Source organism: Mytilus galloprovincialis, chromosome 14 (assembly GCF_965363235.1).
Source record: "Mytilus galloprovincialis chromosome 14, xbMytGall1.hap1.1, whole genome shotgun sequence".
Taxonomy (NCBI): Eukaryota; Metazoa; Mollusca; class Bivalvia; order Mytilida; family Mytilidae; genus Mytilus; species Mytilus galloprovincialis.
The window spans coordinates 16436432-16508520 of NC_134851.1; the positions used below are offsets into that span (position 1 = coordinate 16436432).

The 72089-nt window shown below is 32.1% G+C and overlaps 1 protein-coding gene across 1 annotated transcript; it reads right to left on the minus strand.

The window, feature by feature from the left end:
* Window positions 1–4981: 4981 nt before the first annotated feature.
* LOC143058983 (cell division cycle protein 27 homolog) lies at window positions 4982–30658 on the minus strand. The gene is made up of 20 exons (XM_076232465.1): window positions 30541–30658; window positions 28717–28792; window positions 26608–26755; window positions 25910–26038; window positions 23812–23909; window positions 22940–23082; window positions 20746–20930; window positions 19260–19377; window positions 18501–18595; window positions 15240–15312; window positions 14661–14856; window positions 13403–13575; window positions 12229–12381; window positions 11738–11818; window positions 11288–11415; window positions 10134–10251; window positions 9279–9407; window positions 8654–8728; window positions 7919–8075; window positions 4982–6550 (listed from the first exon to the last, which is right to left on the minus strand). Exons 1-20 carry the CDS (start codon window positions 30562–30564, stop codon window positions 6462–6464), a joined length of 2388 nt encoding a protein of 795 aa, XP_076088580.1. The 5' UTR covers window positions 30565–30658; the 3' UTR covers window positions 4982–6461.
* Window positions 30659–72089: the final 41431 nt, after the last annotated feature.

The window sequence follows — 72089 nt, forward strand, 5'->3', positions numbered from 1 at the left end:
GCTTATAGTTTCTGATATGAACTTGACAACCAAAACTTAACCTTGTTCACTGAACCATGAAATGAGGCCAAGGTCAAGTGAAAACTGTCTGACCGGCATGAGGACCTTGCAAGGTACGCACATACCAAATATAGTTAGCCAATTACTTATAAGAGAGCGTTTAACATTTAAAAAAAATCTTAACTTTTTTTTTCAAGTAGTCAATTACTTATAATAAGAGAGTATTTAACATTACAAAAAAATCTTTTAACTTTTTTTTCTTTCAAGTAGTCACTGAACCATGAAAATGTGGTCAAGGACATTGGACATGTGACTGACGGAAAATTCGTAACATGAGGCATCTATATACAACGTATGAAGCATCCAGGTCTTCCACCTTCTAAAATATAAGACTTTTAAGAAGTTAGTTAACACGGCTGCCGCTGTTGCCCCCGCAACCACCACCGCTGGATCACCATCCCTATGTCAAGCTTTCTACAACAAAAGTTGCAGGCTCGACAAAAACCACGGAATTACAGGCTCCTGACTTGGGACAAGCACATATAGAATGTGGCAGTGTTACACATATTTGCCGGCACAAAACCTCCCCAATAACCTTGGATAGTAGTGCAACGGCACAAATCACCCCAAAAAATTAAGCAAAACAATACTTAACAAAAAATATATATGAGAAACACGCACAAGGATTGCCGCAAGGTTAAACATGTTTCCTCATTAAAATCCTCTAACTTAGACTTTTGCCTTTTGAATACAACAAAAAGTGACATGCCAATATGTATAAAGAACAACACAAGAGTTAAAATTTCCACTTTTATTTTGTAGAAATTTGATCATACCTAGCTAGTCTTATAACAAAAACATTTGATAATCCATTTTGGTTCACATACACACATCACACAATCTCTTCTGATTTGACAAGATAATAAAATTTGAAAAGTACACATGTCCATTGTATTCAATGTGCACTTTTTTGTTTATTGAGGATTAAAACCATTCCATTAAAATAAATGTCAGAGGGTAGGAAAAAAAGGGTTAATTTTTTAAATTGGCTTTAGGGTCATATAATGGTTGTATGTCCATTTGATATGTACAAATTACACAAGGAAATTATGTTGGCTGTGGGAGGATTTTCCCCTACCATCCAACTTCCATTTCAAATGAATAAGTTAGTATAGATAGATTTAAGTGTAAAATACTGAAAGAAAGGGGAGAATATGTGATATTAAAACAAAAGGCTCCCAAGATTTTTTTCTGTTACATAGTTAGTTGCATTTTTTCTAATGTTTCTCTTGTTTTCAAAACATTTCATTGGTTGATAATGTTTGTGACACATCTTGACCTAGACAGATTTCCTCTAAGATCCTATCAAAAAGTGATAATGACTTTCACACAACTTTTTGTGGATTGCCAAACCAAAAAACAAGGAAAAGATTGACAATTTAGCATATAGTATCATTAAAATAGTTCTAATAATAGATTTTAATCAAAGCACCAAAGGCGCTGTAGGCAGTTAAGTAAAAAAAGCAGAGGCAAACTTGGCAGAAGTTAAGACGAATATTGTTGAAAAATTGGTGAAAATATTATCTCGTCTATTTCTCAAGTATTGAATATAATGTTTGTACACTAAAATTTTCACTATCCAATCCCGCCACTTTCAAAAGTAATGTCCAATTATTTATTTTAACATTTTATTAGTTTTTATTGTTTTACATTTGTAATTCCTGGTCTTTTAAAGCTTACTATGCAGTATACATGTAGGTTTTGCTAATAGTTACAAGCTGCATGGAGGAATATACAACTGCTTTATACCAAATACCATTGACTTTTCATAAGTTGTCCTTTTTGAACAAACCTTTGGTTTTCTAGTTTGAATGGTTTTACACTAGTAATTTCTGGGCCCTTTATAGCTTGTTGTTCGGTGTGAGCCAAGAAATTAAAAGTGACAAAGTTTATCCAACTGCACACCAAATATCATTGACCATTCACTAGTGGTTCCTCAATAACTGACCTAATCAAAAACTAATACATGTTAGTCAATAGACCATGACAAAGGGGGTGGGCTAAGGCAGCAACCATTTGATTTTCTGGGGGGGGGGGGGCTATGGGTTTTTTTGGAGAAAAAAAGTTTGTTTCCAGTTTTTGGAGAACAAAATAATTTGTTTTTGGTTCTGAGAAAAAAAAAATTGTTTGTTTCACCCTCAGCTGCCACTATATGTAATGCTAAAATTGAAAAAAAAAAGTTTGTTTTCGCAAAAAAAATGTTCAGAAAAAAAAAACATAGCCCCCCCCCCCCCCCAGAAAAGCTGCCTAAATATTCTGGTAATGAGATATACCTACATTATTTATGTATGTTCCTGTCCCAAGTCAGGAGCCTGTAATTCAGTAGCTGTCGTTTGTTTATGTGTTACATACAGTTGAAAGGGTGTATAGTCCGCGGTTTTTTACCCTGGGAATGAAATTGATGGAAGGGGTGCGGACTATGCAGTACTATAGGATTTCATGACATTTTTTTTCCAGAGTTGGGATACGATGTTGAACGAGGTTTGGCCAAGTAAACAGAAACATCATGTGTTGTCAATGTTATAATGTATTCTTGACAACTCTTTGTATTATTTAGAAATAAAAGTATCTTGACTACTCTTTGTTATTATTTTTAAATAAAATAAACAATCTAACAGTGTTGACTTAGTAATTTGCATAAAAATCAGCCTTTGATCGAATGTCCGCTTTGTTTCGGATTTGGTAAAATTTGTGTCATTGCATCTTAAAAGTGTATATGAATCCTGATTATCAATAAAAGATGGACCCTTCAATGGTAAAACCATTATAGTCAAGATAAAACCTAGTGAAATCTTCCCAAGATCGATTTCGTTTAATGTTATTCACGTGTGTACAGTACAAGTAAACCACGATGCGCCATTTTGAATATGTGTGATTAAAGTATAAAAATTTTCGTATTCCGACTTTTTGTGTTTAACTCTTAACTTATCGACATAAATAAATCAAGACCTAACATTTTTTAATTGTAAATTGTAACCATTAATACTGAAAGTGTAAACCTGAAAGAAGTGGAATTTTGTATACGAAACTATATTTTCAGGTGAAAGGTCACATTGTACAGGTGTATCGTCTTACATGAATGAGTTTACAGGTTTTATCTGTAAAGCAATTAATTAACCATGTCAACTTTAGATTTTCGTCTAAGTTCAGTATTTTTGTGATTTTACTTTTAACTAAAACACGATAAAGGAAACCATTTTGAAATGACCTTAATTGACATCGACAAAATCTATAAATACGTATTCAAATGAGGTCCCGATTGACATTGCAATGGCCCTGATCGAGTATAATGTTTGGGGGTTTACACGATACATAGCAAGTACGGAGAGACACGATGACAAATAATAACATCAGCTTGCATTAAATAATTAAATAACAGAGGCGGATTTAGAGGGGGGGCCCAGGGGGGCCCGGGCCCCCCCTTTTTGGGAAAAAATTTGGTTGCTTATATAGGGAATCATTGAAGCGTGACCGGAGCGGGCCCCCTCTTAGGTCAGTCAGTGGGCCCCCACTTATGAAAATTTCTGGATCCGCCACTGAATAAAATACATATCGTCATACAATGTAGAAATAAAATAATCAAGTATTCTTACAAATTCAAGACTTATACAGAGAGGAAGTAAGACAATGCTTTTAAATATTTACCTTTAGCTGTTTAGTAGGATGGGATCCACCAAATTCAACGGCGTAATAGCCGCAAAATAATATCCATGCGCCATTCATGCCATTTGGCAAATGTTAATGACTTCATTACAAACATTTTCGGCGATGAAATTATTCTTACAATAGTTCACTTACATCTTCATCAAAAGCACAGACGATAAAAAGCTATGCTTTACTTTTTAATTAGCACTTTTTCAAATGGGGAACATCAATTGTTTTGGGAAAATCGACGATCATTTAAGGTAATCTTCCTTATATTTATTGTTTTTTATAACAAAAAGTGTGAAAAAAATGTCTTATTAGTTATAAAGAATCTACCAGACCTGCCAGATCAGAGCAATGGCATTTTTTCAAAAATTCCCAGGGGGGGACCCAAATCCAGGGTGCTCGCATAAGGCAGCTTAACTGCCTAAAAACAAAATTGACATGACTGAGGAAACCAGAGAAAATAAATCTGGATACAGCTTAATAAAGAACCATATAGAGAAAAGAGCTAAGATTTGTATTGCCGCCAACAATACAACACGATTTCTCTGGCATGTTTGACTGGAATTGTAAAACCTTCAAAAATTCTCTCACACTTGCACTGTCAATGAAAATATTTAAAATGGTCCGCTTCTCACACATACTATATCACAACAAATAATAAATAACTTTATATGAAACAAAAGCAATAAAATATAAAATGTGATAACACCTAACAGATGATTGTTGTCTGTTATCCTGAACATTGTAATGGGAGACAACCCAATAAGTTAATATCAGCACTTGAATATGTGTTTGTTAGTTCAACATTCACCGTTTTACAATATAATGCATTCTGGGTAAAATTTTTAAAGACTTAAACCAAAATGATATGATTGGATAAGAACACCAAAATCAATAGAAATTCAAACAATATGGCAATATTATTTTCATTCTAAGGTACAAATAATCAAATTACCAATAGTACTTTAGATTCTGAAAGTATTTTTGAATATTTTTAGCTTAAAATGAAATTCTAAAATTCATTAAGTCAAAAAGTGTTTTTTTTTTCTTCAAAAAACATATGCGTTCATGTAGGAAATTTAAATATAACTTAAAATATTCAAACACTGATTCCACATATCAAAATATAAAAGACATAATGTTGTTAAGAGTAAATTATGCTTGTTCTCCTGATTAGACAATATATCTATAGCTTTAGAAAAAGATATACTACAATATAGTCAAAAGAAAGTCTTGTGGCTGATATTTTCCCCACATTTGACTTTGAGTAATTTCAAAATTTAGAATTAACTAGAGGCTCTAAAGAGCCTGTGTCGCTCACCTTGGTATATGTGAATATTAAACAAAGGACGCAGATAGATTCATGACAAAATTGTGTTTTGGTGATGGTGATGTGTTTGTACATCTTACTTTACTGAACATTCTTGCTGCTTACAATTATCTCTATCTATAATGAACTTGGCCATGTAGTTTCAGTGGAAAATGTTAGTAAAAATTTACAAATTTTATGAACATTTTAAAAAATTGACTATAGGACAATAACTCCTTAGGGGTCAATTGACCATTTCAGTCATGTTGACTTATTTGTAAATCTTACTTTTCTGAACATTATTGCTGTTTACAGGTTATCTCTATCTATAATAGTATTCAAGATAATAACCAAAAACAGCAAAATTTCCTTAAAATTACCAATCAGGGGCAGCAACCTAACAACCAGTTGTCCAATTCATCTGAAAATTTTAGAGCAGATAGATCTGGACTTGATAAACAATTTCTCCCACTGTCAGATTTGCTCTAAATGCTTTGGTTTTTAAGTTATAAGCCCAAAACTGCATTTTACCCCTATGTTCTATTTTTAGCCATGGCGGCCATCTTGGTTGGTTGGCCGGGTCACTGGACACAATTTTTAAACTAGATACCCCAATGATGATTGTGGCCAAGTTTGATTTTATTTGGTCCAGTAGTTTCAGAGGAGAAGATTTTTGGAAAAGATAACTAAGATTTACGAAAAATGGTTAAAAATTGACTATAAAGGGCAATAACTCCTAAAGGGGTCAACTGACCATTTTGGACCTGTTGACTTATTTGTAAATCTTACTTTGCTGAACATTTTTTCTATTTACAGTTTATCTCTATCTATAATAATATTCAAGAAAATAACAAAAAATAGCAAAAATTTCCTTAAAATTACCAATTCAGGGGCAGCAACCTAGCAACGGGTTGTCCGATTCATCTGAAAATTTCAGCGCAGTTAGATCTTCACCTAATAAACAATTTTACTCCCGTCAGATTTGCTCTAATTGCTTTGGTTTTTGAGTTATAAGCCAAAAACTGCATTTTACCCCTATGTTCTATTTTTAGCCATGGCGGCCATGTTTTTTGATGAAATGGGAATTAAAACACAAACTTTATTCTAGATACCCTAGGAATCAATCAGATGAAGTTTGGTTTGAATTGGTTCAGTAGTTTCAGAGGAGAAGATCTTTGAAATAGTTTACGACGACGACGGACGACGACGACGGACGCCAAGTGATGGCAAAAGCTCACATTTCCTTTTAGGAAAGGTGAGCTTAAAATGCATTGAGCTTTAAAAAATAATTCTTCTACATAATTAATTTATCTATGTACTAATAATTTCTCAATATAACAAGTTCATTATCACATCTGCAGTTTCATTCCATAAAAGCATCTTTCTGATACAGAATAAAGAGTTTATCTGACTCAGATTATATAAAATCACACGACTACTATCACAAGCTTTCATCACTTTCAATGGCCTGTAATTGTAAGTCTTCATTCCCATCTACAACATCTTCTAGTCCTATATCATCATCCAGACCTAAAAATAGGAATATATTTGTACATGTGAATAACAGAAACTTCAAAGTAAAATCTCTAAAAATCCTGTGTCGCTCACCTAGGTCTATTTACATCTTCAACAATATCCGTGGTCATAAATTGTAGACTTAAATAAAACAGGGGTCGAAATTGGTGCTGGTCCGGTACCACTAGAATTTGTGTCGGACTACTAGTAGATTTTGTCAGCTGGTGGACCAGTAGAAATTTTTCATAAAATCAATGATTGCATCTCTATCTTGGTTTGTTTACAAAAAAATAAACCTGAGAAATTATTTTTAGGGTATTGGGGGTGCTATTTTTGGAATAAAGAAGAGGAAAGCAGCTGAGAAAAATAAAACTAAACCTCTGTCATATCTTTTAGTGGTTATCAAATGAATGTCATTTTTGCAGGACCAGTAAATTTTGAGCCGGACCAGTAGATCTAAAGTCCACTGGTCTGGTTAGCCAGTACACTAAAAAGCTAAAATTCGACCCCTGATAAAATACATAATTTAAATTTCATCTTTTGTTGATTGTGTATTGCTGATCATGTGTTCTTTTACAGTTTCTATTAATCTCAACTAATAACTATAAAATGGTATAAGTTTTCATTTAAGAGCAATAACTCCTAAGAGAAGACAACTGACAATTTCATCTATGCTGACTGATTTGTAGATCTTATCTTGCTAATATCTTTTCTCTCTTGTGTATATTGTCTTTTGATATGTATCTTTTAATAGTATTGGAGGATTACTGCATAATCTGATGCACCAAATATAAATTATTTGTATTATAAAAATCTCTGCATCCATGTGCACAAAAACAATATGTGCTTTACTTTATAAGCTTTCATGTCATTCAAAATTTCCAGATTAGAAAGTGCTTGAACAACATAGATACTACAATTGATATTGCCTAGATTCTCTTGGTAAATAAATGACTTGTTCCAGTTCAGATCTTTGATACATAGTTCTTCAATAAAAATACCAAAAACCATCACAAACACAAAACACAAATCATTTGTTTTTTCTATCAGACATTAATCTTTTAAAATTTTAACTTTTAATATCCTATTGATTAAGTAGAATTATGCAAATGGACCTGGATTGAACTTTAAGGCTTTTTAAACTTCACAATGTAAATACAAAATGAAAGTTTTAAGTTTGTCAAGTTAGTTTTATGTAAACCCATTTAAACCAGTTTAGCAGTATTTTTCTGAAATTAAGTATCCATCATTTTAAATATTTTTCATTGTGTCAGATCGAATGTGTTCTTTTACATTTGTTATTTGTTTTTGATCCATCATATTATAAAACTTACAACAGTACAGACATTGGAATAGCAAGTTCATTAATATTCAAATAATTACCTGTATCATTCAATCTCGCTAAAGATTCATCATCCTCAGTAACATAACGTTTATCAATAGCTTCTTTAATCTGGTTGTTAATTCCTTTAGGATCCAAGTCCATTGCCCACGAGAAATTCATCAATGCAAAATGTGTATTACCCAATTTTTTATGCACCTGTAAAAGAAGAGTCAAGTAAATAAAAATAACCACTTGTATTAAATCTGAAATAATACTAAAGCCCTCTCCCCTATCAGACAATTTAAAACTTAAAATTCAAATTTGTTGAAATAATATTCCATGTCTTTTTGTTCTTGTCCTGATATCAAACTCCTGGATATAACATATGAAGAGTCAACAGTTATCTCCCATTTTTAAAGAGTTATCTCCCATTTTCAGATATGTTCTTCTCAATTTAAGAACTGTTACTGATTTCATATACAATCTAGCCTAAATTTTTGTAAATACATCTTATTCCCAAAATATCTCATTCCTTTAATGTATTAAATGATGTTGTTTGATCCCATAGCCACACAACTGATTATGGCTCTTCCATAAGGGTTGAAATTGATTTCAAAAATCTCTTTACAATCAACATTCTTTCATTAGATAAGTTTGAAATGACCAATGTCCGAAAATAAAATTTCCCTTCCTACCTTCTTATGTCCATTCAAAAGAATAGCTTTATTCTAAGAAGCCAATACAGAAATTTGCTCAAAATCCAAGATAGCAATAATGTCTGTTAATTTCCTCACCTTTCCAATTAAAAAGTAGACTAGAGATTCTTTAGGAACTATTTGTTTTAATTCTTCTAATTCTTTAAGAGCTTCCTGTAAAAAAACAAACCAAAGACATAATATTTATCAAATGTATGTTTTAGATAGTTCTTTATAAAGTAGCATAGAAAGCATTCATAAATTCACTCATAAGACATAACTGTTGTGTAACACCATCAATATGCTTTACCTATTTCCAATTACCAGCAAATTTCCTAATGAAACAAATTGGCTCAGAGCAAAAATAACACATCTTTATAGGAAAGACTTATCTCCCTGTAAACTATTACTTAGTGCTTTAATATATATATATTTATATATTAATTTGTCTGTGGATCCAATACAAAATTCAAAAGTCTTGAGCTTAAAATTTTAACCATATGTTGAAGGTTTTACTGTGAAGATCATAAATAAAAGCACTGTTCCTTTGATTTTGTTTTTTTCACATGTTTGAAGTGATTTTGTAGATGAATTGATAAACCATAGCCCTTCTTTTCAAACGCAACAGCAGTCAACATTTATGTGATGTCCACTAGCAAATAATATAAGGCCCAGTGAAATTTGCATATTAAGAGTACAAATGAGCATTAGAGTAAATACTTACATTATGTTTATCACTAGCAAACAATATAGATGCCCTGTGAAATTTACATAGTGGGTTTCTAGGATCTGTTGCTATGGCTTTATTTAAGGTTGATAAAGCGCTCTCTGACTTCTGTTGGGCGTGTTGTACCTGAAATGTATCAATAAATATGGAGTGATGCTATCTTGTGTATTGGTAAAATACATTCCTCTAATTCTTAGCCAAATTATCATTTTCTGGATCTGTTGATTATTCTTATGTAACATGTGGTTTGTTCAAATTTAGGTCTTCATTCAAATTCATTTATGACGCCAAATTTTCTGCTTTCCTCTGTTATGTCACTATAAAATAGCTGATGAAAGAGCATAAAAAGAACACATCTTTTTGGAGACCATTGGAAAAGAAGAAATAATTTTTAAATTCTTTTTAGAAACAAAGTCAAATAACAATATGATTTTTCTCCCCTCTTGACATGCTTGATAGTTAGATTTTAAATATTTAAAAAGCTCAGGAAGCTTCACATTTTAAATTAGAATATTTTCTAAACTTCTCAAGTGGAGGAATATTGTATCAAAAACATGCAATGGTAGAATCTATGTTTCTACAACTGTTTAACCGATATATACTTTGCTGACTGAGTGATTTTTTTTCTCGTAAATAATGTGTTGTTTATTTGATCTCTTTATATCATTAGTCAAAATTCAATTGATTATTTCTTAAAAATAGGTATCTTCCAATGCCTATATTATTTTAATACTATTAATTTAGACATTTTAGCAATCATTTTATTGTTGCAAATTTTGAACAATAGACAAAAATTTCAGATTAATTATTTCCAAAGATTTTAGAAATTAATACAAATAAATTAAAACTTACCACCCCTATGTGACAAAGAAGTGCAGCACTGTGAGGATTTATATGTAAAGCTTTTCTAAAATGGACTTCAGCAAAATCAAATTTCTCCTGCTTGTAATAAATCATTCCTACACCATACCTGAAATATAAAATGTTTGGCAAATTTTTATAGCTGTACATAAAATATGACATCAGATATATAGTGGGGAGAACAATTAATTTCTCTTCTTTTTTAACACTTTAAATTATAATAATTTAATTTTGGATGTAACACGTCTTCTGATTGGCTGACGTTATTTTGTTATGAGCCCATAGACATAATTTAGTCATGTGACCGTGACGTCATCATCGTTTTTTCATGGTTTTCTACGGTTTGAAATGGAATTTAGAATTAAATTATAAGAAATGACTGTAATATTTTTTCTGTCTATTCGAAATAACATAAAAAATGTGGTGCACACTGTTAAATAACCCGCTACGCGCGTTATTTAGTGTGCACCAAATTTTTTATGTTATTTCTTCATAGACAGAAAAAATATTACAGTCATTCCTTAAATACATATAATCAATTTCTGTTTGTTTAACAATTCAAGTTCCTATAAAAAAAGTAGTTTTAATGGACATAAGCTGTGGTTATCAGAAATGTCCAAAGATGATGATGGATGTCTCCTTAACTTCCAGCGGCAAAATAATATGCATATCCAGGACGAGAATATGTTAATGTTATATGAATATTAATCCTGCTTTGTACTATACAGACAAATCACCCTACCCAGACACATTATTCTAACCAGCCTTTGCTTTTACTCCTAAATGCTGCATGTTTAGCAGAGAAGCTGCAAATACCATCTTTAAAATAATTGGTTTAACCTGATCAGGGTTTGAATTAACGACCTCCCCCACTGGAAGCGAACACGCAATCACAAGACTACCAATGCGGTAAAACTTATGCGGTAAAACTTCCAAAGAGATTAAGGATCTTGTTGGGTGATGTGTAGTTGTCCTTTTTCTTTGGTGATTAGTGAAAAGTTGGCTAGTTGTTTCTTATGAAATTATTCCAAATCTCTTTATTTCTTTATACACATGCTAGGGAACAAAAATGACCGATGGTCAAACAAACAGGACAAAAACATACAGGTATCCTCTTTTATCTTCATTAATGGTCATTTACTTACCATGCATTAAAATGACGTGGGTCCACCCGTATAGCATTCCTAAAACATGACATAGCCTTGTCTAATTCCTCAGTGAACACATACTCATGCCCAAGTAATGTAAAAGCATATGCAAAATTAGGATCAACCTGCAAAACAAAACACAAAACAATTTTAATACATATATTAATAAAATTGCTGAAGGAAAAAAAAACAATAATACTAGGAACTAACTGATTTGCATGTAGTAATTGACACTAGTATTTAAATATCTGATTTTATTTTAAGAGGCAAAATTCTTCAAGCATAACTTAAATAAGTTTTCTATTAAGAAAAAAAAATTTAGTGATTACAGTTTAATATAGAAGTTTCATACAAAACATACAGTGATTAGTATTAAATCCTAGTTTCTAACCAAGGTTAACAGTAATGAACCAAACACTAATAAATATAAAATCTATGTTACTATACCTGAATAGCTCTTTGGAAGAATTTAATGGCAGTATCATGTTCTTTTTGTAAACTAAAACAGTTCCCTGTAGCACACCATGCCTATGGATAATCATATAGAAATGTAGAAATAAAAGATGAAATAATACCATCAATAAGTGCAAAAAAAATACTTTATTTTAGCTAGCTTCTCATAGATTATTCCCATACAATATGTTCAAGGATGTTTCAAAAGATTTTTCAGCACTGTGAACCAGTTAATTTCTAACAGCAATACATTTGGTTTCTTTCCCTGAGAAGAAAATTTGCATTTAACATGTTAATTTAGGATTTTTCAAATATGTGAAACCATACATTATACAAGGATAATTAGAAAATTATGAAAACAAATTTCTGTTAAGTTTGCTAAAATGGAATAAGGGATTTTCTTTAGTAATAATTCAAAATTTATCCTAGAAATGAACTAGATTTCTATATTTTGATTTGTTCTTACTCCAACGATTATATCTCACCTCAGGAGAATTTTTTTCCATATCTGTTAATTCTTGAGCAAGAGCAGATAACTCTACTTCCCGTTGTAAATGCCACAAAGTTGTACTGAATATTTCCATGCCTTCTAAATGATAAGGTTCTAAACTTCTTGCTTCACCAAATAACCTTTCAGCCTTAAAAATAAAAATATTTATTCATGAAATAAACTTAGATGATACATTTAAAAGTTATATTATTTGCTAATCATAAGTTTCAGCAATTCTGCAATAGTTTTCTAAATATAAATGAAAATTCAGAAATTATTGCCTGTTTTTTCATGAGTTTTGTGAACAATATGACTGAATAAGTATTGCAATGATCTGATATAGATATATATTTCCTTGAATAATAAAAGTTAATCTCATATTTTATTCATTCTACAAAATCTACGAAAATGAGGAAAGTAATGTAAGCAATAATTTTCTGAATTTACAGAATACATCAAAGCTTCATCAAAAGTAAGCAGTAAATTTAGCTTGTCTAATTCACCATGAAAGAATCTATGAGGGGGAGGACAGGGGGGTACCCTTCTCCCTTCTCCCACCCCTCTTCTCCTTTCTCCTACCCCCGTTCTCCTTTCTCCCATTAGAATAAAACATCTCCTTTTGAGATATTTTTTCTTGAAATATTAGATCATTTTTTAAAAGGAGAGATATTTTATTTTTTCTCCTTTCTCCAACTTTTTCTCCTTTCTCCCAGCCTTCCTCTCCTTTCTCCTACCCCCTTTCTCCTTTCTCCCACCCCCTTTCTCCTTTCTCCTACCCCCTTTCTCCCTGTCTCCCTTACCCCTGTCCTCCCCCTCATCTATATGCATTACAACATTTTCAAAGGTAAACAAAAATTCATGCAGTTGGTTAAAATTTTTCTTCACAATGGATTTCCAACCAATGTTTTAATGTTATTATCATCTTGGTGTACAATGAAATTACACAAAATCAATAGATTATAGTCTACACATGATACAGTTAAACCTGTATAAACTGGCCAGCTACGGGACTACATTGTTTTTATTTGCATCATAATAATGTTAACTTGGAGGGATAGTTGTCTCATTGGCCAATGTTGGCACTTAAATAAAATCTTCGTATGTCTATTATGTATCTTGTAATTTTGCACAATAGAGGAAATAAGTTTTGTTATTAGATTTGTACTTACATTTTGATATTCCGATAATTCAAAGTATGCCCTGCCTAGCTGACAAAGGACATAAGCAGTGTTATACTGGTGTATGGGAAGATCTTCATACATTTCTATAGCCTTTTTACAATCATACTGTGACAGGGCTTGGTAAGCTTTACCAATACATTGTAGGAGATGTAATATACCAGCTAAAAATAAATATACACATTAAATTAATAACTGTGTTTAAGGCCACTAAAATGTATGATTGATTCCTTTCTCCTGACCAACTCTTATTTTTATCACAAAAACTGAAATATTCTATAGTTACTTCAAAACATTATTTAAACAATAAATTTTGTGTCATTTGATTTTGAGTAGACTACAAATCTCAACTACACCAATGTAATATTCCTTTTAATCATCCATGTATTTTAACAGTTTTTGTTGTAACCACATGCTTGATTTTTATTAAGTACAATTACACACAAAGATGTTTCTTTTGTTTCCATCTGCCCTGAAATAAAATATTTACACAGGAATATATCTCATCTTATGTAATTTTGATAGTATAAACATGATAGTGCACATCAGATAGGCAATATGTTAAAATTAAAAAAGTTTGCAGGGGACAATATAAAACTTTTGTCCATTCTGAGTTCACTTCCAATAAGAGCAGTTGAAAATGATAAAACATCATTCAGCTATAGTGTACATACATTATGTATGTTTCTGTCCTGAGTCAGGAAACTGTAATACAGTGGTTGCTATTGGTTCGTCTGGCACAATTGTTTTTTGTAAATTGTATTGGTATAAATCTGGCATTTGTTTTTTGTAAATTGTATTGGTATAAATCTGGCATTTGTTTTTTGTAAATTGTATTGGTATAAATCTGGCATTTGTTTTTTGTAAATTGTATTGGTATAAATCTGGCATTTGTTTTCTCCTTTGAATTAATTCAATTTGTGTACATCTAGGTCTTTTACAGCTAACTATATTGTATGGGTTATTCTTTCTTTTTAAGGCAGAATGGTGACCTATAATTACTGAAATCCACATAATTTGGTGCATAGTTCATAAACAATCATGTTATTGTCAATTCTACCACATCACCTCAGGCCCGTAGCCAGGAATTCCCAAAAGGGGGGGGGGGGTTCGTTGGACTCATGAACTCGACTTAAACAGTCACAATTTGAACAAGACCTTGACTTTAACAGTGCTTATTTGATTTCAAGCCTGGCTACGGGTATGTCACCTTATTTTTCTATTTTTTACAAAAAGATAATGTTCTTACTGAGAGACTGTTGTTGCATTTGTAAGATCTGAGTTTGTGTTGGCACCTGGGGAACAGGTTTAGAATCTAAGGTAGGTTCTGATTTATTTATTTTATTGAGTTCCTGTTGAGATTTACTGCTTCTGGTTTTTGACTTCCTGCCTAAAGCCTTTGGACTCTGAAGACGTGTTTTTGTTCCATGACTTTTGTTGTTTTCCTAAAAGTAGTTAATTAAAAAAAAAAAAAATAATGAGCATAAACATACTTTTAGACAAATAACAGCAATACACCACATGTACTTAATTCCATATTTGATATCACAAAACTTCTAGAAGATGAATATAAGGATTTAAGATGTCTGCCAACATGTCCAAAATTAAATGAATTAGTTTGTAAAATCTTTTTTCAGTCCGTGCAACTATCATTGGTAGTAAAGGTTGCTACACACTCCCCTACTAGCTTCTGGTCAAATATTGTATGGATGGAGAAAAAAAGAAAGTTTTAAATAAGTTTCTTTCAAGATTAAAACACTTATCACGGAAAGCAATAAAGTAAAGGTAGAATAAAGTATACAGTATATGTAGAAAAGACTAGACATACCTTCACAGAACTTGAGTTATTACTACCAAACAGACGTGAACTTCTCCGAACTGGAGGGGGGTTGTTCTGAATGCTAAAAAACAAAAGAAGGTCATTTTTATAATTTTTTTAATACAATTCTCTTAACTATAATATCATTCTTTTTCATGAAATAAGACATTTATCATATATATTATTTTTTAAGTCTGGAGTACTGAAGTTCTTTATTCCATTTCATATCATGGTTGCTTGAGGTCTAAAGAAAATGTCTCCAATGCATTTAATCCAGAACAGATTCTAGTGATTTTAATTTTTTTTTAAATTCTAGTAATCGGCCTTGCCAAGATCAGATGTGCATTTCATATTGGGTCTATGTTATAGGCTTGTAAAGACAAGAAGATAAACTGTACATAAGTAATGCATCTTTGAACTGAAGAAGAGAATGTAGGGTTTCACAATGAATATCAAATATCATGTATAGGTGTTACCGTTTTGAAAAAAAACCACTAAAATACATGCTGAAAATGGGCAAAATTACACGTTATGTTGTTTCATTTAAAATTTACCTTTTTTTAATCAATTGATAGTTAATAAGTGAACTTAATTTGAACTACATTATTGGTTCACTGTTATAGACAATTTATTCTTCTTTCTTTTACTGGTTGTTGCAACAAAAAATCTTCAGTGGTTAAAAAGTTATGATAAAAAGTTGAATACTATGCGCTCATTATGAAATTTTGTACTTTTGTTTTTGGCTTGCTCAGTGTAGTGATAAAAGAGAAAAATAAATTAAATTTATGCTATAATGTGTTTTGTTTTCTCTTCTAGTATATACATTATCAGAAACTACCTCATTTATCAAAATTGCAGTACCCTAGCTGGAGATATATGCCATCAAAGTTGGATATACAAATAAAGTGAAAAAATGTCTTGTCCGTAGACATGCATTCCCTAGTAAACTGGAAGCATAATTACATTTATGTTGCATTGCTAAGTTCCTGTTCTTTTGTAGATATGAAAACACTACTAACATTTTTTCTACCATCTATTAATAGAGGAAAAAATTCAAAAATATGTCAGAATGTCTTGTCCATAGACACATGTCTTGTCCGTAGACATGTCTTTTTATCAATATTGCTTGGCTTTATGGGTCTTAATTAGTCCTATGTGTTGTTTAAACTTAGAAATATCTTATTTTTAATAAATAAATGGTAATTTAAGTGTTCTCAAATTTAGTAAAATGACTTTACGGGAGTGGATTTTAAAAAGTGTCAGATTATCAGTCATAAAAAGCATACCTTATTTTACTTCAATATTGTTTATTCCAGTTGATGCATACCTTAAAAGATTAACTAAATCAAATGAAAAAAAAGTATTTCTCTCTTTCTAACTATCTTTTGCATTTCAGTATTAACAGCAGATGAAGAGGTGTCTACGGACAAGACACTTGTACATAACAAGTATTAAATTCAATTATTTGTCTACTATGGAACTTAAATCTTATTTATCATGTTTATAGGTGATAAAAGTTATCTATTCAAATTAAAACTCAGTATTTTCAACATGAATATAGTCACAATTAATTCTAACAGATTTTTTTTTTAACTGAAATTGTCTTGTCCGTAGACATTACCACAATATATTTGTATCCAATTTCCTTGATTTCAGCCTAATTTGATAGGTAAAATGTATGTTATTTTTTTAAGAGAACACATTCAACTATGTCAAAATTGAGTTTTAATAATAGTTTGATTGTTTTAAACAGTCAGTTATATGGATTTCAGTTAAAAGAATGTGTCTTCAGTTTGGCTTAATCAATAAATTATTGAGATATGTAAAGAATTATGGGTATATTTTTATATTTTCCAAAATTTAAAAAACACAGCTTAAAATTTAAATACTAACTTTTAATCTTAACTTTAACAATCATCAATCTTTGAAAGCATTTAATTGAATATCAATAAAATGTCTTGTCCGTAGACATTATCAAAATGTATTTGTTTCCATTTTCCTCGAAGTTAAGCATCATTTGATAGATAAACCTGATAAAATGTATGGTTTTTTTTTTCAAGAGAACACTTTCAGCTATATCAAAATTAGGTTTTAATAATGCATTTCATTAAATATGAATACAATGTCTTGTCCGTAGACAAAACATATAAATTGTATTGCTAAGTTTGATTGTTTATTGTAAGAATATGCATCAAGTTATTTTAATGTTCTATACACCAAAAGAAAGGTTTTTTTTGGAAGTTTTGTTATTTATAGATAATTTTAGATACTGTTTTATCAGATAAGATTAATGATCAAAGAAAGCTACTGTTGTTTGAAATAACTGTGAGTTAAACATGTTCTTGTCATTTTTTTTCAATTAAAATGTTTGATATTCAATAATTCTAAACATATTTTGTTGTCTTTGTCATTGACCAAAAATCTGACACGGGTGACCATGTCTTGAAGCCAACCATTAAAGAAAATTATACAGTTTTTAAACACCATTTATTTAATAAAAATATTAAATATTTCTTCCAAAAACTGCATGTAATTATATAAATACTTCCAGTGTTAGCCTAACGATAGCAATTTTTCATAATTTAAACCATTTTTGAACCAAAATATCAAGAGTTTTTCCCTGAGGTGATACTCATTTTTGACTTCATGTGAAACACAAAATGCACATCTGATCTTGGCTAGGCCGAATATATATATATTTGTTTCAGAATACAAATACTAGTTCAAAATCAAATAAGGGCTATTCCAGAAAAAAATGTATGGTGGGTTGGAAGGTAGTTTTTGTTAGCACCCATCACCTAGACAATTGTAATTGAAAATTATAGTGCATTATAGTGTAAAAAGTTGCTCTGATACACATCACCAATGTATTATTAATATAAATGTGCCTTCCAACACCACCATACATTTTTTTTCTGGAATAGCCCTAAGATCAGGCTTTTTATTTTCCTCCTTCTTGTGTCTATGTGATGAACAGGACACTTTAACATTTATAAGCAAATATTTTACACATCTAAATGCCATTATATTTCTTCACAATACAAATATACATATCCACATATGAATTGAATAATTCCTGAAAAAGGGAAATATTTACACAAAAATATTTCTAGTATATCCTTATACATTTATCTAGCATCATGAATTTAAAAAAAATAAATGTTTATTGCAATTTTAATATACAATTTTTAGACAATGAAATAAGATATCCATTATAATCACATTCTGAAAGTATCTTTTTGATATAATTAACAGAGTTTAAATTCTTACCCAGCTGGTTGATTTTCTCTGGTATTTGTATTATTTCCAGAAAAATTTAACACTGGTGGAGGTACTGGGTGATTCTGGGATCCTCTCACAGAAACCTGAAAATAGAAATATTGTCATACATAGAATTTGCATGAAAGCAGCTATAAATAGGGATTAAATTAAACAAAACACATATATTTGTTTCTTATGGGCCATAAGTTATGGCTCACTTGTATCTGCTTTTGAAACTATTTCCAAGAATGCTTCAGGTTCTGAAAGGGTGAACTTACACACTCCTCTGCTAAACCTAAATGTGTGATGTATAAGGTGCTTCTATTGTTTGGAATTTGTTCCATTTATAAAGTGTCCATAGAACTTTCAATAAAGCAGGTGGTAAAGGCCAACGGTGTCTACTATTCATATGAGATCTCAACTTCAGAAATCTAAAGTTTGTTGTACTATTAACAAGAAAGGTCCCTCTATAAACAAACTACTGTACCCCAAACATTTTTCACGTTAATCCCTCTCTAGAGAATTTTGCAGACATTTATTTTTTGAGATTTTTTAACTTTCTGTATCTATATAAGGAAAGATACATGTTATACATGTGCATGACAATTTAAATGTTTTTACTTGCTAAAGTCACAGAAATAAAACACTTGCAAACATTAGTTGGTTTGCTGTATCTCCTTTGCTATTATGAGAAAAATTTGAGGTGCCAGTATTTATAACTCTCAGTCTAGTGGTCTATGGGTACAGATCTCCTTTCCTAGTACTTACTGTTCGTCTCGGTGCTCCTGGAGCTCTGAGTGTGTTCTCCATCATTGGTGAAGGTGTATCATATGGAATGTTCCCAGGTCCACCTGGACTGGGTGTGTCCAGAGGTAAAAACCCAAAACTGAAATGTAGGAACATATAGCATGTATATATAAGATTTGGCATTTGATGTACAACCTGTTCTTTTTTATTATTAACAAAAATAATTCCTTATCCTTGGATTGACTATAAAGTTAACCACTTGAACTGAGTTCATGACAATCAGTAAATGTACATTCCCAAAAATTAGCAATGATGATGCAAAAATAACTCATATTTTGTTTTTTTCTGGTACGATTTGGAATTTTTTATCTATTACAAATGTATTGGTTTTGTCATCTGATAAAGTCATGCTGATTATAACATGTATAAGATGCACAGTTTTCTCTGCTTTCAAAATCTTTCTGTTTGAACCCGTCGACCTGGAACTTATCAATTATTGGTAATATTAATCATTTGGAAAACAAAAGGGCCTGGAATGGAGTAATTTTTAATCAACAGCATTCCCATATAATATATTAGTTATACATAAAGTTGAATTATTTGATTCCCTGTTTTACGTCATGCCGGAAATTGGAAACTGCAACTGTAACTATATGCCTTATTTTAAGTCTAGATTTTTAGTATTTGCATTGTCATCTTATAAAGTCATACTGATTAAAATACTACAATAGGAAACAATGTGACAATGATTGAGTTTAGTAGTGTCAACTCTGTGATTATTACCCGTGTATATGGCAAATCCTAAATACACCGCTTGGTGTTGTGCCTGTCAGATGCGGAACGTACAGATAAGGTAATAGGTAACAGGTGAATATACTATTGGTATTGGTATTGGATTAAGACCTGAAACTTGTTAATTATTGGCAATATTAATTTTGTGGAAAACAAAAGGGTCTGGAGTTGTGAAATTTTTAATCAACACCATTGTCCTATATTAGCCATATATAAAGTTGAATTCTTTGATTTGTCGTTTTTACCCCATGACGGCTAACAAATTAGACCTTGTTATTCTAGTATTATAGATAAGTGCAACACAAAATGCAGGAAATAATAATGTACAAAAGTGAAAAAAGATTTTGCTCAGCAAAAAATATAAGCATCAAAGATGAAAAAAATAGTGAATCTGCAAAAATCATACATATAACTTAATGGCCGGCCATCCCTAAGCCAAAGATGTGAAAACACATCACACAGTAAAATTTAAAATAAGATATGAAGTATCAAGGTCTTCTACCTTCTGAATTTTAATGATTTATTATTCATAATACTGAGCCTCCAGCACAGAATCAAAATCCGCAGGATTGATTGTAAAAATTTGACATTGTATGCCACTGCTTTATTTAAAGCTAATATATACAGTTCTATATAGAAAGCCATTGGCAAGTGCTTCTCTGCTAATTTCCTCTTTGCCTGGATGTCTGACAGGGGAGACAACAAATGTATTTACCTTGGTGTTAAAGGACTAAGAAACAATGGTTTGATTATATTTTTGGTAATGTCTGATCGTTCTGGAATATCTTTCAAGCGAGACCCACGTCTGACACGTGGACACTTTTCATTAATTTGTGTAGCTTCTGGGAAATTTTCTGGTGTATGTGACATGGTACTATTCTGTATCAAAGGTTGTGGTGTCTGAAAAAAAATAAAAAAATAATCATTTACATTTTCATCCTACTAATCCTACACCCATTGGTAATCAAAAAAATTTAAAAGTTCATACAAAATACACAAAAAATATGGGCCCTCATAAAAAAGTTGATCTGAAATTTACAACTCATAACGGTCAAGCTGCTGACCACATATAAAGACACTCTGTTCTGATATTGTATTGTAGAAAATTATGACAACATTAACTGTCAGGGTTTCCGCTGGCGGTCGCCATTTTCGCCATTTGCGAAAAAATAATAATTGTTGCGATAAAAATTCGTCATTTGCGAAAGAATTTGGCGAAAGAAATATATATAACGATTTAGTTTCCTCCATCTTGTTTATTTACCTTTTTTCGAGTTTCTCGGACTTTACCCAATCAGACAATACTCGGAATTCACCTTGACTTTATTAAGATTTGGACAGAAAATCAATAATCAGCTGATTGCATTTTATAGCTATCGACAACAAAGGACTAATTAATAAAGGTGTTGATTGAATTGTTTGACAAAAAGATATGCTTAAATGGCTTCGGCTTAATGTCGCATACAGAATTTATTTCCCACTTTGCGACGCACGTGTTTGAAGCAAACTATTGACGTCTCCTCTCCTTTTAAGATAGTTTAGAAAAGAAAGCTGTTGTTGTGACGAAAAATGTTCAAAAGCTAGAAAAATCTCTGATTTAAAACTTTAATTATCCTTTGACTTTAATTTAGGTAATTGATTAGGGAGACTACTTTAGAGTCGTTTGAGTGACACACGTGTTTCAAGCATAGTTTCACGTCTCAACTTTTTCATTTACGATGGTAAAGAAAAGAAAACTGTCGTTATGAAGAAATCTATCCAAAAGGTTGGGAACAACCCCTCAAATGAGAGTAACCCTTCAATGTGATGTCTACACATGAAATGAGGGATCAATTTAATATGATAAAAGCTTTTGTTATGTTGTAAAAAACACTTTTTAGTATAAAAGGGCTCATCAGTATTTTTCTTTTAAAGAAACTTTCCCTACGAACTATACTGGTATTATATTATCAAAACATGTCCATTTACTTTTGTATATTCCAGAACTTATATCTTCTTTATTATTTAAAGTATAGTGGCCCCTCATTTAGAAAAATTGTTTAAAATACAAAGAATATTTTTCCCTTTTAAGTAAAAAAAAAAATTCTGTTGTTTTAAAGTTAATGTTTAGTGTTTATTCAATAAAATGTAGACTCTAAAATAAGTTTGAGAGAATAATCATAGACACAATGGAGCAAAATCATCTTATTTAAGGGAGGGGGTTGAAAAAAAGGTAAATTTTAAACGAAAAATATATTTATGTTACTTGGCGAAAAAAATAATTAAGTGGCGAAAAATATATTGCTTTGACGAAAGAGGTGGCGAAAAAAATAATTGACCCAGGGGAAACCCTGTTAACTGTTAAACAAACGGATAAATTTTATAGGATGTGCATGTAGAAGGTTGGTATAAATAAATCATATTTTCAAACTGTGTTGAAATTGTAAGTTCATATTAAATAATACTAGGTAAATGCTAGGCTCTAGCTTGGTCATGCTGTATTAAGGTGTAAATATTGGTTCTACATTTGCAATTTCATTTTTTATCAAGACTTTCAAAATACAGTTATTTCTTGGTCAAATTACACCTTCTTGTTATCATCAATAATAATGTCTAGTTTCATTTTCTAACTCAACATGCTCAAAAGCGATTTTAAAGTTAAAGATGAAATGATCTGTGACTGAATGATGAACAAGCTGATTTCTATGGGCCGCCACTGTTAGCTGGGCCTTATCAATCGTAGCAGTGTCAATTTATTGTTCAGGCTTTTCGATGAATGTTGATGACTGAAACTAAAATAATTGATCATAAAATAAAGAAGATGTGGTACTATTGCCAAAAAAGACAACTATCCACCAGACCAAATAACATAGAAGTTTACAACTAGTGTCACAGATTGTGAACAGTTATTTATTTTTTTTAAAACGTACCTGATTATCTGTGGATATGAGTGGTTGTGGTGTTAATATATCATTGAGGTTCTGTAAAGGGGCCTGAATGTTGATGGTAGGGACTTGAGTTGCTATAGGAGTAGAAATACAGTGAAAGACTTGGACTGGGTCTGCCTTGTCACCTGAAAAATAATAGGAAGAATTAAAACATTTTCATACAGAAAAATAAAATGACTCTTCATAAATTTTGTGCATCTGACTTGTTTTCATGTTTCTTCCAAAAACAACAATTATTTTTTTTTTCTAACTATCAAGAACTTTATATCTCTGGAATGGTTAAAGTGAAAATGACAAAAATTCAATCTTTCAGTCTTTAGTGGTCTAAATTGATAAAAAATTTCAATAATTTCAATATTTTTTTTAATCTTTATCATGTACATGTATATATCACCTTGAAACCAGATATATCTTTTTTATATCCAACGATAAAGTTGTATAACTCTGGGATGGTAAGAGTGAAAACTACAAAAATTAAACTTAAATCTGTCTTTAGTGGTCCAAAACAATTCAATAAAATTTCAGTTAATTTATAATAATCTGTTCTCTACTAGTCATCTTAAAGCCCAAAGTGTGATAGATAGCAGGACATCAGGTTGAATGGGGGTTTAATAATGTAAACATATTACTAAGTTATCATTTTCAGCAGGTTTGTATATGTTCACTGAACTTGTGCACATTTTTATTTGGGGTGAGCTGCAGGAATTTCTTGCTATGTTGAAGACCCATTGGTTGCTTTTAGCTGTTTTCTGCTCTAGGGCCTGTTGTTGTCTCTTTAAAACATTTCCCATTTATATTCTCAATTTTTGTTTATATGATATTCAAACCAAATGTGACATGTGACTAAGACTTACCTAACTGACAAAGTCTCTCAAATGAAGACCACAATAACGGATTCAACTTCAAACTCCTACGATAACATTCTATGGCTTTTGATATTCTTTCTGTTTTACTGAAATATGACAGAAATATATAGAGTACACTTTAGAATAAGACATATCAAATATGTAAATGGAATAAAGTTGTGTAGTTCAATTTACAAAAACGTAGAAACAACTAATTCATGTTGTCATCGTAGCTATTTACTAGAGTACAGTTATATACTAGTACTACACTATATGTTGTGTGTACTATATATTTACTACGTTCATTCATACATACATTCATTCATTCATTGACGGATAGTTAGAAAAAGACTTTATTCTATAATTTACTCTGCACAAAGTTATTATGCATGCAAACCCGCCACTTTTTCTAGCACTATATATACGGTGAACTCATACTAATGCGAGTTTCACACACTTTAGCACGCACGCTACATAAGGGACACCTAACTTTTTCCCTACTTTCAGGTAAGCACATTTTCTTTTAGGCCTTATCATGCATGTACTTCTATCCAATTCATAGTTCAATTTATAAGGAAACTTCAAGTTAAAATTTGAAATAAATGTTTATTATAATTATATACTTTCAGTGTGAAATAAATGGTTTGCAACATTATATTTCGTCACATATTCAACGCCCTATTTACAAAGACCAAGTGGCCATATTACCCTGTGACAATGTCTTGCAGGTATATGTAGGCATTATATTTGTTAAAATCTTAACACTGGCAGTTACTTGTAAATACATATGTATAATGAATAATCATGTAATGGTGAAGCTTCAAAAGAAAGATTTGAGAGAATTATTGTTTTATCTTATAGACAAATTTTGAACACTTGATAGTAAGAAAGGACCTACAACTATACAAGACACTTACAACAATCGCTCATATTATTCTAATCAAAGTGTACAAATACAAACAGGCTTAATTTCATAAAGATTTTTATTGCATTTCATGGTGAGCAACTGCCACTGAAATGTCCATTTTGATTAAACATTAATAGCTTGTTGGTTGATTAATGTAATAATTGTTATTTCAAGACCAATTCTGTTAACATGGTTAAATATATTTACAGTCAGGGGACTTACTCAAGTAACATTATTTCCATAAAGGTTGGAATTAAGAGTTGTCTTTCTTTAATAATCACCTATTTAAGTAATACAAAATAATCACTAGAAGAAGTGATTTAGTTTTACTGTAGCTTTAAATATAGAATACTAATGATCCAGGGACTAATTATGTTTCTAAACTTATCAGAACCAACATCTGTGTTGTCTAGGATGACCAGGTCATTTCAGGTGATGACCTTGTACTGAATCTAGGATAATTACATAAAAATCACTTGTTTAAGCATCATACCTCAATTTCCTTCCAAAAAATCACTTCTTTAAGCATCATTTTTTCAATAACCCCCACTAATTTCAAACCCCTGAACAGTGAAATTTTTATCGCGAACAGTAGATGTTTATTACATAATCTGAAAGATGAAACCTTTAACTTTACAGGAAAAATACTCCCACTGCTGGGAAAAATCTGTTAAGAAAGTATCAGTTCATTATAAAATTGAGAAAGGAAATGGTGAATATGTCAAAGCGACAACCACCCGACCATAGAGCAAACAACAGCCGAAGGCAACCAATGGGTCTTCAATGTAGCGAGAATTCCCGCACCCGTAGGTGTCCTTCAGCTGGCCCCTAAAATATGCATAATAGTACAGTGATAATGGACGTCATACTAAACTCCGAATTATACACAAGAACATATAAGATAATTATAATTATGCATAGCCATTATTACAGCATTTTTTCAACTAAAATAGAATTTGCAGCTAAATGATAGGATCAAAAGCATAAACCTTGCTACTTAATAGAAGCAAAAAATACATTTCTTTTCAATTTTACTAATGAAAAGATATTATTTAAACCTATGTGTTTGAAATTTTGGTAAAATTACAAAATCACAATTTGAGACAAAACTTCAAATTTGCTACTCAAATAAGTGATTTAAAAATCACTTATTTCAGTAAGTCCCCTGACTGATATACTTAATTGTGAAGACTATCTTACCTATACATAGCACCAAGAGTTGAGAAAACATGACATGCAATACCACCAAATTCACTCTCAATTTCTTCATGTGTTTTAGGTTTAGCATTTACAATATTTCCTGCAAGAACACTTTCAGCTTCAGGTAACCTGAAAAAAAAAATCATCAAAATAGAATATGAAAAAAAACAGCAGATGTCTCACTCATAACTCATCAAAGCTCTTTTCAAAATTATAATTATCAAACTCCCTCCAACCCCACATTTCATAAATACACCAAGTCATCCTATCTTGACCTACTGTTTGTGGTTTAAGATTTTTATATTACAATGTAAATCTGGGTTTCTTTGCTATGTAAAAATTATACATACATGTATCATTTACATGCAGAATCTACATTTTAAACTGTAAGTTAGACATATCATGAATTGTATTTAACAAGGTAAATTTTAAGAAAATACTGTCATGACTGCATAATCAGAAATTATTGCATGCATTTATAATTGCCATGTTTTTTATTTTAGACTAAAATGAGATTTTAATTTTTGCAATATTTAGAAGAATCCTGCTCAATCCATAAAAAAAAATCAAAATGTGAGTTAAAATTATTGTGATTGTAACATGGTTGCATTTTTTGCAATAACAAAAACGTTGCAATAATTTCTAAATTTACAGTATTTAACATGTTTAAAGCTTGAATTTAAATGGAAGATACTCACTTATTCATTTCCATACAGCATTTAGCCAGGAGATATTTACACTGTGGTGTAGGGCAGCCATGTTTCTGTAACATCATATAGGCTTTGATTGGTTTGCCTGCTCTGTAGTAACATGTTGCAACTAAGTGTAGGGCATCATCATTTGATACTGAAATGAAATAAAATGAAAGTAGTTTTTAATTGTTTGCAGTGATATAAAATAAATCTAAATTAAGATTCTTTATCAATTAATGGATTTTTACTAAAAAGAATGCAAACTTAATTAGTAATTTGTAACATATCCTACAAACTTAATTAGTAATTTGTAACATTTCCTACAAACCTAATTTGTAATTTGTAACATTTCCTACAAACTTAATTTGTAATTTGTAACATTTCCTATAAACATGATAAATGTTTATTCAAAAGGTAATTTATAATAATTTCTTTATTCAACATGTTAAATTATATCTGTTCTCTTTGAAATGCAACTGGTCCAACTGGTATATTTTGGGTAAAATTGTCAATATGATTTATAAAGAAGAATAGTTGCATGTAAATAAAATATTATTAAAAAAATCCTATTACATGTATTAGTTTTTGTAAATATTTTTTTTCTTCAAAAGTGATGGAAAACTTGAATTACATGATACATGTAGTTTTTTTTTGTGTACATGTATATGGGTCAGAATTTACTGTCATGAAATTTTTGTTACATCCAAAACTGTCTTTTCAGAAAAATAGAACTGCTCAGAAAATGAAAAAGCTACTGAAAATTAAACCTAGGGATCAAGGCCTTTCCATTTCTGTAAGCAAAAATATCACTTATTGAAAGTTGTTCATGAAACACTATACTAGTGGCATTTATTCATTTCCTTGAATGATGTAACACAGACTCCAAAACTTCTTTTTCATACAGGTTTTCAGAAATTCTATGAAAAATTTGACATCTGTTAAGGGTTAAGTTTGTTCATTATCTCTTGACAGATTACAAATTGGCAGTATTTTGTCTAATTTTGAACCATACTTAAGAAATTTCACTTTTAAATTCATGGATGCAACAGGACACAATTTCGGTTTTCTTTTCATGTTTCTGAATATATATCACAATCAATTTTTGGTGAAAGGTTACAGAATATACATTGATATAAGAAGTGCATGTTGCAACTACAAAAAAAAATTAACAAAATCCAATTGGGTCCTCATACATGTCATACTAATTTTATTATAAACTATTTTTCAAATTTGTTGTCTTTGTTACATCAAAGGTTGATTCAATTTCAGTGTTACATCAACTACTGCAGTATCTATATTAGCTTATCCCTTCATGGACCTTTCTGTGTATTAATCATGATTAATATTGCGGTGCAATGTGAACTAATCTCCATATGTAAATCAAGTTACTTTTATTCATGAATATTTCATTAGCCTAAATTTAGACAAACAAGTCAAGGGTGTAACAAAATGAAACCGGACTTATTGCAGCGAAATGGTTGTGCCATTCTTTATCTATCATCAGTCTGTTTACCATGCTTACATTGAATTTAGTCGTACCAAGTTTGTTGGAATAACTATCTTGATGATATCAAATATAGAAATAACAATATTAATCACAGTAATCCTTCATTATATGTATATTTATGTGGTAAATATAACTGAAATATTTCATGTACATGATCATGATGATGTAACCAATCTCTGGTTTGCACTTCCCTCAATTTTGAAACCTTGTTTTCTTCCATTGAAAGTTGAAAAGACCACTTGTGACAAATATGGTCCTACATTAATATGATGTTATTTCTTAAATTTTTAACATCAATTGAACATTGATATTATTTTAATTGGTTCGCTTTCATTTAATGTTTTACTATCATGACTATTGGATAAAAGATGTAACAAATTGACACTATTTTCATGAACGTCCAACAATTGCCTATTTGAAGTTCTCCTACGAAAAATCATCCTTGCACGACATTACAGATGTAACACAAATTCCATGACAGTAAATTCTGACCCATATGTGAAAGTGCATGTGTGAAAGCTCTCAGTCTGGTTTGTGAAACAAATATACATGTATAAATGAAATTCGAAGTATATAAAATTTTGTTAACAAATTTAAATAATGTTTACCTTCTGCATATAATCTTTCAGCCAGGAAAGTGGCATCTGTATAGGCATAATGGTTCAGGGAGTCCCATATTGCTGCCTGAAATTGACAAATTCATGTTGTGTTTACCATGTTTATATCGTTGTTTTCCCCATCAACACTGATCAATATGTGAATTCAAGTAATTTATTTTAATCATGAATCATTTGACTTCATATGTTTGATTTACATGTGTTTTAGTGTCAAGGAGATTTTTAAAAGGCTAAGCACCCTACTCAGACTAAAAATATTAAACTTGGTAAAATTTGACAGACCTGAATTTTCTTGATACTGTAAATCCAATGTTCTGGAAATTCAGGTCCATCAAATTTTTACGAGTTTCATCATTTATCATGTTTATATTTACTGGAAGTGACATTTCTTGGAAACCATTTTGAAAACAAAATAAATATTTGCCCACCTCAATCGTTTCTTATTTTATCATTTCTTTTGGGTACTTGTGGAATATTTTGCATCGATAAGCACAAAAAAAGTACATGTTATGATGTAAGACTTTGTAACTATGTAAAATTTACTAGCTGGCAATGATGAATACACGCCAAAATTTGTTTTGAAGGTCCCCCCACAAAAAAAATCTTTCTCGAAGTCCAGACGTAAAAATGGCTTCAGCGTTATGACATCGTAGAAAGACGTCCCAGAAGAAAATCAAAATAGCCTTGCGTAATCATTTAAAATAGCATTGCAAGACTTGTAAATATTTGGACTAGACTATAGTCGCCGTTATGTAAAATTGGCACCATGTTTATTGTCAAAAAAAATTTAAATATCAGCCGCGTTTATTCCAGATGATGTTTTTCATTTAGAGGAAGCTAAATCCTGTCCAAATATCCACTACTGTCCTACTTTTTATTGTGTTTGCACTGTATAATCCTGACCTTCACCTTTTTCAAGATTATTAACATTGTAAAACTGACATCTTGGTTTCTATGAGGATCCCTTGTTCCATAACATTCATTACTCTCCGGTAAGATCATTGTCATTGATGATACAATTTCCAGCGTTTTTTATGTAAAGATGACGAAAAGCTCTGAGAGACACAAGAAAATGGAGAGCATGTGGAACTCCACAGCAACACTTCCAGTAATAACAATGTCGGATTCAACCATACAAAATAATCCTGGATTATGTGTAAGTCAGGATTATACAGTGCAAACACAATAAAAGGTAGGACAGTAGTGGTTATTTGGACAGGATTTTTCTTCCGCTAATTGAAAAACAGGTTCTTTAGTAAACTTGGTCGATATTTAAGAAAATTTGAACAAAAAACATGGTGCCAAGTTTACATGACCGCGATTATAGCATGTATAGAGGGACAAATAAAAATTGTTGATTTTGTTATCATGATCATGGTTACCCGACTGATCATATTTGAAGACTAATCATATGTGTAATTGCTGATTTATTTGCATGTAGAGAGAGTGATTTAATAGGATCTTGCAATGGGGAATTTTGAAGAAAAAAGCTGAATTTCAGAGCAGACTGGTCCTTGCCAACTATCATGACAATGGTCTTAAGTTCAGTTGAGACTGTCAGGCTCATCATATATCTATTATGCCAATAAATTTCTTAATGTGAACATTGCTAGTGCCAATTCAATTTTGAATGGATTTAATTCAAATCGTTACAATGGAAGAAATCTACGAATAACAATAAGACACCTGTTTATATGGTTTCATGTCACTTTTAGTTGTTTTGTTTTTCAGCTCTTATACACTTTATTTACAAGAGATGTGACTTATTTTGGGTATATGTGTTTAGTCATTCAATAGCATGGTCAGTTTTCATACCTGTACGGGTTCTTGAAGTAACATATTACTTCTATTTTATGTTTTATTTGCCCTGTCTTTCACACTTTCGTTGATTGTATTCATTCTTTTTCAACCGCCTCGATTTCAATAATATTTGGGTCACAGGGGCGATAATTTTAGACTGGTTACTTTTCTGGGACCCGGCTCGTTCCATTCGACACACGCTTTCCTTTACAAACTGTTAAAAAATATTTTGTTTTTTATTTGTGCATATTAAACATTGATTCAATAAGTATCAGTGGTGTTTTCTTTTACAAAATTATACATGAAATTGTTGCAGTCCCTACACATAACCTTTTGATCCCACTAAACAATAGAACCAGACATAGCAATCCACACTCATTTAGGCAAATACAAACATCTAAAGACAGTTATAAATATTCATTTTATCCACGAACTGTTATAAATTGGAATCATCTGCCACAACAAATAGTATCATGCAGTACAGTACAGGGATTCAAGAGTATGATCTCAGAATCTGCTCTCATCCCCATATTCTATCCCTAACTATTCTGTTATCAAATGTACATAGTTTTATCACAATTCATTTTTTTTCAAATGTAAATACGTTATGTTGATTTTTTTTGATTTTGTTATTTTTGATTTTTGTTGCTAAAGTGTAAATTATAAATTTTATAGTCGACGCCCGGCGAATAATCTTCAATAATTGAAGGATCGCTAGAAACCTAAAGAAGAAGAACTGAGAAGAGTGTAGCCAGAGTTGAAATGATGTGTATGTTTCGCCGAGCGGAGCGAGGCGAAAAAAATTTTGGACCTTTTTATGCAGATTTTTTTTTATTTAAGCACATGTACTCCCCCAGAATCCGACACAAGTTAGATCTTTGTTTAAATTCAAAATACCAACCAATACATATATTTACATTTTTAACCAAATTTTATTGTTTCCTCGAAACTACCATCATTCAATTCATAAATATTTGATGTAAAGTTTCCCACCCAATCTTATAATTGACATATCAAAAACGGACCCCATTACAGCCGCTGCGGTACTTCTGTATAATTTAGGAACTTCGGAATATAGGAACTGAAGTGACTTCTCTTTCCAGGAATATGAGTCTACAACCTTGGGTTTTTGATTTTTGATTACTAAGCTAAACGCGTTACAGGAGACATAAAAATACCGGGCGTCCGATCGTCCGGTCTTGTTAGCACTCTCATGTGCACAATTCTTGTCAGATTAAGTGAAACTCATATCATAAGCAATGTCTTTGACAATTTGAAAATTAGTCGTAATCAAATATTTTTAACCAGTTATGACCCTTTGAAATATAAATTGTAATAGAAATCCCATTTCATTTGCTGAGTAGCTTTTATTTCTCTTAAGATATTGAAAATAAAAAAGAAATAAGAAAAACAATGCTTTTTTAGTTATTCCCTTGTTCCTTGTTCCTTGCCCTTTGATAGATAAAATATGACATGTAATGTGCATGGCGGGGAACATTGGATCTTTGTTCTTTACGGATTGAAAATAAAATTAGTATTTGAACCTAGATAGAAACGGGAATTCATAAGCCTAGGACTAGCTTAGCTATTACAATCGATTTTTGTTATCACGTCGTTTACCATGTCGTAAGAAACGATATGGTGTTTTAGTTGTTAGTTGCTATAGTCAAATGAGAAGCCATCACTCCACTAGGTTCAATTTCAGATGAAACATGTCCACGGGTCTGGGTATCAGTCCTCTCCGCTTTTTTTTTACGAGCAAAAACTTGAAACACTATTCTGCGATTCCACTAGCTTGTTTACATAAACTAAATTATCCGAAATGAAAGACCAGGCATACTGCTTCGAAAATGACTGGACGTTAATCTTATATCAAAGCCTTGTTACATTTGGATACTTCCGAGTTAAACTGCTGCTATTTTTTTTTGTCAAAATGATGTGGATGCTTGAGCATCTGAGCATACATGCAAGCTACGCCACTTCGAGTATGTCGACCTTACAGGCTGATATTGTTAGACTGAAGCATTTGAATTAAACATAAATATATCCTTATTATGGCAAATTAGAATATTTTTTTTTTTAACTTTGGAACCAAACATAGAGGAGATCAGGGGAAATAGCTAGAACACCACATATGTATATTCATTCTTAATTATATATATGATTTAATATGATTTTTTGTTTTATTTTTCTTTCGTTTGTTGTCTGTGATTTATTTTTTTATTATCTGGAAATTATTGTTTTTGTCAGTTTGGTATGTTTGCCAGGGGCGGATCCAGGATTTTGGAAAAAAGGGGGGGGGGGGGTCGAAATTTGTAAAAAAAAAAAAATCAAACTTTTTTTGGGCTTAAAAAAACATAAAATAAGTTTAAAATACACCCTTTAACGGTTCCTGACGTGGAACATGTATATTCTACAGTTGCTGTAAAATGTTGGACATGTTTGATGCTGTATTAATTCTCCCTATTAAGTGTATTTCATAAAATGATATAGTATGGATCCAAAGCTATGTACAGATATATTTGACGTGGGACTTGTCAGTAAAACATTGACATGGCAAATTATCGTGTGTTGTATGTTAAATTAGGATAAACTTACAGATTTCTTTTTGTAAGCAAAATATACGCCAGGCTATTCAATGAAATTTACAAAACGACCAACACGAGTTAAAATACAAACAAGCAATGTTTAGCCAAAAGTTTCGTTGAAAATTTTCACCCAAACAAAGTAAGGGGTTCCAAATCAACCAAAAGGTTACGAATGAGTCTGAAATGACAACGAATTTATGAATGCCGGTCGACAAATGGAGACATTAAGGCCACACCCAGTAGGCAGGTTGCAGTCTGGTTTTGAAAAAAAGATTCAATACATCAGGTCGCCGAAACAGACATTCCGGTCAGACATGGAAACCCGGTCCCAAAAAAATACGCCCGATTTTTTTTGCACCAATTTCTGCAGGCTTCTATCTTCATGCCTTATATATCACGTAACACATTACTACACTGGTAAAAACTGATAGGGAAAGGTGACACTCGTCCACAGTAGGCTTGATTTTTGTCAACCCTAGTGGTCTAGCGGGCCTGGCATAGTGCAAGGCGATATGGGATCACGATATCTCAGTAGCATATGGTCGACCCTATAGTGGTCTAGCAGGCCTGGCATAGTGCAAGGCGATATGGGATCACGATATCTCAGTAGCATATGGTCAACCCTAGTGGTCTATCGGTCCTGGCATAGTGCAAGGCGATATGGGATCACGATATCTCAGTAGCATATGGTCGACCTTAGTGGTCTATCGGGCCTGGCATAGTGCAAGGCGATATGGGATCACGATATCTCAGTAGCATATGGTCGACCCTAGTGGTCTAGCGGGCCTGGCATAGTGCAAGGCGATATGGGATCACGATATCTCAGTAGCATATGGTCGACCCTAGTGGTCTAGCGGGCCTGGCATAGTGCAAGGCGATATGGGATCACGATATCTCGGTAGCATATGGTCGACCCTAGTGGTCTAATTGTCACTGGTTCAGAAGTACTCAAACAAATATATTTATACATATATATTTTTGTTATTTTTTTAGTGTTTGATTCCATTTTCTATCGCCTATCATCTACTATGCGCATTGGGTGTAGGAAATGTGTTTTTGAGTGAACTAAAAGAAAAAGTCCGGGAAGGTGCAGAATATAAGTGAAGACTTGGCGGACCGAATATCGGGGAAGTGAATTTATCAGCTTTCTTTTGGACACAAAACTACTTCAAAATATAACACAGACAAACTGTATTGGAATTGCTTTGACTACCGTAAGAACTATAATTTCAGCAATTGGAGATAGGTCAACCCCACGTTCAATTTGAAGATTAAATATAGATTTTGGAAATTTTTTGGAAAAGATTGCGTTGGGAAGCTGTCCTGCTGTCCTACCGTAAGTATTCACTACATTTTGTCAACAAAAATACCAGTGTAACATCTTTCATCCAATAAACTCATCATAGAAACCAGGATTTAAATTATGTATTTGCACCATCCGCGCGTATCGTCTGCAAAAGAATCATCAGTGACGCTGGAATAAAAGAATTTAAAAAGGCCCAATAAAGTACGTAGTTGAAGGGCAATAATTCCCCAAAAAAAATTGCCAAATGCAGTATCCAGTATATCAATAATATTGGTTTCATTAATATCTTTTATTACGATTTTTGTTGGCTTTCAGACAAACGTTTGTGATTTTTGATTTATGAGTTTGACTGCTCCTCTGATATCTTTCGCCCCTCCTTTGTGGCAAGTGGAACATTTTTTTACGTTTATAATGGACCCCTGTTTATACTGTGTTGCATTGTTTGAATAGTAATAAAATTGAGAATGGAAATGGGGAATGTGACAAAGAGACAACAACCCGACCATAGAGCAGACAACAGCAGAAGGTCACCTACAGGTCTTCAATGCAACGAGTAATTCTCGCACCCGGAGGCGTCCTTCAGCTGGCCCCTCAACAAATATATACTGGTTCAGTGATAATGAACCCCATACTAAACTCCAAATTGTAACGCAAATAACGTGACCAACAGTGCTTTAAACATTGCTTGTCTGTTGGTGTTTTTCTTATTTAGCCATGGCGTTGTCAGTTAATTTTCCAATTATGATCGATTGTGAATATCCCTTTGTTATCTTTCGCTTGCATTCAAAGTTCCATTTTTAAAGAGTTGAATTCTTAATTCATCAGCGTTGTCCTAGTTGATATATTGACGACAAGAAATGCGTAACAAACGACTTTGTCCTTATGTAATTGTTTTTTGTTTTTTTAATAACAACAAACATATTTAGATAAATGAGAAAATACCTATTGAACTATTACACTGCTATCTGCAAATTAACGTGTATTATTCACATTTCAAAAACTTATTCATGTAACCACTAATCTTTCAGATAATATGCCCAAATGGAGCTAACGGATAAGGAAGAAATGTATAGATGTCATTATTTCCGGAAGTCTACGTCAGAGGGGAGCTGCAGCCGACAATTCACAATTTACTGACATCAATATTGGATTAACGCTTATAATCATAGCAGATAAAGTTGTTATTGAAGGTATTAGTAAACTAACATTAAACTAACTCACAATTATATGTTATCTTAAAGTTCAATGAAAATTGAAACATTACGGTTACCTTTTTTTTTTTTATCGATTTCAGTTAAATTATAGAAATAAAAAGGTATTTTTCCGCAAACATTTGCGAAACAAATATCTTCGAACAAGATTTCCACTTCCGCAGGCACATTGCGCTCGGGTAGATTTAGCTCTTGTTTATTGCTTTTTTTTATCACAAAGCTCTCCAACTATCACATGTATCAGGCTTCTTAAACATCATTGGGTTTCAGCGTTCCTGAGGACGACAAAACAAGAAAAGAGCTTCGGACACATGAACTTGATCACGTATTGTTTTCATTTTTTATATGGTTGAAAAAGGTGAGCAAACGAAATAAAGCCTATTGACTTTAAAATATAACATGTATAGTATAATAGCATACCTAAAGAACAAATGCTATTTATTTTCGTAATATTATTTTCAGATGACGATGACATAACTGATGTTTGTATGAGTAAATTACCATTAATTATTTGCATGATTGCTGTGATGTCCACCATTTTGTCTTCTGCTGGTGCTGAAGTGTACCTTTATATAAATTTGAAAGCAAAGACAGAACATAACTATGCTTCAAACAACACTTAATGATACTTTGGTTTTTATATTACGAAATCGAAAAGCTTATTTTAATTGTATGTCTGAATATATCTTACTTTCAAATGTAACCAAACAGCTTTGATGTCGCCAAGCACTATAGAAAAGGTTGTTTTTCTTGTTTTTCTTGATACCAAAGACGTATGCTTAGCATGATCAACAAACGAAAGGAACATGCATGCATTGTTTACCCTTTCAAAGCACTAAAGGGTTATTATGTTATTTTTGTGGGGTCTGTTGTCGCCTAGTCTGAGTGATTCTGTGTAGTTTTTTTTTTATAGTTTGCAGTTAGTCATTTCACAGACTGTTATGGTTCTACATATATGAACATTCTCCTATTAATGACGTTTTAACAATTAATCCATTGGAAGTTGGATGTGTACTGATTGATATTTTAGTCTTTAATACATGAATTTCAAGATCTTTACTTTGTATCTTATGTGTATCTTCGCGTTGGTGAGAGTAAATATGTATAACCCCGCTACATCCTGTCTGTGCCTGTATCAAATTAGAAGCTTTTAGTACAGTGGATTTCGTTTGTTGCTGTTAATCAAACGTCTTTTATCGTTTATTGTTTTTTTTACATAAATCAAGCCGATAGATTTTTTTTCGTGTTTTTTTTTTTTTTTTTTGTTACATATTTGTCATTTTGGGGCATACAGCTTACTATCTGGGTTTAGGTTTTACACATTGAACCAGGATGTGGCTTACACTGCTTAATTCTATGATAATTTAAGAGCAGGACTTAATCAAACTTACTTGCAAAAAGACTACAAAACACAAAAATGTGTAAATATGAAAGAGAAGACCAGTCCAACACTTTGATAATGTATTTAAGATGGAGTAGTAGGTTAGTATGTATTCCCTTTTAACGAATAAAACTTTCTAGTTACATAATGACACCATATCTTCAATTATTTCTTTGTATACATTCAGATGTTTTAGAAAATTGCAAAGACATAGAATAACAACTTGAGCTCACCTCCATTCAAGCAGAACAAAATTACCTTGCTATTCCTATTGTAATTTTTTCCTCTGATGGTGATGTTACTTGCGTTCCGTTTTATGCTGTGCACATTGTTTACTTGTTCAGTGTGCGTGTTTAAGCAGTAACCTCTCATATTTCAATAAACTTAGTATTTCTATTCATCCCAAATCATGCAAATCGGCCTCTCGATTTATCGATTTATTATAATTTTAAATTTAAATGAATTGAAAGATACACAAAGGGATATACAAACTCTTTTATTGAAAACAAATTGTCAATGACATTGTAAGTAAACGACAAAAAGACAAACCCACGTTATACATACATATATACATATACATGAGACAGAGCAACAATACCCCACCATAACCGGAATTGATATAAGTTGCTCTCGAAGAATAAGCAGGTCCTGCTCCAAATGTGACACCCGTCTTGATGCTTAAATGAGTACACGCCCAGTCTTATTCGGTATGTCACATCAAGGGAAAGAAAAAGTAATTGTGATAACGGCACTTTGATCGTATCCGCCGTTATCTGTGACAGAAATATATTACATTATGGTCAACTCGTGATGGTGTCTATAAAATGTTTGCTTGGAGAATTTCAACTTGACTACTTGGAACCCTTGGATTAAAAGTATTTTTTAAAGCAACAATCCTCTATCAAGGAAAACTTATACGAAATGCATTCTCTGAAATATCGTATCCACTAGTAGATATACACTCCAGATACATGCGATGCGGGAATGATTCTGCATAGAAATGAAAAGTTCACAATTGGAAACTGAAATCATCTCTTTTGTCGTAAAGTTTTGTTATCATCCTAACCCGAATTCCAATTTCTAGATGTAAGTTAAGTTATAAAAAAAGACGTAACAGTATCTGTTGTATCATTTATTTCAAGAAGAAATGTTTTATGTTTCAATTGTACTGGATTCTGCTTTATCACAATTAAAAACAACACTTATCACAACTGAAAGTAAAATTATTTACATGTTGTCGTCTCTGTCTTCGTTTTTCCATCATGGCTGATTTATTTCGAAACACACTTACACATTGGATTTCTGTAGCAGGTAATTGCAAGGCTAGCAGACACCTTGTACAACTCTCCGCCAATACGGCATTGTATAACTTTTTGTTGACCCTTCGACTTGTACATTGTTTTCTCTTTGATAAAAAGGCTAGCCTCCTTGGTATATAGGTGGGATATCAGTATTGTAAGAAAAACGGCTGTTAAGATATTCATTGTACTGAACAACTCCAAAATAGCCTCACTCGTTTAGAATGTTCCTAGGAGCTCGGTATGTTTGTTATTTTACTTTTTGCAGAGAAAATCTTTATTATATATCTATACACCTACATATATTTAAAAAAAAAAAGTCTCATTTTATAACAACTTTTAATTGAAAAACAAATACGGATCGTTTCAATTTCACTCTTATGTAAGTTGCTTTCATATTAGGTAGACAATTATGTAAAGAAGAATTAGAATCTTAAATCCGACGCACCTGCATGGTTTCAATACACACGATTTAGAAATTTGCCATTCTCGGGTTTACAGGTGTGATGACATCATACCGATAAAAATGCGTATAAACATTTAAACAAGTAGAACGTAGAAGCATGATAGACAAATAAAACATGTGCATAAGAAAGAATGACTAAAAATTAAGAAATAATTCATTCATGCCATGCTCTATGCTCATTTTAACATGGGTAGGCATTATATTTGTTAAAATCTTAATACCGAGCGTAAGCGAGGTATTAAATGTTTACAAATATAATGCCTACCCATGTTAAAATGAGCATATAGCATGGCATGATAGAATTATTTCGATTCTAATAGGAATATTTTGAACTTTGTACTTCGAAGCGAACCTATAGTAGACGCTCGGAATGTCGCCATTTTGATTTGATGAACAAAAACGTTATAGAAAAATCAACAGTTTATCAATAAAAAAAGAACAGAAACATTTAAACTTACTTTTACAATATTTTTATTTAATTTCCCAGCAACACCAACAAAAATGTCCATTTGGATCTCTGGCGTTGTTTAAAATTCATCTGACATTGCATTTTGAATTGTGACGTCAATCACGTGCAGCCCATGTTCTATTCGAATTAGAACATGGCTTTGTGCCCAAAGCTAAAGAAGAACGTCATATTAGAACATGAAATAATTTTACATAACAGTTATTTGTTTGCTTTAAAAGAAACTCGGGCCCAAAATTTAAACATAGGAATGAAATCAGATGTCCCGAAAAGGTTAACAGTTCTTGGTCAATCATTGGTACATTGTCAACATGAAACGACAATAACATTAACATATTAAGGTATAATGATAAGACAATGTAACAAGCAGGCAAATGTATTGTTTCTTACTAATCATACACAAAGAAGCAATGCATGACAAAAGTAAACTTTAAAGATCAGGTACATTTTATAATTAGAACTGACAAATGAGTGATCATTTCACATGGAATAATTACAAAAGTGTTTATAAATTTTCAACTACTCAGTCATTATACAACATAAAAACATATTTTTACACCACTGGGTCGATGCCACTGCTGGTGGACGTTTTGTCCCCGAGGGTATCACCAGCCCAGTAGTCAACACTTCGGTGTTGACATGAATATCAATAATGTGGTCACTTTTATAAATTTCCTGTTGACAAAACAAATTTTTCCAGGCATAGATTACCTTAGCCGTATTTGGCACAACTTTTTGGAATTTTTGATCCTCAATGCTCTTCAACTTTGTACTTGCTTGGCTTTATAAATATTTTGATATGAGCGTCACTGATGAGTCTTATGTAGACGAAACGCGCGTCTGGCGTACTAAATTATAATCCTGGTACCTTTGATAACTATTTATACGGTAATCTGCGTTTACATTCTTTATATGTTTTGTCCAGTATATTTTGGCATGGTGTTGTCTGTCTTTCTTACACATGATTACAATTTCCAAACAGGTCAGCCATCAAACAAAATGGATCATATTTTTTTTGGAAAATTTTATATATTAATTATGTTAGTATGTCTTATCATTGATACCATTAGACCAGTTACAATAGATAAAACAGATGTTAAGTATGATCATGTGTATATTTAATCGGCCTATTAATTCCTGATCTAAACATATGTATATACACAAAAAATAGAGATATAGTCCACTCTCTAAGTGAGGAAAAATAGCAATATTCAAATCACTGGTAACGTTATGATTCATTGTGTGTCCCTTCTTCTCGGTCTGTGACGGGGTTATGTATATATTTCTGTGACCTAAACTGTTTATGTCGACTTGAGGTCCAAATGGTGAAATTGAAATAATCCTTTTTGAAATTTTATGGACGCCATCACGAGTTGTTGATCGTTATGGAATAACCGTTTCTCAGATGCTAGTGGATATGTCATTTTTGTTGTAACTGTAATCCATTTTCCTTTCATGAATGTGCCCTACTGCCCCTCTTGAAGGACGAAAAACAGTTAAATGAAGAATAACCTACATTCTGTAAATTTCCAGCGTCCGAGTACCTTTTTCTATTAAAGTTCACCAGGAAAGCTCAAACCTATGCATTTGAAATTCTAACATATAAAAATACTAGAAAAATTAGGAGCAACATGATTAAAAGGGACATAGAAATAAAGGCAACAGTAGTATACCGCTGTTCGAAAGTCATAAATTGATTGCGAGAAAACAAATCCGGGTTACAAACTAAATTCAAGAGAAACACATCAACTATAACAGGAAAACAACGAAAGAACAGACACACTGATGTGCAATAAAAGCACAAAAGACAATGCAATACACACGGATCGAACTATAAGATAACTACTGTCATTTTCCTGACTTGGTACAGGACATTTTAAGAAAAAATGGTGGGTTTTGAGGCTAGCCACACCTCGCGCTTTTATGAAAATGTTAAATATAACACTAAAATGATAACATTACATGTCAGAAAGGCTACGTACAATGTCGAATATGCAGTATAAATTGCAATACTTCCGAAACAGCTGAAAAAGGTTAGTCTCGTGTTATTCTGTTGTATATCATACTCGTATAAATAAACTGTCTGCTCCATTCATTAGTTAAACATGAATTGATTTTGTCTTAAAACAACTTTTTACAAAAATTGGTGAAAAATGTGGGTCAAGTAGTTATAAAAGGTACCAGGATTATAATTTAGTACGCCTGGCGCGCGTTTCGTCTACATAAGACTCATCAGTGACGCTCATATCAAAATATTTATAAAACCAATCAAGTACAAAGTCGAAGAGCATCGAGGCTTCAAAATTCCAAAAAGTTATGCCAAATACGGCTAAGGTACTCTGTGCCTGGGATAAGAACATCCTTAGTGTTTCGAAAAATTCAAGTTAATGGTCTTTAGAAAGTGATATTTCAGGTATTTGGCAATTGTTTACAAATAATATTAGCAGTGGCAATGCTATAATATACTATATAGATATAAATTTTTTTTGTGTTTACAATGAATAATTATGATGACGATGTGTGTCTTTGAGAACATTGAAAATTGAGGCTTATTAAACCTTAGTTTTTTATTGTATTTTTACCAGGACAATTATTTGATATATTACTTATATTGATTGCGTCATCACTTGAAATACATAATGTGGGTGATGAATATGTAATTTATACGATGGTAGACTTCAGTATTCAATTGCACAAAAGGAAACTATCAAATTACTTACGTAAAGTACTGTATTATGTTAGAGTATCAGTAACTGTATAATTTTAAAAAGGCGGTTACAAAAAAAAGGTTGGTCAATCTTCACATAAATAGTCATTTCGTACATTTTTCTCTTGAAATAAACTTATTTGATAATGATCTCATTTTTAGTTCATTTGTCAACCGAATGCAGACCATTATGGTGAAAAATTGAATGGAGGACATGATAGCACTAGTCAGCTTATGTTAAAAAAAAAAAAAGATGCAGAGAAAAAGTAGATGTTGTTTTAAAGAAAGAATGTAATATTTTGTAATTTTAGAATTTTAGGACTCGAATTTGTCCTTGAGTTTGAAAATAATGGTGTTTATTTCTCTTAATAAATTTGTTGGGTAACATTACTGCTATATTTTACCTTTTAAAGATGCAAGTTAAGAGTTCTTTAATTTTATGTATGAGAAAGAAAACCCGTGATATATATAGCTTATTAAAAATATATATTCACATACTAACGAATACATAAACAGACACCAAAGGCAAATAATCAAATTCACATAGTGTTTATTAAATCAATTGGCTTATGTTCAAACCACCTAAAACAATCGTTTTGCCCTTGATGGCTTATTAGTATGATTAGTTCATCTATTGTATCAATTCGCCGTTTCAGAATCTAATGCATCCTGGGTTATATTTTCAAAAAAGTACACCAAAACGTCCTGATTGGTTAAAAATGCCATAAACAATGGAAATTTAACCAATGACGTGACGTTATTTTCACTTTGGGGTACGAACAATGAAATTACCCATGATGCTTTAGATTCTGAAACGGCCAATTGCATGTCAACATAGAGGTTGTGAGTTCTAACCCTGCACATGGTAGCTCCTTTCGATATAGTTCATCTTAATTGACTAAGATTCTGAGGTTTTTTTTCTCGCAGAAGGGCAGTAGTTCTCTCCGGGTACATCGGCTTTCTTCTACTAACAAAAACTTACCACTACAATATAGCCAAAATTGTTATAGTTAAAGTTAAAAAGTAGAAATAAATAAATTATATATCTTTCATAAACATATAAATCATTGTAAATAACAAAATCTTATGGAATAGAACAAATTCAAAAGGAGTTAACTACATTGAGGCAAATGAGGCAAATGCCTCATGTTAGAAATTAAAAAAAAATGAAACAAAAGATTGTCTTCATATATAAAATTGTTTTCACGGAAAGTGTCTTGCAAGAAGCAAGTTCTCTTCACTCTCTGGTGTCGCCCCTGCATGTTTTTCGTGATCCATGTTCCTATTTTACTTTAAGTTTTCAGAATTTATGGTCTAGTGTTTATACTTCTATGTCGCGGGTTTGTCTTTTGTTCATTTATTGTCCTACTTTATGACTATAGTCTGAGTGTTCATTTTTATTTGTTAACCTGTGGTTTTTGCAATGTTTCATGTCCATGGATGTACAGACATTTTGCAAGAAAATATTTCAAGAATATACGATGCTACTGGACACAGAAAAAAAAATGGTCGTTTCTGCATGGAGAATTGAACTTGATATCAAAGAATACAAAACTCGTTTTTTTTTTGTAGAAAAAAAAAATAGATAGCTGACATGCTTAAAATTAAAGTGAGGTCACCAATTTCCCGGTATCAAATAATTTGAAAAAAAATGTATTGCCATATGACCTTTTACATTGAAAGGTCAAACTTGCATTAAGTCGTGTTCAGACCCTTTAACAGAAAATAAAGGAATATGGAGTAAACGTGCACGGGACCTAACCGCACACAAAGTCAATGCATAGTTGACTTTGTTTGTTCTTATGTTGTACTGTTATACCACTGTCCCAGGTTAGGGGGAGGGTTGGGATCCCGCTAACATGTTTAACCCCGCCACATTATTGATGTATGTGCCTGTCCCAAGTCAGGAGCCTGTAATTCAGTGGTTGTCGTTTGTTTATGTGTTACATATTTGTTTTTCTTTCATTTTTTACATAAATAAGGCCGTTAGTTTTCTCGTTTGAATTGTTTTACATTGTCTTATCGAGGGCCTTTTATAGCTGACTATGCGGTATGGGTTTTGCTCATTGTTGAAGGCCGTACGGTGACCTATAGTTGTTAATGTCTGTGTCATTTTGGTCTTTTGTGGATAGTTGTCTCATTAGCAATCATACCACATCTTCTTTTTTATCATAGAAAAAATACAAATGATCAATGGTCAAAATTTTTATTCCTGTTCTTCATCTTAACTGATAGTTGCAGGAGGGTCTTCAACAATAAAAGAATCATTTCAAATACCGTAAAACAAGGTCAAGATGGTCCTTATTGTCGACTTCAGCAGTACTAGTACTTATAGTATAATACTGCACTGTCACTATATTTAAATCTAGTCATAAAAAAATCACCAGTCTAAGCACAATACAAGACAAGAATAGACAGAGAGATCGGGTATTAATGATTATGAGAATTACAATTTTTGCTTTATCCTACATCTACTAAAACCAAAAAGCTATGTTTTTGCTTTGAGACCAGAATATTGTCGAAAAAAAAATGGCCAAAAACTAATTGCTTTTCAATGTAAGAAAGAGTCCTGGAAACGCTCAGAATGCACGATTTTGCGTAATTTTTCTCATAGCTTCTGGGGGCCCCAGACCCCTCGCCACGCTCGGCAAGGATGTTTTGCCTCACTATTAAAAGAGGCTAGTTACGGCCCTGGTAGCTGGAGTGCAGTAACTGGATTAATTGGTGACAGTGATTCGATGGTTTTATTTTTCATGCACTTTTCTCAGGTTATTTCCAAAAGTCATTTTATCCGACTAGCATTCAATAGCCTCTAATGTTTACTGCTTAACACTATGTCGTATTTCTATACATTTAAAGAAATGATAAAGGCTTAAAACATCTTTTATAACTTTAAAAAAGGAGACGGGAGATCATAACGGATCATCAAAGTCATTACATGTATAGCAGAATAATATCTGTTAAAACCATGTCAACAAACAAATGAATAAAGAAGAAAAGGTAAAAACGATCTTCACTTAATATTATTGATTAAAGTATATCGTACACTACTATGTCAATATTGTCTTCAACTTCAATTTAAAGCGATGCATATTTTCTTTTATATTTGCGAATAATATATGTCAAATTATTGAAAAAGGTTCATTTACACGTGAATTTCCAAATTTCTTAAAATTATTAAAAAAGCCTATGATGTGGCCCTGTGTATAAACAAAAAAAAAAAAAAAAACAACAGAAGAAATTGGTCCTGTCCCTTTTATCAGACATTATATTACATATTTACTGTTTATTTATAACGAATTATGTAACAAAAGTGAAATCAGAAAAATACTGAACTCAGAGGAAAATCCAACCTGAAGTCCATAATCACATGGCAAAACAAGTATTGTCTGAAAACAATGTAATTTTTTTAAAGAATTATTGATTTGAATAACGAGCCAAAAAAAAACCTTTAACAGATAGCACCTAATAATTTGCTAGCTTTTTATGATTTTTTTTCATATTTAACTAGTATTCAATCAAAAAATAAAATAGCATAAACTTATGAAACTAAATGAACTCCTGACAATAAGGTGCATTAAATGTGAGATCTAGTATTTGTGAACGCCCTTATGGCTTATGCTGGTACCGCATCTTTCCCTAGAAGAAAGCTGTCCAAAAGTAGTAATAGTATGTCATTTGCACTCAAGGATAACCAATCTACTTTCGGATATAACATGACAAAATTATAACAACAGTAAGTATTAATCAAATCAAAATTAGGTGTCTGTATCTTTTTCTGGCACCTTTACCAATAAAACGCACGAACTTGAAAAGCATAAATAAATTCATCATATATTCAAGTATTGGAATTTTGTATTTGTGCCAGACTCGCGTTTCGTCTTCAAACGACTCATCAGTGACGCTCGAATCATAAAAGTGTAAAAGGCCAAATAAAGTACGAAGTTGATGAGCATTGAGAACAAAAAAAAATCCTAAAAATGTAGCCAAAGATATTATAACTTTCTAAGTAGACATCCTAAAATACCCCTTTTTGCATTCAAAATGACTTGGCATGAACACAGCTGATATAATTTTTATTGTCGATAACAAAAAAGGTAAACATGTAAAAAGTATGAATAAATGTACAAATAACGCAAAAAGCTCCATCATGCTTTCAATTACGTCCGCCAGATGGTGTGTTTCGATTACAAAATACTCATCAGTGACCCTATTAACTTTGTTTAGAACCGTCTTTAATTAATGGTATCATGAATTTGCTAATAACTGCGTCAAAAGTAAATAATATCTTCCTGTTAAAACATAGTATTATTCGTGAAGTATCAATTAACCATGTACTTTAAAGGTTAATTGAAAAGATTGAAATAATATTCGTCGAAAAAGATTGTGTCTAAACATAAATAGATGAAATATCAAAATAGCCATAGAATGACATCAATGTCTTTACTAGTTTAGTTATTTGAGGAACTTGAATCAATATAGAAACCAGAATATAAGTGCACAGTAATTATGATAGTTTATACAACCAGTGATAGCTTTGGCTTATGACTACAGTTTTCGAGTATACTGATAGTCTAAGATAATGAATCTTTCACATAGAAACTAGTGTATCAGCATTTGCTACAATAGATGATGCGGTTTGTCACCATATTTTCAATCCATAAAATGCAATAATGCAAATAAACTCACCATTGATACCAAGATTGTAATTTTGTATTTGCAACAGACGCGTTTTGTCTAGAAAAGACTCAGCAGGTTAAAAAGGTCAAATAAACTGCGAAATTGCACAGCATTGACAACAGAAATTTCCTAAAAGTTTTGCCAAACACAACATATTTTTTGCAACCGTGTGTTATCAAAAGCACTATACTCTTGCATTAAAAAAAACTCTGTGTCTCGAACGAAACTGCTTTCTATTAAGCGCTATGATTAAAGTGTGGGAAGACTAGAACATTGTAAAATTAACTTCGTTTCGAATATAAAATCAAAAGATTGCTATGCAGAGGCGGATTTAGGGGGAAGGGGGACCGGGCCCCCTTTTGAGAAACAAATTTGGATGCTTATATAAGGAATCACTGAAGCGTGACGAGATCGGGCCCCCTCTTGGGCAGCCAGTTGTCCCCCACTTATGAAAATTTCTGGATCCGCCACTGCTATGTTTTCAGTAACATGGGTAAGTTTCAATTCTTTAAATCATTTTTTTTTTATCTCAAAATGAATGGAACTAAAATACCTGTTATGAAATGTCAAATTAGAGATAGATACTCCATATAAAGGAACTTGGGAGAGAATGGAAAGTTTACAGTTGGAAATTGAAATAAAATTATTGCCCATTCACCACCATTTTTTTCTAAATCATTTAATTCAATTATTTCTTCACTCAAAATATGCTTCATGGTTGCTACTAACTACTCTATGTCCAGCGTAAATAAGATATATATTCAAAAAAATTGTAAGGGTTCCACGGAACCCAGTGTCTCGCCTACTTTTGCTGTTAATCACACACTCAACAAAAATAATGAAAGCTATCAATAAAAAATGTTCCTCTCGATACTATCATTTGATTGTCAGAAGCTTCTGTTCAAGTTTGGTAAAAATCCAGGATAGTTTAAGGATCTTAGAAATGTTTCAAAAACTTTAACTGCAGACTTTATGTAATGTTAACTGGACGAAAAACTAATCCATTTATAAGTAAAATAATGGAAAAATGGGAATTTCTTTTTACAAATTTACTTCTGGATACTATCTTATGATTAGAAACATGCTTCTGTCCAAATTTCAAAAACTTTCCCAACAGCGTGAATATTTGTGGACGCCGCCGACGACACCGACGACGACGACGCCGACGGAATGTAGGATCGCTATGTCTCGCTTTTTTATACCAAAGTCGAAGGCTCGACAAAAATGTATAAAACCTGTTTAGAGTACTTACAATCTTATTCACTCTTTTCTTGATATACTATAAACAATTGTACGTGTTTTACTGATAACAATAGTATTCCTCATCCAGAACGTACAGAACGTACAGATCTGTTGACAGAATAAATCAACATATGTTCTATAACAATGAATGTTCACATACTCATGAATGTCTTTTTTGAGAAAGGGAAAATTCATATTGTAAAACATGAAAGCTGTTTCAAATAAAAACACTATAACTGACGTATATAAAAAGACAACCTATTTTGTTTACGGATAAGTTTTGGAACACGCAATTGGAGTCGGAATGATTTCAGCCGTGGTCTGACGGTTAGTCATTCTCATGAGATAGAATAAGCACAGAAGTTTCCTTAGTTAAATGCACTAACCTTGACTTTGTGTTCCACTATACAGATGATATATTTTACATGATAATTCAATAGTTATCAAAGGTACCAGGATTATAATTTAGTGGCTATGTTTGCTTTATCTATTTCAACGCACTTGACATAAAGAAACCTCACACGTGTTTTGAATATGGTGACTTTCATCTAGAAATTCAAAGGGTTCAAAGTGGTTAAATTGATGTCATTCATTGCGAAATGATAACAGTTTACCATCATGATATGTTTGACGGTTTTTGAACACCGTTTCAAAAAATTCCACCGGACTTCTTGTAGCTACGATCCTGTTCTTTTCAATAAATGTGACTATTCACCATATATGAACATGCAATGAATAATTTGTCAATTACAACTTGCTTAACAGGAACTGATTACCCACCTAGAGCATCTTTATTTTATGTGCATTATTTTAATACTGTTGTTTGTTCTTTTATCGATTTTAATCTTAGTTTTGTCTTTTTAATACACTCATGATTTTTTTTAACAAAGCTTAAATAACTTAATCTGCAGATTGACACTTTGTAAGAACATGCAGAATGTGTTACGGTATATCTATTAGGTCTCTGATAGAACGTCGAATACAAAAGTTGAAAAAACTTGTAAATGATCGACGAAAGTATATATTTAGAGGAAAAGAAGCTTGGAAATGTCTGTCATCTTTTTACGATAAATATGTTGTTATCCCGTCGGACAAAGCTTCAAATTATATTGTATATCGTTCTGCTACGAGCATCATATACTCCCGCATACAAGAAAATATCATTTGACAAAGATGAGATTTGACCGAATCATAAGTCCATCATGGCTTCAATGAACTTTGATTTTTCAACCCTTTATACTACCTCAAATTTGAAATAAGCGGCCATCTTAACACCAGAATCTATAGCAAACGAGATGATTTTAATTTGAATTACGAATTTCTCCCATCACAGTTGCAGTATATCAACTTCATCTGCATATGGAATATACATTTCGAAACTCATTAGTTGCAGATCTTGTAGTCAGACTTTATAAAACGTCCCCTGTTCCGGAGCAGAAAGTTGATGCGCCAGGGGTATGTCAAAGACGAGTGTAGTTATTTTTTCGAAACAAAGTTCATCGAAACCAATAATTCGTACAGTTGTTTTCAATTCGTTAGATTTGTTTTACTTCTAATTTTTCCATTTGTTAAGGGACTTGATATTCTTCGGTGTTCGGTATCTTTGTTATTTGTGTTTTCGATGCCTTCAACATAGTGTAATTTTCAAGTGATATGATGTAATGAGAAGAGTGCAAAATATAATAGTAACAGTAATTTATTGGCATATTCTTGAAAGCTACATGAATAAAAAGACTATTCGACAAGAAGAGCACATTTTGCTCCCATAAGATTGCCGTTGTTCTGTTACGGATTTTTTTTCTTTGCAGTGTTTGTTCTTAGAAATATTTAGAAAACATTAGATTGCTAAGTCAATTGATATGGAAATGTGAATAACAACTTTTAAAGAAACCGTGCACATACAGGTTGCCATACAGGAAAGAAGAGTAACAAATGCATTTCATATTTTATTTCACATACAGGACACAAAGTGATACACTTTCTTTTCAAAATCCTAAGCATAACCAGGACCAGCACTCTGGTAGAGGAAAAATCATTGAAAAATAATTTTGCAACAGACACAATATATATTTTTGTATATAATCACAGTTGAATATTTTACTTCGAAATTATGTTGCTTGCAATCACATCATTCAAACACTGAGGGATATTTGTATCATTGTCGATCATACCATATCATTCTATATCCCTTAATTTTAAAATTTCTTTAACGTTAATAATGTTGCATACTAAGTATTATATAGCATGTATAGTTTACAGTGAAAACACATATATTTTTTTCTTAACAAAATGTTTAATGTTTTTAATATTTATATATTATATTACCACGTGTTCAGGCGTTGGATATACAAGGTGGTACCAAACGCGTTTGACTAAAAGCTATTTGACTGGATTAATTTTCATTAAATTTTGACAAAATATTTACTTTGACCCATAATCAAAAATATAAAAACTGTAAAAAAAATTTAGAAACTTTATCGTAAAAATTTCATTTGATATATAGTAGTTTGACAAACACATATTTTGATCATTGAGAAGCTTAATATTATTTTAGAATAGAACGTGATTAAAACGTTCAGTTGATTTTTACAGAGTTATCTCCATGTAGTGTTATGTACCACATCAAGAATTCGGTTGTTTAAATATCAATCGTTAATATATGTAAATATGAAATAGTTTGTTAAACAAAAATCAACAAGATACACAAAATAATGAAATACTATATAATGTCACCTCCATTACAGCAAATATATCGGTGAATAATTTTCATTTCTGGATACTTATGTAATGTTTATGAATATTGATTTCTTGCTCGTGAAATAGTTCATGTTTTTCTTCTTTTATATTGTCTTTCAGTTCATTTTAACGAATAATTCCAGTACTTTTAATTACATGTTATTCGTTATGTTTTCCTGTTTAAGGACATTTTATGCAAAGTCATGTATCACCAGAACCGAACCCAGTTAAGATTGGCCACACATTGACATTTAGAGTTCCTGCAACATAAATATTTTAGTCCAACGGGAATAGTGTACAATTTCCCGTCAAAGCAACACGGTATTGTAGGTTGGTTTTCTAATCCTTTTTTAACTATCAACTGAGGTATACTATTGTGTTCTGCTTGCAGTCCTGGAAACAAAATGGTGACGAGAATAACTAAAGAAATCATCATTTCGAATTATACAGACCGCAATTGAAAAGCTACCGTCAACTGAATGTTTATATGGATTTGTAAACCATAACAAACACCACCTGTTTACGAATAAAGTAACTGATCTGTGAACATTATCCACTGGTTTTCTAACCATTGACGCAAAAGAATAATAAAAATTGAAAATCTTCCATTGATATCGGTTGAACATATCGACATGTTATATACCGGAAATATATCGTGTCCATATAAGTATAAACAAAAGTTATAAAACAATAGTTAGTATCAATTTTCTACATTGAATGTATTCTGGTTTGTATGACCAACATTATTGTCAGTGCTGAAGTAAGGACATAATTTATGCCAAACTATAAATATTCTAAAATTCTATTATGATAAAAACATAAAGTAATAAGAAACGAAGGTTACAACTCCCGCAAGAAAATATTACATTAAAAAATGTGACTACTTTCATGTGTTTTTTGTTATATAGTTTTTTGTAATTTGATCTTATACAATCTCTGCTCTCAAATTGTTTGTTTGATTGTTTCTGATGAAGATGAAAGCACATTCGCAAATGAGTATCGAACGAATTTAATCAAGAGTTATGTTCATTATCTATACTTATAGCTTGGGAAATTTTTCTGTGCGAGGAAAAAGAACATTGGATCAGTACTGTATTTGTTAAACTATAAATCCGCGGAGTACCATTATGGCAAGAACCAAATATAAATAATCACCCTTAACTGTCTAGTTAATGAAATGACACAATAAAGTTGAGTATTAAGGGAATCTAATCCGCAGACAAGCCTTTTGTTTTGCTTCTAAACTTTAAGTCTGAAGGAAACCTCATTTTACTTTTACTTTTTTTAATTTGTTTTGCTTGAGAGTATATTCAATCATGCTCACTGACTTGACTCTATCTTTTAATATAAAAAAGAAGATGTGGTATGATTGCCAATGAGACAACTATCAACAAAAGACCAAAATGACACAGATATTAACAACTATAGGTCACCGTACGGCCTTCAACAATGAACAAAGCCCATACGTCATAGTCAGCTATCAACTTATTTCGGTTACATGTTCCAGTAGCATGCAATAATGTCCAACTTTCGAAACAACCAAGTTCATGTCGGTTTTTGTGGTGTTCTTGTTGTTCTCTCTTTAATTTCCTCTATGACAATTTGTGAACTGTTTTTGATTTTTATTTTTCCATGACATAATATCTTTTTCTTCAAATTATGGATGTGCAATCTCCTTTATGGATATTATTGTTTAAAATCATTATCTGCATTCTGTAGGACAGACTTTTAACCTCGGTATCGTAATGACCTTTCAGTTTTCCTGAAATGGATACGTGTTAGAAAGGGAATAGGTCACAGTAAATTAAATTTTTAAAAGTTATATACAGGAATAACCCTTGGAGATCAAGATCACATATTAATATGATTGTGAAAATAATCAAACCAACTATGAATGAATTATGGAACAAATAGAAGCAGTCAGTTTTTAGATGTTGTGTAATTACATTTTAGGATTGATATTGTATTTGTTTGTTAAGTGTTGTTCATGATGCTGAATCTTTAGTAAAACAAAATTAAGAATGGATATGGGGAATGTGTCAAAGAGACAACAACCCGACCATATAACAGTCAACAACAGAAGGTCACCAGCAGGTCTTTAATGCGGCAAGAAATTCCCGCACCCGTAGGCGTTCTTCGGCTTGCCCTAAACAAATATTTATACTAGTTTAGTGATAATGAACACCATACTAAACTCCAAATTGTACACAAGAAACTAAAATTAAAAATAATACAAGACTAACAAAGGCGCCCTTTGTGGAGGTTGGTTGACTTCTTTGCCTATTTGTGAATGGATATAGGGAATGTGTCAAAGAGACAACAACCCGATCATAGAACAGTCAACAATAGAAGGTCACCAGCAGGTCTTTAATGCAGCGAGAAATTCCCGCACCCGTAGGCGTTCTTCAGCTTGCCCCATAACAAATATATATACTAGTTTAGTGATAATGAACTCCATACTAAACTCCAAATTTTCACAAGAAACTAAAATTAAAAATAATACAAGACTAACAAAAGACGTTCTTTGTGGAGGTTGGTGGACTTCTTGGCCTATTTGTGATTTTCTTTTTTTTTTGCTATACCATGGCGTTGTTATTTTTTTCGACCAATGAGTTTTTTGTGTCCCTTTCAGAAAATATTTTGATTTAAAAAATATTTCATTCTTATTCCGAATATACCCCAGGTTTAATGGTCTAGATGTCGTCTGTTATCAGAAAATGTCAACGGGGATACTGGGGTGGGGAGCATATACTTTTATCGGCAATTTGAACATTTACCCTTTGGTTCTACTGTGTAATATTTTAAGATCATGGACATGACATAACACTCGAAAATGATGTCATATATCAGTGCAGTAACGTTACGTGCTCTAGTCCATCTGTATCATTTTATCAATGAAATCCACGCGACTTCTGCCATTTTACTTCATATTCTGAAGACAAAAAACATACATTTAAGACAAATTGCCGTTCTTTATTTGGCAATTGTAATGTTGTTTGATTGGAGCGTGACTGATGAGTGTTTTGAAAACAGAACGCGCGTCTGACGTACAAAATATTAAGCCTTATATATAATTTTTTAGAAAATTCATTGGAAATAATATGATTTACGACACAAAGATAGATAACTCTATTATAAATTCAGGTTGACTTCCTTAAAAATATATTCCAGTTAAAAATTTGCCTTTTACTTATCATTCAGTGTGTCTAAATGTAACTCTTGTGAGACAGTTGTATTCATAGTAATCACAAAAATAGTTTCAATCGTTGTTTTTTTTTCAAATTGAAAGCACCCGTACTTATCAATTTTTCTAGCTATATATATATAGGAAGATGGGGTGTGAGTGCCGATGAGACAACTCTCCATCCAAACAACAATTAAAAAAAAGTAGACCATTATAGGTCAATGTACGGCATATGATGATAGCTTTTCAAACTAATCAATTATGTATTTACGCTTGCGAGATTGACTATGATTCGTCTTTTATTCATAAAACAGTGTAAGAAATAAATACAGTTTTCTTTTCCTTACTCATTCGTCTTTAGAAGGTTCAAAATGATCTTATTAATATGCATAAAATGTTAATTTTGATGTCGTCAGTATTGTTGATATCAGTTGCACTTTCAATAAATTCAATCTTCCAATTGATACGATATTCCCGGGCTTGTATTTCCTATCATGACTTCCTTTATAGAGGATTGCTGCTCATAATGAAGCTATTAAACCAAGTGTTCCAAATGGTGAAGTTGAAATCACCCTTTCGTAAATTTTACGGACGCCATCATGAGTTGATTGACCGTTATGGGATAACCGTTTCAATACCCATCCATTTTCACGAATGTGACCTACCAAATGAGACTATTTACCGGATTTGTAATAATTTGAGCAACACGACGGGTGCCACATTTGGAACAGGATCTGCTTACACTTCCGGAGCACCTGATAGCACCCCAGTTTTTGGTTGGGTTCGTGTTGCTTAGCCTTTAGTTTTCTATTTTTTGTCTTTCGTACTATTATTTGTCTGTTTGTCTTGATATCTTTAGCCATGGCGTTGTCAGTTTATTTTCAATCCACGAGTTTGACTTTCGTCCCTCCCTTTTATATCAAAGCTTAATTCTAGGTTTGAACAGAGTTTTTATATTAAATATTTAGTACTTGTTATTTTGAATGTTTTTGTTATAGTTTCGGTTGGATGATGGGTTATGTCTTGCTATTTTTAATCAAAGTAATTATACAATTGCATGTCTTTACCATCATTGTCATATTCTTAAATATAACTGTTATATTGAGTGTGAATTTGCATTGCTGTACGACGTGTCCTGATATTGTGCACATCCAACATGCATGTATTTATTCTTTTTTGTTTCTGTTATGGTTTTGATTGGATAATGTAGTATGCCTTATCGTTTGTAGTCCAAATAATCATAAAATGGCCTTTCAATACCATCATTGTCTTAAAAGCTGTTTGGACTGGTAATGTGTAAATAATAGTATAAAGTATGTGATAGCAATTTTGTTACTTAGATTCGTCACTGTTTGTGATGTCTTGTGATGTCTGTCGGTGATGGAAGATGTTCGTTGTTGTTCTACGGTTAACATGGTGTGACTTCTATTTTATCATTTGTTTGTGCTTGACTCTGTGATGAGTGTCCTTGTGATTGTTTGTGCTATATTTCTGTCACGCATTGTTGCTATTTCAACGATATTGTTTAAACATTGTCATTTAAGCGAGAGATTTGGCTAGCCATAAAACCATGTTCAAAACACCATTGTTTTCTCTTATTAAAAATGTCCTGTAGTCAGGAATATGGCAGCTGTTATCAAATACATGTGTCATAATTTTTTATGTATGTGGACAATTTCCTGTTATTGTTTCCCTCGTGTTGAATTTGTAACCCGGATTAATTTCCCCTTAATTGACTTCTGAGCTTTTTAACACCGGAATAGTACTGTTGCCATTATTTACTGAATTCACCCCGACCATTCATGACATTTGTTGACATTGGACTTAGTTTTGCTTAATTTGGGGGAAAAAAAACTACACTATCAACATCTGATTGTGTGATCACCCTTGCCCGATCCTGTGTGTGCATTTTTAAAGACATTTTTTTTTACATATCATTGATTTTTGTATAACTTATTGTCAGCCAAAGCAAAGGCTGAAAAAAATAACAAATACATGTCATACAACACATCGTTTTATTTCCACTTTCAACTCAATTCACATATAATCATTAAATAGACATCAACAGTACTATATGAACCATATAAATATATTATAAGAGCAAACATGTTGCAATGATTCTTTGAGACTAATACTGACTACATATGGTGATGAGCCGTACACATGTACATTAGAACATTCTTCAAATTGCCTAGATGCAGAGCTGGTCATAGAGTGCAACTTGAAAAGTCAGCTCTGTGTTTGCCCGTTGTGTGATTTCAATTCCATATTTTCTTTTCAACTTTATACTTGTTTGGTTTTCTAACTATTTTGATCTGAGCGTCACCGATGAGTCTTATGTGGACGAAACGTGCGTCTGGCGTATTAAATTATACGCATGGTACCTTTATTAACTATTGAATTTTACTATTATATAAATTAGTAATTAAAGTAAACTACAGTTTAGAATTACCAAAGTCCTCTGTTTAAATATATGATAAATTGATTAAAACGATGAAATTCCTATCATATGCTGTATCACCTCCGATAATATCAACTATTAGGTCTTTGCCGATCTGGCTGATATTGGCTTTTCTTGTTTGATAGAGCATGTTCTACGGATTTCACCATACATTATTCTCTATCTTCTATATGAATATTTGACAAACATTATATCAATCCATGTACAACAAAGAAAAGAAACAAAAAAACTTATGTAATAAATGTCTGTACAGCAAGAAGTAACATTCAGTGTATAAATTGCAGGTCTGGCCTGCTCCTTTTCGGTGGTAGTTTTTACAATAATAGTGTTGAAAGTAGAATAAATATTTGCCATCGAAAGTTAAGCAATACCATGAATCAGAACAATAAAACATTTATCTATAGTTTATTTCGGTGTCGGACCATACACACTCGCACAATTAAGAGCCTAAATGCAAATATGGTGCTGTTGGAGCGCTGGTTCAAACTTAAAAAATCGACGTGATTCTCCCTGATGTGGGATGACAAAACCCTGTTGGATTATGTTTTGAAAAAGACTTTGGCACTCTGTTTGATATGGGTGGCTTGGGTTTATACAGTTCGTTTTGAATATTTTACCATGTATTATTCTCCATGAAATGAATTGCATTAAAAGTATGAATGTTTGTTCCATTCTGTTTTCCATTAACTTTGCTATCCTAAATCTAAGCCTGTTTTCCGCCACAAAACATGCATGAGGAAACCGTTCACGTTTATTCAATTAATGTTCACGTAGAAGAAAATATGTACGAATAGTCTCTCAATAAAAAATAGTCCTGTGGATAAAAATGTCAATCTTTTTTTTTCTTATTTATATATATTTATGTTAAGTTTTGTTTAACAGCACAATTTAGCAATCGAGTCTTTTTACACAATAACACTTAGGGTGTCTGTAGCAGATATAAGTTAGTCCGACGGGAATGAAGTACCATTTCCTATAAAATCGACAAGGTAATGTTGCTTCAAATCCCCATGCCTTCTTTACCACAAGAAGATGAATGGCTTCGTTTTCCGCGTTGTAGAGCCCACTAAATAAAACGATGAAGAAAACAGCTAATATAATCTTCATGGTTGCAACACAGGCAAGAAAATCACTACTCCCCGATTATACCTTCTAATTTATTAATGGTGAAACCAAACTCTTATTTCTTTTAATAATGTTTGTGTCGTAGTTGTACCATTATACACCTATCTTTAATGATTTTAGCTCTCAATCATACAAAATGTGGTCTATTTTCTTCAAATCCTTTTGAATGTATTACTGTTTATGAGGTTCTATTTCCTTTGTTCAGCGTTAAAGATAGAAATAGATGAAAAGTTATATGATAATAACATATACACTATGATATTATTGAGCATTAATTTCCGGTATTTGAGGGTCGAACTGTAACAAAATCCTTCATCGTGTTCGCATAATTCATAATCTTAACACCAGGGGTGGATCCGGCCATTTTAAAAAGGGGGTCCCAACCCAGGATAAAAGGGGGGTTCCAGCTATATGTTCACATTCAAATGCATTGATCGGTCAAAAAAGGGGTCTTCCAACCCCTGGAACCCCTGGATCCGCCAATGTTAACGCTCACCTGGTCAATATCGATACAAGTTGATTATTATTGCAATAGCCTCGGGTACTTTCTACCTTGTTTTATATTCTTTGAATAAAATTTAGAATGGAAATGGGGAATGTGTCAAAAAGACAACAACCCGACATTAGAAAAAAAATTTCAGAAGGTCCCCAACAAGTCTTCAATGTAGCGAGAAATTCCCGCACTCGGAGGCGTCCTTCAGCTGGCCCCTAGACAAATATATACTAGTTCAGTTATAATGAACGCCATACTAATTTCCACATTGTACACAAGAAACTAAAATTAAACAAATACAAGACTAACAAAGGCCAGAGGCTCCTGACATGGGACAGGCGCAAAAATGCGGCGGGGTTAAACATGTTTATGATATCTCAACCCTCCCCTATTCCTCTAGACATTGTAGAAAAGTAAACGCATAACAATACGCACATTTAAAATTCAGCTCAAGAGAAGTCCGAGTCTGATGTCAGAAGATAATATCGGTAATCTATTATTGCCTCTCCTTTGACCAGAGAGCTTCAGACAGATGCTGCTTATGTTAATACTAATCCAAGTCCCTTTTCAGTAGGTCATTCTTGGTGGTGCCCTTAGACCAATGTCAAACAGGACTTTCTCTGTGAAACTGAATATAGCAGTATTCCTCCATTTCACATTTCACATGTGTCCCAACGGTCTTGTATACTACAAAAACAATTAAAACTTTAAGATTAAGTAACCGACAATAAGTGTCAGTAAATTACTCAACTGTATGTTACAACAGTTACTGACTTTTGTTTTACTGCTACTTTTTGTGTTTGGAGGGGTTTGTGATGTTTAGTCATTAGTTTATAATATATGTTATAAAATAGTAATATAATATAAGTGTTTGCTTTTTGTTGTTGAATTCCATTAAACTGTCAAAATGCTTTCATTTTGGTATCAAACTAAATTGACTTGGACGAGTTCTTCATTTGTAAAGATTGATACGATGTAACTTGGCTCAACTTTGATTGTCTCTCTTTATCCAGTAAAACATCTTAAATAAATAACTTAACATTACATATGCCAATAGTACGTATACATGGTATAGACAGACGTCAATATTGTGTCATTACCATAAACAGGATCAATGCTCATCAACTTTGTACTTTTTTGGCTTTTTAAATTTTTTATCTGAGCGTCATTGATGAGTCTTATGTAGACGAAACGCTGGCGTATTACATTATAATCCTGGAACCTTTGATAACTATTTACATGGTCAATTCCAAATCAAATGCTGCATTTAAGAAAATATAATTATTTAAATATAATTTCGTATCACTAATTATACCAAGTAGTCTCATTTGTAAAGTACAAAATTCTGTGACAACTATTATTTTCTATTTTACAAACAAATAATGTACATGATGTAATAACGATACTTGGTGAAACCAACGCCACCTTCTTCTTCAATACACTAATGTGCATGTAAACACGCGGACTTACACTTCTGTCCGCCCACTTTCATAAAGAATAGAGTTAATGGGTGCCATGCCATGAGTTCATGGTAGGTCACAGGTTTACGGAACAGGTAATTAAGTTTCGCAATTTCAGGTATCGTTTGAAGTTGCAAGCTTCAGGTGTCACGCCACATGGGGGATCGTTAAGATATAAAGATTACGCAATATCACTTCACAAGCTCTGTATGTACATCATAAATGTTCGTTTCGACGAGGGTACAGGTTAAATACCCTAACCAGTGTTGATATCTAATTATAGACAACCTGCATATAGATCTTGTTTCATTGCTTTTAAGAATATGCAGATATAAAATGTTTATAACAGTTTTTTTTAATTGACTTTTTGAGGTGGAAAAGTAATATTCCTGTATTCTTACAAGTGTATAACTTCATAAGAAGTCATTAGATAAAAGCATAACAAACAAACAAGGAAATGATACAATAATTTATACTGCACTCGTTCTATTTTAGCAGTCAAAATGCGTTGACTGTATATTTCTATGTCATATACAGTCACTGACCCGCTATCACTTTTCCTTATGAATATTTAAATAGAAATTGCCGAAATAATATTGAATTATTCATACGACCTCTTCAACCTGTTTTTGTTTCAAATGCATACAACGATGCGTGGAACGCTCAACATTGTTTCTTTTGCAATTATTGGAAAAACATATTTAATTTGTTAATATTTTTTGTTCACAACCTATAAATCATTATGTTTGATGCTTATGGTTGATATTTAAGTCCATACTCAAACGATTTCGTTCTCCATCGAGTGTTGATTTCAACAGGTAAATGTAAATTTGATTGTGTTGTATATTTCTCCGCGAGCATGATGTGACGCTTTTTAAAGGGTATTTCCCGCAATATTTAAATCAAATAAATAACCTTAACGCATTAAACAACAATTGAAAATGTTTTGTTTAGATTGCAGTATAAAGACAATAATAGTGCATTGACTTGACATATCAACGATATAAGGATTCGGCCCGAAACGGGGAAATAGCTCGGCACAGCCTCGCATTTCCCCGTTTCTTAGCCTCAGCCTGATATCGTTGATATGTCAAGTCAATGCACTATTATTGTCTATGTGAATTGAAGTCTTTTACATTTTTCATGTTTTTAAATTGATCAACTAATTTAGGTATTCACAACTATCTAGTTGGAAAAGATTCGGATGATGAAAAACATTTCTTTTGAAATGGAAACTTAATAATAAATGAAGAAAGTGTCGTTTGGACTAATAATTTGGTATGACCATAGTGATACGGTTTTCAACAATGAGAAAACCCTATGCCTTACATTTGGCTATAAATGTTTTCAACATGAAAATGTGAAACAATTTTAACAAGACAAACTAACTTATTTATTTACTTAGTGTAGTTCCATCAATTTAAAGTTAGATTTATTTAAGGAATGACTGTAATATTTTTTCTGTCTATGAAGAAATAACATAAAAATTTGGTGCACAGTGAATAACGCGCGTAGCGGCTTATTTAACAGTGTACACCACATTTTTTTATGTTATTTGGAATAGACAGAAAAAATATTACAGTCATTTCTTATAATTTAATTCTAAATTCTATTTTAAACCGTAGAAAACCATGAAAAAAAGTTGATGACGTCACGGTCACATGACTAAATTATGTCTATGGGCTCAAAACAAAATAACGTCAGCCAATCAGAAGACGCGTTACATCCAAAATTAAATTATAAGGGTTTGGATGGGATTGCATACTTAAGAAGTGTAATATAACTATAATTATAATCAAAATAAGACTATAGTATTTTTTTTCTTAAAAATGTATAGTTTTTAAAGGTAAATAGCATATTCAAAACGTGACTATATCACAATGCAGGTGCCTTGTTACTTTTTACTTGGTCACGTGAGCTATAAGTTTCAAAATAACATTTCTAAAACAACAGCCTCAAAAAATGGTTTGCATTGTTCAATTTTATACAAAAGGTAAAGACGTAAATACAATATTGAATGAAATTGTTTATATATAAGGGAAAAAGTAATAAAATTGTTAATTGAATATCCTACTGTAGAAAAAAATGTGTGATAAATGATTTGTCACTATACAAATCATTGACGGGATGTATGTTTTCCAACCAAAAATATTGTAAGTCTTATAAACATAACTTTTGGTGATAGTTTATATCCAAAAAAAAAAAAAAAACAAACAAAAAACAAAAACAAAAACAAAACAATACGTACCCGTTCTGAACGCCTTATTAGACTTTTACGTTTTTCTTATTCCTGCTTCTGGCGCATACTCATAATTATAACATTACCGTAATAGAGATAACAACAAAAACAATTTGATCATCAGTTATTTCATCCGTTTATTAAATTTATTGATCAAACAAACCCTATATATGGTAACAATCCAATCGGTATTGTAAAAAACAAATCGTCGTTTTTTTTGCATGAAGATTTAATAAGTATTCTTTTCTTTTTATTATCCACACACCATGGCCCAAATTGATGAGGTGTTTCAACATCGTCCAGTTTGAGACATTTTACGAGCTTTTATCCAATTAGAAAATCATTTATAATCACAATCGCTGGATTTTTGTACCCAAATAATGCAAATTGGTCAGGTTTTAACCATCAAAATAGTTCAAATCATGTTTTAAAACTAATTTTTTTTTTAAATTTCATACCAAAAAAACTAATTAAAAATAGAGTCACGTCTTGTTTAAAGTATGATGATTGGTTCCTCAAAATTGAGTTTTCTCCGTTTGATATTAGTTTGATTTATATAAAGAGTGACCCAATTCAACCAGTTCTTAAACAGTACTTCCTGTTTGTAACGTCTAATGGTAGGTGCATGTGGCACGGCACATTTTGTAGCGGTGAATCAGTGTGTAGTTATTTGAAGCTATATTAAAATGCTTTAGTATTTAAGGTGTAAGCAGTTACGACTTTCATCTAGACATTGACAATGAGGGTCGATTGAAAACAAAACTTTACGACAAAAGAGATGATTTCAACTTCACCATTTGGAATTCTTGATTTAATAGCTTCCTTGTGAGCAACACCTCTCTTTCAAGAAAATAGGAAATGCAAGCACATGAATATCGTAATAAGTGGGAGATATACACCCTGTGTGCAGGTGCTGCTGGAATGTTGCTACTTAGAAATGGAAAGTTCACAATTGGAAAGCTGAAATCATCTCTTTTGTCGTAGAGTTTTGTTTTCAATCGACCCTTATTGTCAATTTCTAGATGAAAGTCAAGATATGAGGCCGACTTAACTGTATCTGTATATTTTTGCACCGAGAAACTGTGTAGAGAAATATTCAGAATTGATACAGGATCAACAAAAACAGATTTTTGTCATGAGTTATACTCCACTCCAAAATGTTATAGAGTGTCTATAGTTGAATAAGCACAACTGCCTTGGTGAGCGGTACAGGCTCAATTCTAAGAAAACAAATTGATCATCTCTAAAAAGAAATAGATTTTTTTTCGTATCATTCTAACTGTGCACGAACTGCGACATGCCATGGACAAACTAAAGTATTTTTGCACCGAGACAAATCGGCACAAGGAAAATTTGGCTGCCGTGCATGACATACAGGCACTCAAGAAGACAGTTTTGCATCAAGACAAATGAGTACAAAGACAAATCGATACCTTATAAAGCTTCTCTTTCATATGCAAATATTGAGCTTTTATACCTAATTATGGATAACTGATTATATGGCCACAATAGCGCGATACGCGATACTGGTGTAGGTTTTCTCAGGAAACTATAATTGTTAATTTCCCATTAAAAAAAAATAAGTGTTAATCGCAGATTCTGTTTTATGATATATTTTACCAAGTAATATGCAGCAATTTGTATGTTGATGTATAATGGTTGATTTAATTTATGGTTATATTCATGAATCTTTTCATCATCAACAGCATTATATTAACCGTAATTGTCTGAAGAAACACACGTGAAAGTTCAAAATGAAGTATTTATTACTAATACTGTTCAATACATCAAGTTTTACTTATATACATTGTAATTCTGGTGGTTGACCATACACAATCGTACATTCTCTAAGTGCCCGTATGAAAACAGGTGGTACTATTACAGTGTTGATTCCAGAGTGCAACTTAAAAAGAAGGTTCACGGTCTGCCTACTATGTGATGTTAACTCTGTATTGGACGCTATGTCAATGTTTAACCAAAATAATTTTGGAAACCGTTTAATGTTCACATGGAAACAAATATGCACCATTAGTCTATCCTCCTGATATTAATGTCAATTTCTTTTCCATCTGTTGATGTCTATAATATACGAAAAATTTCTTTTGCTTATAATTTCACCATTCATCTACCGAGTCTTCTCACAACACAATAACATTTCGGGTGTTTGTAGCAGAATCTTGTTAGTCCGATTGGAATAAAATACCATTCTCCATAGTAACGACACGGTAATGTTGGTCCCCATGCTCTCTTTACCATTAAATGAGGCATTGCTTCATTTTCTGCATTGATTCCTTGAAACAAAATAATGAAGAGTGCAACTAAACAAATCTTCATGTTAGACGTTAGACAGGCAACTGGTAAATAACTATTCCCTTATTATACCTTCTATTTATCTATTGCTGCAACCATCCTCTTTTGAAACCAACGTAATAAAAGAATATTTTTCATCGTAGTTGCAACATTAAACCCATGCCTTTTCTAATTTCAGCTCTCTTTAAAATAAAGCGTGACTGTTTTATTCATTTAAACCCGATGATTGTATAACTTTTCGTGAGGTTCCATTTCCTTCGTTTAAAATTGTAGGTCGAATACAATGAATAGTTAATTGATTTATCATTATATAATATATATGTTAGGATCTTATATTAGCATCAATTTCTAGTATTGGTGGGTTTAACAGGTTTAATAAAGACACGTATTGTTCTTGCAGATATCATGATCTTAACACCCACTAGTCAATACCGCTGTGCGTTGAGTATCAGCCAATGGGAGTAACTTTATCAGGACACGTGATATCAGTAAATGTAATTGGCAACCCTACTACATTGGCGCACCTTAACTTCTCTTTTAGAATATCAATCGTGTTACTCAATTATTTTATCTGATTTTATTTAGATTTTTTTAATGAAATGATGAGTTTGAGAAATCGGTACATAAACTCATCATAGATACCAGGATTGAAATTTTGATTTCGCGCCAGACACACGTTACGTTTACAAAAGACTCACCATTGACGCGAATAATTCATACAATGCAATAAATAAATTTTTGAAAATTACCATGTAATTGATACTAAGGTGCTGATTACTGGGCTGGTGATACCCTTGGAGACGAAATGGCAACATGGACCAAACAAAATACAAAGTTTATGTGAAAGAAAAATAACTACCTTGCATACACAAGCTTAGTGTTTCAAATTATTAAAATTTCTCAACTGTAAATTGTAATGACAATATCAAATTATTAATGATGTGTCATGTCAACTCACAAGAGCTGATTACACGGGTGGTAATACCATTGTGAGCGAATTATAAGTAATGTAAACAAGCACTGAAATGTAGGTTATTGAGTGACAGAACTGCATCACTGTATAAGATAAGATATTTTGCAACGTTTCGTCCCCGAGGGTATCACAAGCCCAGTAGTCAACACGTCGGTGTTGACATGAATATTACTAGTGTGGTCATTTTTTATAAATTTCCTGTTAACAAAACTTTTTTTTAGATTACCTTATCCGTATTCGGCATAACGTTTTGGAATTTTGGATCCTCAATATGGTCTTCAACCTTGTACTTGTTTGGCTTTATAAATATTTTGATATGAGCGTCACTGATGAGTCTTATGTAGACGAATCGCGCGTCTGGCGTATTAAATTATAATCTTGGTACCGTTGATAACTAATTGCAAGCTGCTTTTTCTTTTGTTTTTGATAAGGTATCCAAAAGCATATCCAATGAACAGTAGTAGTGCACAGTTACCGTCTTTTGGGAAAATGATAAATAACAAAAATATCGAACTCCGAAAAGTCCATAAGCAAATGTCAAAATTAAAAGCACAAACGCATCAAATGAATGGAAAATGACAACTGTCATATTCCTGAATTGGTATAGGCATTTTCTTATGTAAAAAATGGTAAATTAAACTGATGCTATAGGTAGCTAGACCTCTCAATTGTTTGACAGTCATACACAACTACATTCTATTATAATACCGACTGTCTGCTGAAGTACCAAAATGTCACAAAACATGTTTCACCACTGCATGTCTCAAGTCACGAGCCTCTGTCCTTTGTTAGTCTGATATCTTTCTTAAATTTGGTTCATTCATATGTTTTGGAGTTTAGTGTATAATCTATTTTCACTAAACTAGTATGCAATTTTATCTAGGGGCCATCTGAGAATCACCTGCGGGTGCGGGATTTTCTTGTTGCGTTAAAGACCCATTGGTTGCCTTCGGTTGTTGTGTGCTCTTTGGTCGGGCTGCTGTCTTTTTTTGCATACTTCCCATTTCCATTCTCAATTTTATCTAGTTTGAGGAAAACTACTCTTTCAGTAAAGATATGTTGTTGAATTAGAATTAGAGGACACTCATAAATCGAAAATAGACTGACAACGCCATGACTAAAAATGAAAAAGACAAAAAGACAAACAATAGTACACATGACACAACATAGAAAACTAAAGAACAAGCAACACGAACCCAACCTGATCTCAGGTGCTCTGAAAGGGTAAGCAGATCCTGCTCCACATGTGGCACCCATCGTGTTGTTTATGTGATAACAAATCCGGTAAATAATCTAGTTCGGAAGGTCACATTCATGAAAGGGAAGGGGATTGTAGTTACGACATAAGGAACATATCCGATATCATTTGTGAAACGGTTATTCCATAACGGTCATAACATCTGATAGGGTGAGGAGAAAATGACGTCCATGTTATACATTACAATTGGACAGCAGTTTAATGTGCGAAAATCATCGGAATATTTGATGTGTGCATGTATTCTTCTCAATATGAAATAAAATGCAAAAACAAGATCATCCTTCCTTTCCACTCGTTTGATGTGTTTGAGCTTTTGATTTCGCCATTTGAAAGGGGAAATGGGACTTTCATTTTTTATTTATTTTTGTATTTTCGTGATTTTACTTTTAACATATTTACCTCTTAGTGAGTCTAAATCAGGGTTCTTGGGTGGTCATAGTTTCCAAAAAAATACAATTATCTTTTAAAGGCATATTTCAAATACAAATTAACTAAAAAATCGTCAACAGTCAACCCAAATTTAAAACATGTTCTCAATCGAATATCCTATCACCAGCTGAGAAGAAGAGATTAATTGTCTTTGATAAGATCATAATTATACAATAACTTTAAACAAAACTGAGAATTTTTCCAAATTCTTCCCTAGGAATTCTCGTTGCATTGAAGACCTGTTGGTGACCTTCTGCTGTTGTCTGCTCTATAGTCGGATTGTTGTCTCTTTGGCACATTGCCCATTTCCATTCTCAATTTTATTACATACATTTGTATGAAAATAGAAGATGTGGTATGATTGCCAATGAGGCAACTGTCCACAAGAGACCAAAGACCAAAATGATACAGACATTAACAACTATAGGTCACCGTACGACCTTCAACAATGAGCAAAGTACATACCTCATATTCAGCTATAAAAGGTCCCCATTCAAACGAGAAAACTAACGGTCTTATTTATATAAACAATTTGTAAACTGTTTTGGAAAAATCTTTTGGACTTTTCAACTTCGTACTTTAGTAAGTCTTTTTAAAAATGTTTGATTCGTCATTACTAAGTCTTTTTAAACGATACTCGTTCCTGGTGTAGAAAAGTGCACCTGATACCAGTGATACATTTATTGTTCAAACTATATAGACTCTACAACATTGTAAATGGTCCGATCTTAGTTAATAAAACTTGGTGTTTTTTTCATTTTTAACCACGGAAAGTAACCAGTCACTGCAATGGAGATTTGAAGTACATTTGTTATCCAGAGTTTTTGGCCAGAACTAATGGACAATTTAAGATATAGAATGTGGACAACCTTTTATTCACTTATTTAATTTTGAAGACCTTGTGTATTTTCTAGTTTCAACTGGTTTTATTTGGTTATTAACCTTTTTGCTTACATGTGAGAGGTTGATTACAGTCATAGTACGATGAAGTGTTTAATCCAATATTGCAGATTGAATTTCACTTGTTTTTTTTCATTTCACGCATACACAAATAAGTTAATGTTATGATGTATAAAACGTGTTTTAATTGAAATTAGAGTGCGAGAATTATCACCTCAATTTATTTGCGTCAACGCCTCGACACTTAAGAAAACTATAAAATACCTGTTCAATGAAATGAATTATATGTTATTGTCATCACATCTAATTTTGACCTGAAATGAGGCAATTATTTGCTGTAACATTCTACTCGATTATTATTTCTTTAACATTTATGCAGTGCCAAAGCAGACTTTTTGATTCTTTATTAGATATAAAAGATACCAAAGGTAAGGATATTTAATATATGCAAATTTTATATTCGTATACTTTGGAAATGTTCCAGCTTCTTATTCAAAGAATATTAAGATACTAATTACTACAGAACGTTACGAAGCACATGTTGTTTGCACAGATAGCATAGGTTTTAGGTAGTAGTTAATCTTTTAAAATTACCAAGTGCGCAGGGTTTGCAAGAAAATTTATCACACGCTAAAATGTTTTGTTTGTCTTCACATTTTGATTAGGGAAACTTGAAAAATGAACCCTTTTTCTATTATACTATTGCAAACGGCGATCGACGATACTCCAAACATTAAATTAATCCTTTTTGGTAGCATTTGGTTGTAAGATTATTAAATTTTATCAATTCGCTTGATAAATGTGCAATAAAAAAGGCAACAGTAGTATACCGCGGTTCAAAAGTAATAAAACAATTTAGAGAAAACAAATCCGGGTCACGAACTTAAACCGAGGAAAACACATCAACATCAGAGGAAAACAACGAAACAACAGAAAACTGAAGTGCAACAAAAAAAAAAACAAAAAAAACAACGACTATGCAACATACACAGAAACAAACTATTAGAAATCAACTGCATATTCCTGACTTGGTATAAGACATTTTAAGAAGAAAATGGTAGGTTATACCTAGTTTGATGGCTTCACAGTTCCCAAGACGTGTTGCAGCAAACGACACAGCTATCAATGGGACATGAATCTATTTTTATGAAAAATTATGAGGACGTTTCTGTGTAACAGATAAAACATGCATTTTTTTTGTGCGTAAATTAATGAAAATGAATGACATAGCATTACAATAATTTTGATTTTTATTTATAAATTATATTAATAGCTAGAACTTACATTTACCAAGCTAGTAAACAAGTAGGAATATTGACGTAATTATTGTTATGAGAATATTTTTATAATTATAGGTGATACAAGTTATCCTTCCATGGACAAGAGACATACAGGTTTTAGATGTCCAGCAGACTTGTCTCCCAAAGAATGTTATAATCAATTAATGATGGTATGGATCAGACGTCTAAATGTGAAAACGTGAACGGAACTGTAATTTGCTACAAACTTTTATATATGCAGTACATTGTTAACATTTCTATGTCATTTGATCAAATCATTAAATAAAGCTATTGTTGTTTTAGTAATGAAGTATGATAAACTTGTGAATTTTAATTTCATTGGTATAATGAATATGTATAATATAAATTTTTGATATATCTGATAATTAATTGGTTATATGAATGTTTCACTAATTTTGAAAGCTCCTTTCACATCAAGAATATTATCCATTTATAAAGTTGTGCAGAAGAAGTTATTGTATTGCCTTGACTGATCAGAACAAGTTAAAAGACATAACAAATGGCGTTGTCAGTTTATTTTCAATTGATGGGTTTGAAAGTTCCTCTGTTACCTTTCGCCCCTCTTTTAGAGGTGGCTTTTTCTATTGGTGTTTAAACACACATAATTAAGTACATTATAGGCTTTTCAAAAAATTATACGCTAGATTATGCTTATTTTCTACGTTAAACCTTTTTATACATATATCAGTTCACATGCAAAAGTGAAATGGCACAGTTGTTAACCTTTTAAAAGGATGCTGTATATGTCATCACGTGTTCCCACGTGTTCACACTTGATACAAATGACAGTGTTTGCAATAAACACTTAAATTTAAATGAAAATATTTTATTGTCAGTCTTTCAATTAGATCGTGTTTTTCCGTTATAAAAAGAGAGTAACATTCAAACTCACATGTCAAACATGGTCAAACAATACCATGGTTAAAGGTAACAAAATAATAAAACAATAGACAAAGTCACAAAACACAACGAAGATATACAATATTGGACTTGTAAATCTATACCATCAGTTTAAAGATTAAAATACTGTATAATATGTGTATTTGTTTGAGTATAGAATGATAGCTCTATATCGCGTTTCAAATAATATAATCTTGTTACATGATGGGTGTAACTCGCTACATTAAACAATAGTATTGCAAACAAAAACATTATTTTCCTACCAACTTGATGCATACCTCGAATTGGTGATGTAAAAACAAATGTTCATATCAAAGTATATTTAGTGCGTGTAAATGTATGTTTTTCTCTTGTATCAATTTGATATATTTTCGGATATGATTTGAATTGCCAATGAATAAATGCATGTATAGTCTAGCGGTGTTTTGAAGTAATAAATCGATTGAGAAAAACCAAACCCGGTTAACACAACCAAAACCGATGAATTCACATCATATATAAAAGTGAAAGGAACAGACAGGATTGACAGGAACAAAATCAAGCGCCAAAACACCTAGAAAAAACTATTTGATAACATATGTTTTCCACTTAGAAAACAGAGAAAGATTTAAAACACTAAGATGTGTAAAAGTAATTAAAATCTTTCGAAAGTTTGTTGATACCTCTATGACCAAACTTCTTGTCTTTGGCTGTAGACTTAGTCGTCATGCTTTTTGTCTCTGAAGGGTAGATGTTTTGGCAGGTAGATGTTTTGGCAGGTAGATGATTGCTTCCATTGCTGGCCCCATTTGTTAAGGGGCCAGGTTAAGTGCGACTTCGGATGCGGGATTTTCTCAATGTTTTGAAAACTAATGCGTGGCCTTCAGTTGTTATTTTACTCGGGTTGTTGTCTCTTTGACACATCTAATTATATATATATATATAAAATCACCGATTGATAAAAACACACGCATCTAAATGCGCGGATCAGTTTTACAAAATTTATTTGAGAAACAAAAATACGATGAACAAAAATTATTCTACCAGCAACAAGTTATTTTAAAAGTGTGAGCCGTCATCTTATCAAAACTTTATCATAAAAACTATTGTGAAAACAGTTAACCGAATAGAAATTGGGAATGTGTCAAGGAGACAACAGCCCGACTACAAACAGAAAAAAATAACTATCCAAATTATGTTCAATAGAAGCAAGTATGCATCAAAAGTCTGTTCATAAAATTGATTCCTCTACATTTCGATGCCAATCTTGTTTTCTTGTTTATATATATATAGTATACACTGATATGAATCTAAATGTTTGCTTTTCATATCATTATTAATCTTCCGAGTCACAACATAATACCAAATATCTAATAGAATTAGCTGACACAATATCTACATAAAGACAGACGTAAATATTATATTTATAAAAAAAGACTTAATTCACATGCCTAGTGGTTTTGTTTTAAATTTAAGTACTGTAATCATGGTAATTAATTAGAAATTAGTCAATTATTTTGAATAAAAAATATAAGAACAACACCTAAGTACTTTCAGGCCTACAAAGCCTTTCAGAATGCCTCCTGGTGAAGCTGTTGAACGTGATTCTGATGAAAGTTCCGAGGCTTGTCTCGGTGAGATAGCCAGATTTGCAAATGTTGATCAGTGACGGACCCTGCCTCAAAACTAAATAGATAGCTCTGCAATAACAGGCACATGCATTAAACGTAAAGTAGATTCTATACCGTACGAGACTAAATATGATGCAGTAGAGAGAGGTGGTAAAACTGTAAAAACAAATTGCCTCAGATTTTGACATTCCTTTGTCTATAGTACTTTGCAGTAACTAGGTTAAAAAAAGAGAAGAAATTAAGCAACAATAGTTTCTTGAGGTCGTTGAGAAATTAGAAAGCACAATGCCTAACTTAAACTTTTTTTTAACTTTAATGTGATAAAACACCATCTCCACAGTCCGTGGGGAAAGCAAACTGATATGTCTATCTTTTTTCAGAAAACTGTCCCGTCAAAACAGGATTGAAAGACATTTAAGGTGGTACCTAACACCTGAACTAAAATTAATTTGGCTCGTTTAATTTTCTTTAAATTTGGACAAAGTATACAGTTTGACCCTTTGACAAAAATATAAAAATTTCAAAAACTTTGAACCAACGGTTTAATCAGAAAAAATACACTGGTTATATAGCAGTTTGACAAAAACTTATTTTGATCATTGAGAAGCTTAGTATTCCCTTAACAACACAACGTCATTAAAACGTTCTGCTGATTTTACAGAGTTATCTCCCTGTAGTGTTAGGTACCACCTTAATATTTTCAAAACTATGTGTGTTTGATTAAATATATTTGTTTAGTATTGTAAAACTGTTTCGTTTGTTAGTGCTGATATGATGATATTAATAAACTATTGAATACAATAGGTATGAAACAATGCATAATACTGCCGACTGACAAAA

What these genes read in the sequence shown, in the direction of transcription:
- LOC143058983 (XM_076232465.1), bottom strand. Translation starts at nt 30,564, where the DNA reads ATGTTACTTCAAGAACCCGTACAG. An exon ending in TACTTCAAGAACCCGTACAG is followed by an intron (nt 28,793 to 30,540) that starts GTATGAAAACTG and finishes TGTCAATTTCAG; the next exon opens with GCAGCAATATGGGACTCCCT. An exon ending in ACTCTTGGTGCTATGTATAG is followed by an intron (nt 23,910 to 25,909) that starts GTAAGATAGTCT and finishes GTCATATTTCAG; the next exon opens with TAAAACAGAAAGAATATCAA.